Source organism: Vigna unguiculata, chromosome 9 (genome assembly GCF_037176805.1).
Source record: "Vigna unguiculata cultivar grain cowpea cultivar isolate G323 ecotype 2 chromosome 9, ASM3717680v1, whole genome shotgun sequence".
Classification (NCBI taxonomy): Eukaryota; Viridiplantae; Streptophyta; class Magnoliopsida; order Fabales; family Fabaceae; genus Vigna; species Vigna unguiculata.
Genome location: NC_140800.1, coordinates 40,535,596 through 40,606,639, shown reverse-complemented (window position 1 = coordinate 40,606,639; position 71,044 = coordinate 40,535,596). Strand labels below are relative to the sequence as shown.

The window sequence follows — 71,044 nt, the reverse complement described above, 5'->3', positions numbered from 1 at the left end:
TCTAACATCGGAGGAAGGAGCCAGTCGGCTTCAAGTTTTTGGACCAAACAAATTGGAAGAGAAAAAGGTTTTTCTGTCTTGTTGATGTTTGTTCTTGTGTCACAGAGAAGTTAAGTTTGGTTTTCATCCCTCACTGAATTGTTGTATGGTGAACAGGAAAGCAAAATTTTGAAGTTTTTGGGTTTCATGTGGAACCCCTTGTCATGGGTTATGGAAGCTGCTGCTATAATGGCCATTGCTCTGGCCAATGGTGGAGGAAGGCCTCCGGATTGGCAAGATTTCGTTGGTATCATTGCTCTCTTGTTCATTAACTCCACCATCAGTTTCATCGAAGAAAACAATGCTGGTAATGCAGCTGCTGCACTCATGGCTGGTTTAGCTCCCAAGACCAAGGTAACCTCAATCTAATAATCTAAATTTGTACCATATATCATGCATCCAACATGAAGTGTTTTCAGATTTTCAAGGGTCACTTAGATTCCCTTGTCATTTTTTGGTTTTAAGCAGAGTTTTGTCAAACAGTTTCAAACTGCTTGGTAGTTAAGTGTTAATCATATTAAGTTTTAAAATCTGAAAAACATAATGAATTGATAGATGTTTCCTCATCTTCTTTGTTTTCATCTTGTTCAAACTCTCTCAATTCTACACTCATCTTAAATTTTTGCTGTTGCCGAAAAAAAAAATTCAGGTTCTGAGAGATGGGAGATGGACAGAACAAGATGCTGCAATTTTGGTCCCAGGAGACATAGTCAGCATCAAACTGGGAGATATCATTCCTGCTGATGCCCGTCTTCTGGAGGGTGATGCTCTGAGTGTTGATCAGTCTGCTTTGACAGGAGAGTCTCTCCCAGTGACAAAGAATCCCTCTGATGAAGTGTTTTCTGGATCAACCGTGAAGAAGGGTGAGATAGAAGCAGTGGTGATTGCCACTGGGGTGCACACCTTTTTTGGCAAGGCTGCTCATCTGGTTGACAGCACCAACCAAGTTGGTCACTTCCAGAAAGTCCTTACAGCAATCGGTAACTTCTGCATTTGCTCCATTGCGGTTGGAATAATCATTGAGCTCATAGTCATGTACCCAATACAACACCGCAAGTACAGAGATGGGATTGACAATCTGTTAGTTCTCTTGATCGGAGGAATTCCGATTGCCATGCCAACTGTTCTGTCTGTCACTATGGCTATTGGTTCTCACAGGCTTTCACAGCAAGGTGCCATTACAAAACGTATGACGGCTATTGAGGAAATGGCAGGAATGGATGTCCTCTGCAGTGACAAAACTGGGACTCTCACCCTAAATAAGCTCAGTGTTGACAAGAATCTGATTGAAGTTTTTGCCAAGGGTATTGAGAAGGATTATGTTATCCTTCTTGCAGCCAGGGCTTCTAGGACTGAGAATCAGGATGCTATAGATGCTGCAATTGTTGGGATGCTTGCTGATCCAAAGGAGGTAAATATGTCAAAACAGTGCTCACTGTCATTTGGGATAAATGAAGATAAAAGAAATATTAATTTAACTTCTACTGTGAATTTATCAGGCACGAGCTGGTATCAGGGAGGTCCACTTTCTTCCATTCAATCCTGTGGACAAGAGGACTGCTCTAACTTACATTGATTCTGATGGAAATTGGCATCGATCTAGCAAAGGTGCTCCTGAGCAGGTAAATATGTGTTCTGTTACCTTACCACTATTTGGTTCATTTGTGAACATTTTAGATGAACAATGTACTTCTTTTTCCTGGCTTAGATATTGAACCTCTGCAACTGCAAAGAAGATGTCAGAAAGAGGGTTCATGGAGTGATTGACAAGTTTGCTGAGCGTGGACTCCGTTCGTTAGGTGTTGCTAAACAGGTTAGCAAAGCTGATATTTAACATTTCTCTTCTCCAACCCATTAATTATTGACTACCCTCCTTCATCTATTGCTGTTTGCATGGTCTCTGCATAACAGGAGGTACCTGAGAAAAACAAGGATAGTCCTGGTGCACCATGGCAGTTTGTTGGTCTTCTACCACTTTTCGATCCTCCAAGGCACGACAGTGCGGAAACCATCACAAGAGCTCTGAACCTTGGTGTGAATGTTAAGATGATTACTGGTAAGATTGGAGGGAGACCATTATTTCTTGTAGTTCATGTTTCATACTAAAAATAGAATCATGTAGCTTAGAAACTCTTTGTGGGCTTCTTGTTCTCTAGGTGATCAGCTTGCCATTGCCAAGGAAACTGGCCGAAGGCTTGGGATGGGAACAAACATGTACCCATCTTCTTCATTGCTTGGACAAAGCAAGGATGCTTCTGTTTCAGCTCTTCCAGTTGATGAATTGATTGAGAAAGCTGATGGATTTGCTGGAGTATTTCCTGGTAGGTCCTTGTCCAGGATAATAATCATCATGGTACTTGATAGCATCACACTGTCACACATTTTTTTGTTTTAATCCATTTTAGACATCCTTTTTCTTGTTCAACGTTCATGGCTTCGTTGCAAGCTGGTGAAATGGGACTACGTAGTACTTACTTTAACAATACTAACCTTCATGGTGACATGTTTCATATCAAACAACATTTTATTCATGTTTTCTTCACACTATGACATGACAGAACACAAATATGAAATCGTGAAGAGGCTTCAAGAGAGGAAGCATATATGTGGAATGACAGGTGATGGTGTCAACGATGCCCCTGCATTAAAGAAAGCAGACATTGGAATTGCTGTTGCTGATGCCACAGATGCTGCTAGAAGTGCTTCTGACATTGTCCTCACCGAACCTGGTCTGAGTGTCATTATTAGTGCAGTGCTGACCAGCAGGGCAATTTTCCAAAGGATGAAGAATTATACTGTTAGTTTCCTTGCATGCATAATTTGATTGATTGACTTTATTTAATATCTTAACAACCTAACTCAGAAGTGTTGATTATGGCAGATCTATGCAGTGTCCATCACCATTCGTATAGTGGTAAGTGCAGAAAATGTTAACTCAAAAAACATGTCAACATTTTTACAAACACATATATATACGTGGTTCATGTAATTTATGTGATCTACTTCTCTGTGGCAGTTTGGTTTCATGTTTATTGCATTGATTTGGAAATTTGATTTTGCACCCTTCATGGTGTTGATTATTGCAATACTAAACGATGGTAAGATAATCCTTATTTAACCTTCAGGCTGTTTATATAGACTATTCTGTGAAAAAGTTTAATTTGATTTCATTCACCCCTATTACATAGGTACCATCATGACAATTTCCAAGGATCGAGTGAAACCATCTCCACTGCCAGACAGCTGGAAGCTGAGGGAGATTTTTGCCACTGGTGTTGTGCTAGGTAGTTACTTGGCACTAATGACAGTGGTATTTTTCTGGCTCATTAAGGATACCAGTTTCTTCTCGGTAATAGTTTATAGTTTTGGTTTTCCTCAATATTATCACCACCAAATGGAGAAAACTGTAAGAGCCATAAGCACAATTTTCCCAATTGCAGGACAAGTTTGGTGTGAGGTCTATAAGAAATAGCCCCGGAGAAATGATGGCAGCCCTGTACCTACAAGTCAGTATTATAAGTCAAGCACTGATTTTTGTCACAAGGTCCCGCAGCTGGTCTTATGTTGAAAGACCTGGTCTTCTCCTACTGAGTGCTTTTATGATTGCACAGCTGGTAATCTAGAATCTCCTATTATCAGCACCTAGTACATATAGTTGTTTCTTACTTTATCTTCTGATTGTGTGATTGAAGAGCAGTGTCATTGCGTTTTGTCAAGAACCTGGTCATCATGATCTTTCACATGTCACTCACTTCCCATCCACATCCATCATTGTTAAAATAATATAAACTGAAGCACTAAAACCATGTAGCTAGAAAATATTTACATCCACAAGAGAAAAAATAACCACATCTCTAACTAAACTTAGCATTGAAACGGAATGAAAATCAATTCAATGGTACTCCACTATGTGATTGATCAGTTCAAAAATATTTTGGCATTTTGGCTTTCTTCTGTGGCTATAATAATTTGCTTCATGATTGATAGGTGGCAACATTTCTAGCAGTATATGCTAACTGGGGCTTTGCAAGAATTGAGGGAATGGGATGGGGTTGGGCTGGTGTAATCTGGCTCTACAGTTTAGTGACATATGTTCCACTTGATATACTTAAATTCGCAATCCGCTATGTTCTCAGTGGGAAGGCTTGGGACAATCTTTTAGAGAACAAGGTAATATGTTCATCTTTACTATTATTATTTTTATTACTAATGGCATTGTTGATCTTTAAACCAGAAACTTCAAAACTCAAAACTTGTTTATCACAGACTGCCTTCACTACAAAGAAAGACTATGGAAAAGAAGAGAGAGAAGCACAATGGGCAACTGCACAGAGAACTCTTCACGGTCTTCAGCCACCTGAAACAACCAACCTTTTCAATGACAAGAACAGTTACAGGGAGCTTTCAGAGATTGCTGAACAAGCTAAGAGACGTGCTGAGGTTGCTAGGTAAGACACTGAATCCACTTCCACAGTGCCATTGTGTGGCATAAATTTGTGTGTGAAATGATTGATGAAGAGACAACATATAACTCCACAAGTACTTTTTTTTATTTTGTTCTCCAATCATAGTTAGAGTTTCATCTTGGTAATCTGCATTAAACCTTTATTACAGGAATTACACTTAGATGAAACTCTAATTGTAATTGGAAAACATCAATAAAAGCACCTAAGGAGCTATATGTAAGTTGTCCTTCATGAAGTGGTAATTATCAAATAGTGATAATGTCTTACAGAGATATTTCTTATATTGGTTTACAGACTCAGGGAGCTTCATACTCTGAAAGGACATGTTGAGTCAGTGGTGAAGCTGAAAGGACTTGACATTGACACAATCCAACAGCATTACACAGTTTAAGAAGCTTGGACAATCTTCAAGAAGCCACTCTGGTGCTGTCCAAGAACAAAAACAACAAATATAATGAAGACCTAAGTTAATGTGTCTTTATATTAGGATGAAGGTCCTTTTGTGAAAATTTGAACGGTTACTGTTCCTTTTCATCTGTGTCAGTAGCTCAAGGAGATGCTATGCTCTTTAGATACCAAATAACATGGTAGATAGGATTTACTTACGTCTTATTTTGAGAGTGTTAAATGATATCAAGGTCACTGTTAAGCTCTCTTTTTTTTTTTTTTCTGATGAACAAAACTCGATATATTTCCCATCTTGATCAACGTAGCTCAATAATGAATTCAACTCCGTGTTCCTTTTTAATTTGTTCGTGTTCAGCATAAAAGGGACAATCAATGGATGGTGGAAGCACCTAACAGTACCTCACGATTGAAATTAAACAAAAGAAAATAATATTGGTGGAGTTACCCATTAGAGGTGGGTTTTGAGGAATTTAACAAAATGTGTTTTCTTTGTTTATTATAATTGATACAGCAGATAGAGCAATTGGATGTGAGAGATAACGTTAATTGGGAAGTGCTAATCTGAAATCAGATAAGGAAGATGGATTCTGATTCTGACTTATAAAGAGATTATTCCCCAACCCAACTCCACTGCATAAGATGGTCCGTCCTTCTGTACGTTTCTTTTTTTCTTTTTTATGGGCTAAGTTATTCCTTCTGTCTGAAGCCATGTGAATGAATGCAAGGAATAACATTCTTATAATGTTTTAGGTGGAGATGCCCTAAACTTTGTTTGAAATTCTGCAAAAAATAGAAACTAGTCACTACCACCAATATCTGTCATGGTTGATTCTCTTCTCTCCTTTTAGTTTCAAAAATTCTTTCTTAAGACATTTTCACGCTACTTAGCAATGAATTTCTCATTTAAAATCTATTAATTTTAAAAATAATCTTCAAAAACAAAAAAACAGAAACAAAAGATAAAAGTTTTGTTATCGTTTTGTTTTCGCCTTGTTTAACTTCTCCCTCGGTTTCACACTCTATATGTGGCTTGCACCATCCTTCACCTACTGTTTGATAAGCTTGTTCAATTGATTTTAAAAACTAAAGATTTTTTTTTTTTTTAAAAAAAAAGAAAAAAAGATAGCCTCATTTATTTAAGGGGAGAGAATTGTTAAAACATGGGAATAAACCCTCTAGCGGCATGATCCATTCTTCCATGGCTATGATCCATTCTTCCATGGCTGTTTATAAAAATGGTAAATGTAGCTAATAATATTCCTGTAGCAATTTCTGAATTTTTCTTTTCTTCCTCGTTCTTGAAAAGAATTTTGGTGGTCGTCATACAGCACTAAAGCTTGTCGGTTTGGAGATAAGTTTGCCCACAATACTTATCGTTTTTTTGTTGCGCGACCTGGAGATAGAGATTCCAAGGAATAAAGTGATAATTTCAAAAATTCGATGTGTATCCCACTTTAAAGATTTTCGAAACCGCAAGTCTATTCGAACAGCACCATCTACATTCTATGTACAATGATGCATTCCGAATATGGTGCCTGCCAGTTTTCCTTTATTAGCTGTCGACAGAGTTTCTATTTTTGAAGGCAAAAATCCTCACAAAAACTAATAAATCTGTCCAAATAAAATGCATCAACTTTGAGTGCCTAACACCAACTGGAAAATAGCAACCAATTAGAAATTAAATATCAAAATCAAGTTTTGGCATTACAACATGCAGTGCCAACAACACAACCGTCCAAACCCCGAGTGTAGCAGTATTGCATTCTGCTACTTATTTCATAATGAAGAATTTATTCTAATTCCAATTTTAAACGATTAGCAAATGGTGTTTGGCATGTAAAAAAGATGGAACTTGTATGAAACCAACTTTTACATATATTGAATTATGATAAACAAGAAAAAATAAATGACAACAGTTTGAAAAGATGAACCTAGCTCTGTCGTAGTAATTATACAGGACATCAGAGTAGGCATTGAAGGAATAACAAGGCCACAAGGGGCCAAGATACAAATGCTAACTGACAACAGTACAGAAAAATGAACCATCCTGTGAGGTAACAATTTTGAAGTTACTTTTTCTAATATTTAACATCTCTACCAAGAATTTTTACAGATGAATCTAGACTATGCGGGAGCCTTTTGATGATACGTCTGCTGAAGCGCTTGTGGTAAGTTTAATACAATCTCTGCGTATGCTGGAATGGAAGCAATGTATAAAAAGGTCAGTATAGAGAGGACTGTCAGTAGAGAGCAGTGAAGAAATACTCATCACAATTATAAGAACACGGAAGCAGGCTTGTAAAATAAACTTGGGGGAAGCTCCCATAAAAATAAAAGCACTTGCAATGAAAAAATTTGAGAACTCGAACTCATTCGTGTGATAGCTTCACCTAGCTGCACACATCCGACAAGGACATGAACAACTGATGAAAAAAAGCCAAAAATAAATATGTTCTAACAAATTAACTGCCTATTGTGTGTCCAACAACTACATGGTACAAAATCATGAAATAAAGTTTTCAACATAAAAGAATTTATTTTTAACTTATTATCATGTGCTCATACGGAACAGAAAGCTGATTTAAGAAAAGAAATAAAGTTAATGCACCTTCTGGTAAACTCATGGTTCGTAAGGCATCTTCTGCGTAGGTTAACCGAATTGGAGTAGAATGACTTCCAGAAAGTCCATCTTCCTTCCTGTTCAAAGTTGCTGTAGTATTTTTATTGAACATTGGCCAGGCTAGAACTGATATTCGAGTTGGGAGCACCGAAATTAGATCAGCATATCGAAGGCTGACTGTCACCTTGCTGAAACAAAAAAGAAAATTGATTGAGCACAGAATATCTTTTAACCTTTTGTTAGCTTTTCTCTTCGAATGTATATCCAATTTCATTGCAGGAAATTTTAATCATAAACCTGACATAGAAAGAAATGTTAATAATTTTTAAATAAAACAAATGAACTGTCTTAACTAAGGTGCCAACAAATCAAAATTGTAAAAACTACAAATGTTCCTTTCATAAGATCCATTTCTCCCATCACCCCAGTTACATGACCAAAATTTTTGGCATAAGAAAGTTGATAGAAGGAAAATATAGACGGAGACAGATATATATATATATATATATATATATATATATATATATATATATATATATATATATATATATATATATATATATATAAACCAAGAATAATATATATTAACAAAGAAACTAGTAACATTTTACTTTTAGCGTCACATCACACCTTAGAATGTCCAGGAAACAAAATAAAAGCACATCACTACCCCAGTATCACTTGCTTCATCAAATTTACCTCAACTGACATTTTACTACATTATTCAAGCATAATAACCTCCAGATTTACAATTGATTGAATTGGAAGGGAAGAAAAATTTTAAGTGCTACCAAAACTTTGAAGAAAAATGGTTCCAAACAAACAATATTAATACAAGATACTGACCAATCAGAATCATCCAATACAAGTTCGATCATATGGTAGGGAAGGCTATGATACAGCTCTCTAATTTGATTTCCATAAAGTTCCTTTATAAGTCTGACCTGCATGATATTCACAAGAGACAAACAAAGATGCGTGTTTTTTGTATCAGAATAACTTAGACATAGAAAAAATCACAAGCAGAGGTTCTTTATCATTGCAAAGATTTCTCAAATTTCAAATAATGATTGATAGATTTTTTCTTTTCGCGCATACTTAGTAAATATTCATGTTTTAATCTTAATAGTAGAAATAGTAAATAAAACTAATAGAGAAAATAAAATTAAGCCTTCTATTTAGAACACAATTTGTTTTCATGTACTATCAATGTAGAGATTTTGTACATTGTCAGCCAATTAAAAATAGCCTAAATATGACTTTTAAATTAATTATTACAAAAGTCACCAACAATGTCACTGTACATGACAAACCACTAATGAATGACTGAGTAAAGCATTCTAATTAAATTCTTCAAACATTCTGGGACAGATGTCAAAGTTTTATGCTAACCCAACGTTTAACACTAATGCAGACATTATTCAATCATAGTCCTCACACACAAGGGACAAAAGACACTGGAAATTTTGTACATTTCCAACTTCATGCGATTCGGACAATTTGAACTGTAAACCTTTGCACATAAATAAAAACAAATTCATGTGGATAGTGAAGACAAAATATTGGTATTCCAAAAATAAACGAATCAGACTCTCATAATGATTACATACATGAACAATCTACCTGTTCCCGTCTATCCACAAAAGCCTGCAATAGATCTCCAACATGATCTATGAATTTCTGAAAGCAAATCAATAAAACAATGGTTATTAGAAAATGAAAATTGAAATACAGTGTAAAGGCAATATATATAAATGCCTTTACCATTGCATTGGATGAAAGGAGATCATTTTCTATTTCACGTATTGGCAGGAAAAATGGAACGGTGTGTTCAAGGACAGTCATTTTTTCAAGAAATGACTTACTCTCCAGCACACAATGGTAAAATTCACAAGGTTCACCTGGCAATAAATGAACAAGCTATATCACTTATCATCACCTAATGGCAAAGAAAAAGACAAAACGGGAGGAAAGGGCAAATATAAAAGGTCCAGCCTCTATCTTGTTATTTATGTAATCTTGTGAGCCAAATAATATGGTAGTGCTTGAGAAAAGTTATTCAAGAGAAATTTGATCGCCAATTACCAGCATACGATGTTTCATACTGTACACCAATTCTTGCTCCTTCCAAACAGCAAATTACCTGCTAACAAATACACAACCAAATTCCAATATTTAAAAGATGATGATCTGATTCGAATGTTAAGACAGAATACCAACTAATCTATACGCAATCTCAAACACTCAGACAGACCAACAATTAAGATATTAATATCACAAGGAACGCCAAGATATGACAAGAAACACGAAAAAACAGAATGTAGCAAGGAAGTCAGACACTGCACATCATAAAGGCGACTAACTTGAAAACCCATGAGCACAGTACCAAGGAGGAGCCATAAATAACTTCCAATCCAATAACAAGTTAATAGAGAGACGCATAAAAATGAAAGCGATCTGCTCTGTCCACCCTCACTACATGATTGCAGAAATAAAAACTAGTAGTTTCTAAACATAGCATAAAACACACCCCCGATTCCTCTTAAGCACTTCAGTTTTCTGGTTCTCTCCCTTAGACAATTGAAATATAATTGACCCCGAACTTTTAATCTGTTACTTTGCCACTTGTGCCTTTTTTCCCCTTCTTGGGGTAATGTATAGAATCTTTGAAGTCAATGCTAAAACTTTTACAAGTATAACATCTTTTACTGAAAAACAAATCATTTGCAATGAAAGGCAGATGTAGCCATGTAATATTACCTTGTTTCCAATTTTATATGTAATTTTTTCATGAGGACATGACAATATGTCAGCATCCCCATGCATTGCCTTTCTGTCTGACTCCATATGCACCTGATAGTGCGCAAACAACGAAAGTGAAACTGAAAAGAATTCATAATTACAGAGACCACCAAGGTCAAATATAAGAAAAAAGTGAAATAAAGAAGGTAGCAAACAATAATTAATACCCGCTCTCTTATTGTAGCTAGTAGACCATCATTCCACGCATCCCCATCTAAACATATCTCTACAAGAAAAAATGGTGTTAACAAAGAATTTTCTGGACATCTATATAGAAATGAATGAACAAAAGACGTTGGTCAGTATTTCAGATGTCAAAGAGTATATATTGCCAACTGAACCAAGATTAACGTCTTAATAATCTTCCCTATTTAAAATGCTTTAAGTTATAGAACGTTTATTCTGATCAGTTCCCTTTTCTTATTCAAGGTATAAGATCTTTTATTTCATTAGGATCCAATTCAATTCTTACTGGTATAAAATATATAGTGAATATTTTGATATTTTAACAGTAATATTTCAAACAATAGATAGGTAAACACCAAGATCAACTAATGTTTATGCAGGGTTGAGCCAAAGGCACAGAAAAATCTTATTGCAATTTATATTCAATGTTTTAAAGGTTACCCTGTTTCAACCCAATCCAGTCAGTGCTGTCTCCTCTGGCACACAGGCTTGTCATACACATAAGATAATATAAACAACTACATTTCCATATATGATAACGGAAAAATATCAATCTGATCCTCCAAAGAAAGTTGACATTAACTTAGCTCCTCAATCAAGAAAACCAATATTAAAGTCGACCTTTTGTGTGCAGACTGTGAGATAACTGTTGATGGAGCTTCTGGTTTAAAGACTAAATTGAAGCAACAAATCACAATCTGATTAAGGGGTTAGATTGGTGCTACTTTCCATAACAGATGGACTTAATTAATATCAAATTTATGTGGAGGGCCAAACGATACCCTTTCTATAACTGAGTGGCTAAATTAATGTCAACATTTGCACTAATTAAGTCCTAGGAAATAGAAAAAGAAACTCTTAGGATACCAGTTTACAGATGGATACATCAGAAAACAGCTTTTTTGCGCAGAAGATAATATTAAATTATTCTGACAGAAACAAAATTAAAATTTCACGGGAAAATCTTGCATATGATTAGCCTTTGCTTCTCATATATATATATATATATATATATATATATATATATATATATATATATATATATATATATCTTCATTATCAATCTTACCATGATAAAAAATATTACTTTTTAACCATAGGGATTTGAAAATATTGAATGGATGCATCATATGAAAAAGCAAAAAATTTGGAATGTTTATAATAAATGAACAAAAAACAGTAAATTGAAAATGAAAAAAAGGAACCATTGACAAAAAGGTCAAATATCATAACAGCTACACTAGAGTGCAACAAAGGAAATAAATGACAAAAAAAATTGAGACCAGGCAGATCCATATACTATCTACAGCTAATTTATTAAAGAATCTCCAAAGAACAAAGTCAAAGCTACCTTCAGTTTGAGAAGCTCGTGCAGCTTCAAACTCTTTCTGTAGACGTTCAAATATTATCTTGTCCGAATCCCTGTGAACCCAATATTAAAAAGATTATGTTACCACAGCATACAACAACTAATGGATGCCATGAAACAACAGTATTAAAAGTATCATAGAATGCATCAAGACATTCACTGAGGAAGAGACCTAAACATCTTCTAGTGGCCAAAATGCACCTTGATTGCATGAACAGCATTTTCAAAGCATGTTAGACATTACACATAAAACATCTATAAAGAAAAATGAAAAATAGAAGAGTCCTTCTTACTAATAATCTGGAATGTTCACACATGCTTTGATGTCAACATCTCATTGCAACATAAGGTCTGACTTTGCATCAGTCACGGTTATCAAACCCATATAGCATTTATCAATCAGCCCAAAAAACTTTAATAAAAGACAGTGAGACGACCACTACAGATTATAGGTTTGAGATATAAAAAGTCATTGCATTATACATATATAAATGCCAAAAAATTTAAAAATACTAGGACAATTAATAAAATGGTTTGACAGAATTTTGAATATCCACCCTAGTTATCTAAATTCTTCCCAATTTCCCTCTTATCAACCACAAACTTAATTTATGCATGTTCACGTAAAAAGACCAAGAACTTCAATGGTTTCCTCATTGAATACACCAAGTATATTTCTAATTCTATCCCACCCACTGGTATACAAGTAACCAATAAAGTAAAAAATGGCACAGTATACAAGTTAAGCATCAGCAAGATAATACTATGCACATTAATTTGCAGTTCAAGTATCTGCACATTGATGACTTTCCAATGAAAAATTGTACTACAGAAAAAAGCAATCAGCATCTTCAACAGTGATTTACCTGGCAAGACGTTCTGTCAAATCTCCATGTCTTTTAAGCAAACTTCCAACTGTCATTGAAAGAATAGAATAACTGATATGTAATGTAGAAAATAGAAATAAAGCCAGTGAGATAATAGACTTACATCTAGTTCGGGTAATCTCCAATCGATTATCATCATCTTGCATAAAATTCTGACAAAAAGGATAATTCAGCTTTAGTTTCAGCAAAGAAAAAGTACTAGCAATGCATAGAAACAGAGAAGCTCTACCCTAAAGATAGAACAGCAACCAACATAGTTCATACTGCTTTGCATGATCAAATGAAAAAAATTGACGTCAATAGGCATTTTATCAAGGAAAAGCTTGAGGTTTGATTTGTATTCCGTATATATGTACCTCCACTAAGTCAACTTGCAAATACTCTTACCAAGAGATTGTGCAATTCAGATTTTGAAAGAATTATGTGCAAGTAGAGAATAGGAACATCTATTCTCCAAGGGAAGCGATGGCAATAGTAGCAACTAACGAGTATTACTATTCCAAATCAAGGAAACCAATAGCACTCATAACAGCTGCTGTCGCAGCAAAGCAGTGCAGAGTGGCACTGTATAGCAATGATGACTTATTGCATCACAATTTAGAGTTGCTGTCGTGACAACTGATATTGCAGCAGTGTAATCACACCCTCATTTAACTCTTTCCAATAACTTTCATGCCTTATTTCAAGGAGGGGATGAACTCTCAGTTATTTTGTTTAACTTGATTTGCTCTATCAAATAATCATTTACCCTCAAGTTCAATCATCTTAGCTTCATAGTTATCAAACCTGAATTGCAGTCCCGTACCAACTAGATCCCAGTGTTGGTGGATAGCAACAAACAAGTAGGATGAACACTATTTTAAGTATTATAATTATAGAACAATAAAATTATACTAAATATAAATATTCAGACCAAAAATGAAGAAATTCACGCTAAATAATAGTTTACTCACATATATTAAGAGCATAGTAGTTGTTGAAATTTCTCATCAATTAGAAATATAGTTAATGTATTCCTGATAAGGATTGAATAATGCTCCCCTTAAAGACATGGTTTTGTGGATTCAGTTAAGACCAAATCATAAAATAGTATAGAAGTCCATCCCATATAGATTGGTTATTAGGCTACCATTGTATGTGTGAACCCTAAATGTCAATTCTTCGTCTTCGTTAAACGTTGTTATTATTGGGTCACATTTGTCCATGTTCCAGATGTATAGTCTTGGCATGAAGGTTGGAATTGAGATCATCAATCAACCAAAAAATGGCCATAGTAATCCTTTTAAGGCTTAGACAGTCCTCACGTTACAAACCTACCATCAGAGTATGCTAGACTGTAAATAACAAGATCCATTATTGGATCACCAATATTTGCGACACTCTGGATGTTTAGTCTTGGGTGGGTGTGATGGGGTTGAGATCTCACACCAACTAGAAATATGGCTAATATAGTCCTTACAAAGCTTGGGCGATCCTACAGACCAATTAGGCGTTGAGTTAGGCCTTAAGCCCAAATTCTAAGAGTAATAAGTAAAAAAAAAATGATTAATTTTAAAATGAATATAAAGAAAAAATAACAAATTAGCATAATATGAACTAAGAAGTCTGAAGGAATAAGAAAGAAAAGAACAAAAACACGTCCTGTAAAGTGCAAGTGGACAAATTAGCATAATGTGAATAAGAAGTCTGAAGGAATAAGAAAGAAAAGAACAAAAAAATGTCCTGTAAAGTGCAAGTGGACAAAAAAGTAATTTTTTTGGGAATGGCTAATGAAGAAGGGATTCAAGTTCGGTTACATTTCTAAAGCAAAAATGCATAAGAATAAGGGGGAGAAATCACAATATTAACACTCACATACAATATTATTTACAGGGGTAAAAATAGGATATAGAAACCTATAATGTGGTACAACTGCTATGTTGCAAAAAAAAAAAAACTATTGCTAAAGCCTTCACCACTACTAAAAACCAATTCATTATTTAAATCCCATGGCATCACAAGGCTGCTCTCAGCCTCTCCTTCATTACTCCACTGTAGCACCACAATAGTGCACTATTAGCTAATGTGATTAGCTACAGGTCAGAGATCACCAAAACTATTAGAAAACCAATCCCACCAGTGGCCAGTCATTTACTAGAGGGATGAAACTTCTAGACCTACCATATCCATTTGGCATTTTCACTCTAAAAAAGAAAAACGAAAGGGAAAGAATCATTTTGGCCTTGCATCTGTGTGTTCTTTCCCTTATCCATGCTCAAGAAGTCAACAATCAGATAGTATAAAAAAAGATGCCAGTGGAAAGAAATCCAAAAAGAAAATTAACAAAATACTTCTTCAAATGTTCATCCAAATTAAAACTTAATCTCATGAAAGTGAGAATCATTACCACTTCCCCAATTATTGCAAACGGCCGTCCAGGATATTGTTCAAACTGCGGCATTATTCAATAATAATTAGTTCATAAAGAAAAGAAAAAATAAATTATCAATCATGAACCAGCAAAAAAAAAAAAAATCAACTCTAGCATCAAACAGTGTAAAACAAGGTCACGATTACAATTTACAAGTAATCATGAACCAGCAAAAAAAAAATCAACTCAATAGCATCAAACCGCGTAAAACAATGTCACAATTACAATTTACAAGTAACTAGTCAGTAATTACACTTGAACAACCCACCCCGGGTAAATTCTCAATGATCGTTAACCCGAAACTTTACCCTTGTAAAATTAAATCATTTTAATACGTCAGAAAACCACTTTATATCAATAACCTCACGATTTCGTTAGGGAAGGAAATCATGCACCTATCAAGATAGCCTATACGAAGTAAGATGAACCAAACAAGCATATCGTTCCAGAACGTTCTACAATGAGGTATAGTCCTATGTACAATTGGGATTAATAGTGAAATTCAGATAAAAAAAACACTAAACTAGGTTTTATAGTCACTCGGTTATATTACAGTTTGCAGGTATGCGCAAGCAATACCTGGAAGTTGGAACACAGTTTCGTAACTAGAGAGAAAGAGAGAGACCTTGCGAGAAGATGAATCGGCGGAGAAAGGATATTTTCTGGGCCTCTTCCGCAGAGATTCTTCCACATCGCTCTCCATTTCAATCACAAACGATGCCTTCTTTCACTGTGCGAACTGGTACCAGGCACACTATAAGTGTGAGTGCCGACCCAAAAACAAAAAAATAAAATACCGATATGAGTTTCTTCGGTGGGCTCGGCCTACTAGCAAGTGGGTCATGCTAAATGTAGCCCATAAACAAAGAAGCTAGGGCCATTTCTTTCTGTACCTCCTAGTTTTCATGTGAATTTCTATAATTAAAAGAATAAATTGTTTCTTTATCTTGGTGTCACTGACATTGTCAAAATGGGTTGGAATCTGCGAGCCAACCTGACTCACCATGGATTCGGGTTGGGTTGAAATTTTTTTACAAATTTTAACTCGTAGATAAAAGGGTTACATGAGTATTTTTATTAAGTTGGGCTTTACATTTAGGTCATGTTAGATTTTTTTTAGCCAACACATAAATAATATGTATTTTTTGTTGATTTTGGTTTGTATTTGGATTGTATTAAAATTTATTTAGATTTTAATTAGAATTATAATTTAGTTTTGACTGAAAAATAAATAAAAAATTGTATTTTTTTTAATTAAGTGAATTCGTGAGCCAACCCGTTTAACCCGCTAACCCGTGGTGAGCTGGACCGAGTTCGAATTTTTTTGACTCACTAAAAGTGAGTCGGGTTGGATTGACTCACTAAATCATCAACCCTTGGTGGATCGGGCCGGATTATCCGTTTTGACAGCTCTACTTCCATCATTATCTATGTGTTATCTATCAATTGTGTTATGAATGTAAAGGAAGAAAGTTTTGTGAAATTTAAAAAAGAAAAACATTAAAAAGGTTGTTTGTTATGCAATTCAAAATAAAAAAAAAAATGATTTTTCAGATTAAACGGTTTAAAATATATTATTTGATTATATAATTTAAAATATTTTATAAAAAAGTTTCTTATGAAATGTATAACTTAAATTATTTCTTATATATAAAATGACTTTCCAATTATACATCCAAAAATTAAAAATAAAAACTTTAAATTGAATAATTTGAAAATAAAAAATAATTTTTAAATTGTATAATTAAAAAATTATATAAAAAATCATTTTCAGATTATGCCATTTGAAAACTTTTTTAATATTAAAAAATTCAAATCATATAATCCAAAATCATTTTATAGGCATGGTGAAAATTTTCGCATTGACAAAAGATGGAAGAAAAATATGAAAATGTCAGAAAATAAAAACTCCCGTAAATTAATTGCTCGTGAAAAAAAAAATTGCTGCTACTTGCTTCTATATATATCATCTTTGACAATAAATAAGATAATTTTAAATTATATCAGACGGTAATGAGTTAAGTTTGTCTATAACTTTCTTATTAATCTATAAAAAAGATACTTTTACTCAGATTTTTCTGAACAAGATTATTTAGAAAGATAGTGTTATAATAATTCACTTTGACCAAAATCAAATTAATAATTTTTTAAATTATAAACTTGATAAGATGATAATAAGATATTCTGGAACTTTTTAAACTTAGTGCCTCCAAAAAATCAAGAGTTGCGTTGTTTTTATGTAATTTGAGAGGTGATAAGAAATTTTAATTCTCTTAAAATGTTGTTTCTTAATTTAAGGGTGGCAAATGGGTTGAATAAGTACCTCTTGGTGGCCATGATAGTTTTTCGAAAGCCTTTTACTTATACTTGTTGTACTAGAAGTTGTGTGGATGAAAACTACTTGTACTATAGAGGAAAAATTATTATTTTTAATAATTGTATGAGTTATTACATTGAGAACAAAACACATATTTTCATCGATGTTCAATGCTTATATTTATTCAAAGAAAATATATATCAATATAAGAAATATAAAAGCACATTGTGTAGAAAAAAAAAATAGAATATTAAATTTTTATGAGAAAAACTTAATCTCGTATTTATAGTTTTATTTGCTGATAAGAAAAATCATGAAGAACATGAAACATCATTTTAAAAACCATTATCATTTTAAAGAACATAATAAAAAAATTACTTTTAGCATTTTTTTAACTAATGAGATTATTGATACTCCCACTCAATTTAGTGAAGAATTAAAAAATATTATTGTGAATATATCTATATGTTCATGGACTTATGATCATTGGTCTTCGTAAGTAAAATGACATGAAATACATTTGAAATGTTAAATAAATTTAACAAAAAATTGTTAAAATAATTAAATTCACATATTTCTAAAATTTGGAAGCTAAATTGACTCAAAATTTTGAAAAGATACTAATTCTAATTTTCACTAAAAATGAAGGAAGCGAAAACACATCTAACTCTATTAATAGATATCAATAACATTAATAGTATAAAGTCAACTAATAATAATTCATTATAGTTATGACATTTTGTAAATAATAGTAGTACTATTATGTTTGGTTAGAACCATGTATTAAAATATCGTAGAACACATTAGATATGTCAAACAACATGGATGCAAAAGTTTTTCATAAAAGTATCACATTACAACAAATCATTTTCTTTACATTTATTAAATTTATTTGTAGCAAATTAAAAAAATATATTAAGCAAAAGAATAATAGTGAGTTCAACAAGCAAGAACTTTTGTCACTAAAGTTATGTTGGAAAGTTGAACCGGACACTAAAAGTACATACATTTGGTTTCTTTCCCGTTAAGTAGTCTTTTGTCTTCCATTGTCAATGAAGCTCCAAATCACAAGCTTTCCTTCTCTTCAAATATCGCATTACACTAATTGGCACAAAATACGAGTACTCATTCTCCTTCTTAATTACAATCACAACATGTGCGGCAATGTCTATATCATGGAGAAAACACACAATATTAGAGTGTTGCTTGTGTTTTCCCACCAAACTCCTTACAACAAATATACTAATTAAGTGAGTATAAAGTGAATAGAATCCATTTCTTTCCCAATTCATTTTGTATAAAAAAAAATCATTTATGAAAGAATGAGAACTATGACTACACATATACATTATTGGAATATTTTCCAAAAGTTAATAAGCTCAAGGTGAAAATTAAAAAGTTGTAAAAGTAACAATTGATTGAGTATAAATATAAATAATGTCTAGTTTTTTAATTGAGTATACACACGTACGTATAAGACATACATTTATTTTAAAACTCATCTTATTGTTATTAGTAATATGTGTACATGCTTTCAATTATTGAAGCACTTCGCTAATTAGATAACAAAACAATATTATATGAATAATTTGATTTGTTACATTATATCTCTGGTTTTATTCAAGTGGTTTATTGACTTTCAAGAAGCATAAACCTCAATTTTTGAATAAAAATAGTTTATAGGGTACACATTTTATTATTTGGGTTAAACATGTGTATCGTTCCCAAACTATTGACTAATTTTTTCATTCCTACTTTAAGGTATGTATTAATTTTGTCATTACACTTAATAAAAAAACATCATTGGTGACAAATGACGTTGAACTCTTTTCAACGTGACAAATCAAACGTCTGTGTGATGTATAATTGGATATTTTTTCTTACAAGTAATCAAACATTGTTGGATTGAGTGTCTTTTTCTCTATTTTACAACTCTTTATATAGCGAAGGTGACAAACCTGACACCGAAGCCAATGGCTATAGAGCTGACAACAAGCATGATCAACTTGATATATATGAATCAAAAGGTGGTAGACCCAATGATTTTGGAGGCAATCATGAAGGTGATGACCTTGATGGTGGCAAGCCTAAAGTTTGATATAAAGGTGGAATTAATGGTGATAAGTTTGGTGTTGGGGAAGTATAGGTGATAAACTTGTCAGTGGTGGACCTAAAGGTGGTGGTTATGAGGACAACCCTGAGAATAGTTACGTTGGTAAGGTTGTTGAGGTTACATAATGAGCCTAGTGATGGATACAATAAAGGACCTCAAGATCTTCCTTCTACTTCCAAACTTGGCTCCATAAGATGGTGAGGTTGATGATTCAATGGTTGGAGTAAGTGCCTTTGTATCCCTCACACACGACTAACAATTCTCTCAGGCCAATATTCCTGATTGAAAACTTAAAATGGCGTTGTTTATTATTATTATGTTGTAGAGAGATAGTTGCAATGATAGAGATGGAAACACTTTAACGTTGTTTGTTATCAAAGATGTTTTAAATTGTTTTATAAAGTATGAGGATGAAACTGGTACGTACTTTAAAGGTACAACATAAGTTAGTAATTTGAGAGGACTTTGGTGTAATATAAGAAAGATAAATATTTGATTTCCTATGTAATATAAAACTTAAGGTTAATTATACTTTTAATACCTCAACTTATGTACATAATAGACCTTGGCTTTAGTGGTCCTCGAGAGCCTACTTGGTTTAAGTTGGACTTAAATTAACTCAGTTTGATTTGATTTTGACTCAAACTAATTCAGTTTAAGTTTGTATCAATTTAACTTGATGCTATCTTTCTTGAATTTGATCAAATCTAACATTTTATAATTTGAAAACAATTTCGTTTATCAAAAAGTTTATAAATACATTATGAAATTTTTTTGAGAAACTTTGATAAAAAAACATATAAATAAAGATTAACTATAAAAGATATTAATATTATATTTTTTATTTTTTAACAATTATTTAATATTTAAGTAATTTTTTAAATTTGATAATAGTTGAAATACTTTATTTAAATAAAACAATTCACTAGATTTAAATCGTTATATTCAAACAAAACATTAAAAAAAATCAATTCAAATATAATGTATTTAAATGTTTTCAAAATAAAAAATTGTAAAATTTTCTATCAAAATACAAAATTAGTTATTTTTTTAAATACATTCTTCCATTCAAAACTATTTATTTATTTGAAAATGCATTTTATTTATTATTCTTATAATTCATTTTTTTCTTTGGCTCACTTCCACTTACTCTTGTTTTAACTTAGCTCTATCTGCTAAAGATATTTAATTCTTATCGTAATAATTAATCATATAAAACAGTAATTTATTTGATGCAATGTTTTTTTTTTATCAGCTTATTCGATGCAATGTAAACAAAATTATAAACACACACTCCCCTTAATAAATAACCATATAAAGAAAAGGAACTAGAATAACAAATAATAATTTTAGACCATGTTATTATGCAGGTATAAAAATATAGTTTTAATTAACAAAATATAAATAAATACAACATATATATTTTTAAAATAAAGAGGAAAAGACCCAGTTTTAAGAATGACCAGTGCGAAAGAGAGAGAAGAGAAGAAACATAGTATTAGCAGATCGAGTTAGAAAGAGAAAAACAAAACTCAATATAAAATCACCAACAATTAGAAATAAAAGATAAATAAATTGGAGAAAAAAAAAAGAAAAAAAAAAGGAAGAGAGAGAGGCAAAGGCAAAGCTTGGAAGATTGAAACCCAGTGAGTGAGGTTCGAGATTTGTGAGCAATTCGTGAACTTTGCGAAGGTCAGAGTTCAATCAATGTATAACTACTTTGTTTTTCCCTAAAACACTAAGTATTTCTTCTTCTTCTTCTTCTTCATTGTGCTTCCTTCCATTGCAATTTGAATTTTTTCGTTTCTTTGGTTTCGCTTCCTATTTTTTTTGGGGGCACCTCAGTTTTGATCTCTTCCCATCTACTTCGAATTTCGAAATTCGAAGTTCGAAGGCACAGAATTCGGCGAAACAATGGGGGTTTAAATTGGTGCAGTGGTGTAATGTTCGCTTCGCGTTGTTCGACACGACAATGGTGTTTTGGACCCGGGTTTGGTGATTCAAACTTAGGGTTTTGATATGCCATTAAATTCAATGGATTTGAGTTTGATTTGCGGGTTTTCGTGCTCGGAGTCGGGGAGTTTTGTTGCTGTTTGATCTCTAGGGTTTGGGTTGGAGGAAGATGGGATTTGGCTTTGCATTGCATGTTCTGTTCGTTTGCTGAATTTGGGTTTTTTCGGGGCGTAAGGGTAACCCTATTTTTGTGCAGAATTGCAAGTTTTACTGTGGGTTACTCTGCCATTAGTATCACTCACACATCTGGTGTTGATATATGTACGAATTGTAATTATCTGATTTGGGAATTAGAATAAGCTTGATATGGGGGAGGGGAAGTTTAGTGTTATTTGGAAACGAAAAGAGCTGCAATTTGGTTCAAATTGAGGCTTCTGCAGGTTTTTTTTTTTTTATTATTATTATTTGTTGGGTGTTTTTGTGAATCTGTTGGTGAGAAATGCAACCCCAGCAGAGCTCAAGAATTGATTTGGGTGAATTGAAAGCACAGATTGTAAAGAAGCTTGGAGCGGATAAGTCAAAGCGGTACTTTTATTGCTTGAACAGGTTTTTGAGTCAGAAACTGAGCAAGACTGAGTTTGACAAGTTTTGTTTCCGAGTGCTTGGGAGGGAAAATCTTCCACTGCACAACCATTTTATAAAGTCAATATTGAAGAATGCCTGCCAAGCCAAGATCCCACCGTCAATTCATCCGTCAGGTCCCCAGAAGTTTGGAGAACATGCTTCAGACATATCTCCTGGTAGAGAAGATGGGCACGAACAGAGTGTTGGCAGCTTCCACAATCAGAATCAAAAAGCTCCCGTTTGGTCAAATGGGATTTTGCCGGTATCCCCTAAGGTTAGGCCTGGCATACGTGAGCGGAAGCTGAGAGATAGACCAAGCCCTCTTGGACCAAATGGGAAGGTTGATTCTGTTTCTCATCAATCCATGGGTACAGATGATTGTGGTAGTAAGGTTGATATGGAGAATGGAATTCTTACTCCTTGCGATTATCAGAGACCAATGCAGCATCTTCAAGCTGTTGCTGAGCTACCAGAGTATGAAAGAGGAGATGCTGATCGGCGACCTGTAGAAAAGCCAAGAATACATGGGAAAGGGCCAGCTGAAATGTCAATTGTTGAAGATGGGGAAGAAGTTGATCAGTTAAATCGCTTGGGTCTTTCTAAAAGTCCCTTGATAGCACCACTTGGGATTCCTTACTGCTCAGCAAGTGTAGGAGGAGCCCGCAAAGCATTGCCAGTGAGTAGTGCTGGCTATTTTGATAGTTGTTGTGACAGTGGCAGGTTGTCTGATACAGAAACACTCAGGAGGCGCATGGATCAGATTGCTGCAGTACAAGGTCTTGGAGCCATTTCTATGGAATGTGCAAACATGTTGAATAATATGTTGGATGTCTACTTGAAACGGTTGATCAGGTCTTGTGTCGATTTAGTTAGAGCTAGGTCTACAAATGAGCCTAGGAAGACCCCTGCCCCCAAACAGCAGATGCAGGGTAAGGTCATCAATGGCATGTGGCCAAACAATCATTTACACGTGCAGTGTGATGGTGCAGCAGAAGCTGTGTCAGAACATAAACCAGCATGCTTAGTTTCTTTGCATGATTTTAAAGTTGCCATGGAACTAAATCCACAGCAACTCGGAGAAGATTGGCCACTGTGGTTGGAAAAAATATCCATGCAATCGTTTGAAGAATAAAACCTTCGTGAAAATGTCTTCTAGTTCTGATGGCTCAGCAATGGTTGATCAGTGGTCCTGTTCTGTGTTGGTATGAGCCGGATGGTGACAAATAGATTCTTCTAGCCCTTTCAAGATGAAATATTGATTTTGATCTTCAAAGTATCTTATCTCTGGATTCTCTGCTATTTGTAGGGCTCGAATAGGTCAAAGATTTATTTAACTGCAACCAAGGGTACCATCAAATCAAACCCAAGATTGGTTGCTCTGTTGTATGTTTTTAGCATTTATATTGGCTGTATTTGCCATTGCTAGAGATGTCGAGGCTTTTGTTTGCGTTACAGCCAATGAGAAAAGAAAGAACTAAGGAAGTTTTGCAGGGATACTGTTGTGTAGCTGGGTTCAAGGAAGTATGACTTGTATAAGAGCTGCAGGGTCGCTCTGTATGTATTTTTAAAATCTGAGGATTGATTGAAATTCAATATCAATAACACATTAACATCTATTGAAAATTTCCTGGTCATTTTAGTTTTATGGTTGAAGTCCCTATGTCCCAATTCATCAAACCCAAAGTAGTGTTTTTGTTTTATAGTCTTGTGTAGATCTGTAACTTACCCTATGTTTTTCGTGCAAATTAATTTGGTGACTGTAATTGTTATTTTCAATAAAATGTGAGATTTATAAATTTGACACATCTTTTCATCAGTGTAATGTACAATGTTTTTTCTTTTCATGAATGCCCTATCAGGTATCCTGTTCGATTGATATTTCACTATCTCTGGTTTTAGTCTGAATGAATGTAGTCATCTTTCTCCTTTTATTAGTTGACCATTTTAACCACTTTGATGAAGTTGTTAAACTTTGATCGATAAAAGTTGCTTTTACATTTGTTGGTCTTAGTGGCATATGTGATTTGATTGTAATCTAAGAACTTTTGGAACTAAAAGCAGGGTAGGCGTATGGTGCATGAAAGTTCTACAGGAAAAGCTGAAGAAAATAATAGATGTCTACATTCAATTCTCTTATATAATTGGAAGATTTCAATTCCTATATATGTTTGTGTATATGATATCATATTTTATTATACTGACAGTCGTGTTATTGAAAAGTGGTGGCATGTTAAGCAAAAGTTTTGCAGAGAATCTGGTGTGCCTGTAAGTTAGTTGTGCAAATTCAGACATATTGAAGGAGGTTACTTGCAAATGGTTTGTTGCTTGTCGGTTATGATTATGAATGCTGTGGAGGGACAAAGAAAAAAAGAGACTTTATAATCATGATCTTGCCATATCTGGATTTTCTACTATTTGTTACAACTAGATAACGATGCAATTTACACGATATATGAAAGATAATTTCATGAATTTATAAAATCAGTGAACATTCACAGCTCAGTGGAAAATAAAATTTTCAACATGTTTGAGCTGCAACATGCCAATGCAATGGTGGTTGAATTTTCAAATTCATTCAACATTTAATCATTTTTAACTGTTTATATGCTATTGTTCACTCAAATTTCTCGACATGTGCTTTTGGAAGTATTTTTTTCTCCTGTTGGAATCACACTTGGAGGAAATGCAGAAAATCACCTTGAATTTGTCACAAGGTACTGATTGTTTTATGGTTCATTTTTAGCTGAAGTTCCTTTTGATCATGCGTTGAACACACTATTGTTTGATGGTACATGGGAGAGTAATTACTTATTTTGATTGGATTTTTTTTTTTGTCTCCTTATTACCATAATTTATATCTGTGGACACCGAGCTAAGTGTTAATGCCAGTGACAGTAATCCATATCCGTAGTAAATAACAAAGGAGGACTGCTGGATGGTATGGTGCAATATGCAATCCTTATAAGGCTAAATTATTGAAACTGATTTGATTTCAGTGCTAAAGGATCATTGAAGTTTCCTTGTTCATTATTACTGCTTGAATATTTAGGAACAATTATCCTTTTCTTTCTTCTAGGTTGTGACTATCACTGATACAACGTAAAAAAATTTTCTGGACCAAAAAAATACGGGAAGATTTGTGTTTAGAATATAGTTGCAGGGTTTTATTTGCACTATTTCTTATAACTTTGAGCAACCATGTGTGATCTGATTGGTTGTTGTGTCTGCCATCTTTTCAATCTTCTACAGGTGCAAGGTAAGATTCAGGTAACTGGTAGAAGATTTGTCGAAGCCCTCAGTGCAGCATTGTAGAGACTATATTACATTGTTTTGTTTAGTAAAGAGAAAAATAGGTTGGATGGAAATAAGTTGGTGGAGTGGAAATAGATGGGGAAATAAAGGGAAATTTAAAGGTGTTTCTTTGAAGAAAAATAAAGAAATGAGGAGAGAAATAAGTAGAAATAGGTGAGAAATAGTACATTGAGTCCTATCTTAAAAATTATTTATCTCCTCTGTGTCTCTCTCCAAACACACTATTTTAATTCTGTCTTCACCCATCCTCGCTACCAAACCTACTCTAAGAAGATGTTTGGTAGAGATGAGAGAAACATGTAAGATGGAAATAAATAGTTAGAGTGAACATAGACAAGGAAATAAAGTGGAAACTAGATATGTTTGGTTGAAGAGATTAGAGAAGAGTATTAACAGATTAGTGAGTCTTACTATTTTGTTAAATTATTTTTCTCCTCTTTATCTTTTACCAAACACCCTATTTTAATTCTATCTTCATTCTTCCTCTCCCATCCTCACAACCAAAGGGAGAGAGCCTAGGTTTGGGAAAATTTGCGTACAACATATATATGACTGAACTTTAAACATCTGCATAGCTACTTTCACCTAATCTGTTGTTTCTGTTGAGTGTCAGCTCAGTTAGTACTTTTAAACTTTCTGTTCGAACGAGGCATGATTGGCCATGTACTAATTTATCAAAGTTGAGTTGAGACAATGGTTTCCAAAAGTCTCAATTTGAATGAAGTGGATAACAGGGTACTCTGTTTTCTCGAAGACCTTAGTGTGCTATTCTGCTGTGTATTTTGTACTTGTTGACTGTTATGAATATTTATATTGATCACTGAATAAGGTGAGATGCACTCTCTGTATAAAGTGGAACAAGCATACTCTTAAGATCCAAACCATCTATGCATAAATTTCTTTACATGCTTAATTTTGAAGAGTTTTCTTCTACTTCTGACTGATATTTACTTTTATATTGTCATTAAATTATTGAAGTTTGAATAGTCCATAGTCAGTTGAGTAAAAATTTAAGCTATGTCTTGATAAAACGTAAAATCAAGATGAACGAAAACATGCAATGCATTTCATGTTCTCCTAAATTATATTGACTGAGTGTAACCAGTAGCGGTAGGCCATGGTTACTAATATGAAATGTTTTCATTCTTGCGTGTTTCTTGCTACGCTAATTCAAATATTAAGTATTCATACAAAAAACAGTTGTCTGTGGTCACATACTCTGTTATATGTTGAATTTGAGACTGCGCATTTCAATGCAACTGATTTAATGTCTGGTTCTTGGGCATCTGTATTGTATTAATTTCCTCATTTATTTTGTCATTCCATTTTTGTTGATTTTGGCAAACATAACTGATGTTTGAAGCGATCACCACTGAAATGATATCTAAGCGATGTTGAATAATTACATTCATTATTCTCCATTCATTTCAATGCAACTGATGTGATAAAGATTAGTTCTTTTTTCTGGACTTATCTCGCTCAACTAAGAATGACCTATCCCGATTATGGAGGATGAAGTTGTTTAAGCAAGAGAAGCTTGTTCAAACGATATATGCATGTAAGAATTTGTATACTTGAGTTCAATTATAATTATTGATGATGATAATAATATACAAAATGCTATAGTTAATTTATATATTTTGAGATATATGATTAATGTATGATATTTTTATTATTACCATATGGATAGTCCCTTATGGGTATATGATCCATGATGAATTGACTTTTATATATATATATATATATATATATATATATATATATATATATAATATGTTATATCAATGATATATGACTTCTTATGAGTGGGTGTGATGCATTATGAATATATCTGATTTGAGATACTTAAGATGACATCAAACCTTAAAAGAGTGTATAAAACATGTTAGACATTAGTGTAAAGAAAATATATTAATTATAGTAAACATTCGCTTAAGTTTGCATTTTGATATTGAAAGTTTAATATAAATTTATGAAGTTTTAAGAGTAAATATTAAGAATGTTAAAATTTGTAAATATATATATATATATATATATATATATATATATATATATATATATATATAATTTGAGGTTTTATGGATTACTTATCACATGCAAAAGTTGTGTCATTAAATACTAGACAAACTTGTTTGAATAGATTGGTTATCTAGTAATTGGAAGTGCTTAATACTCTCTTATTTTCCTTTTAAATGTTATTTAAGTCTTTCTTTTAAAAATCAAGAAACATAATAAAATTTCCAATAAATAATAAATATAGAGAGAATAAACGGGAATAAAAGGTAAAAATATAAATGACACAAAAGTAACAAATGTTATCTAAATTTAGAACCTAGAAAATGATAATTTACACTATGCATCTTTTGGTCTAGTATGCATGGGAACACGTCCTGATCCAGAGACCACTTGGTCCAAGGAAACACTTAGACCTGAGGACCTCTCACTAAGAACCAGAAGCAATTTTGACCACATTAAGTAACTAAACCTGATTAACCCACTAATCAAACCAATTAAAGGTGATTGGCTTCAATTAAACCCAAACAAAGGAAAAAGGGTATAAATAGCCAACTCCGAAGTAATGTAAGTGAGATTTTCATGGACATTTATTGTTCTAATTTGAGCATCAAAATGCCTTATACTGATACCCAACCAAGAAGACTAGAAGGCAAACAACGAGCTAACATAACATTCAAAAGAATGCATAGAAACTAAAAATTGACATAAATACACGACTTTACATGAACAATAGTTAAATAAAAATAAAATTCTTTAAAAGTATGAAATTTATAAAGAAAGAGAAAGGATACTGTAAATAAATAAGCAAAATTGAAATATATAAAGAGATTTAAGTTCCACTTGATAATATATAAAAGAATAAAAAAAAGAGATACAAGCAGATTGTAAAAGAAAAAAAAATGACCGATAATATTGGTAGTTTAGTTTTACAGGAATAAGAGTAAAGGAAGAAGTAACAAAATGTTATGAAAGCTTAAAATTCTGATTAATCATATAATCGCATTCATCTTTATTGTTTAGAATGTAAATTAAAAATGCTGGGTTTTGTTATTTTTCTGCACATTTTTACATCATTTCATGGGTACGTATCAATAAAATCTGTACACTTTCTTTCATTTCTCATTCTATCCCACCGACTTGTCCTTTTCATCAACTTTCATTTGGAAGATACAAAAGCGAAAAAGATATTCATCTTTCCGTACAAATCTCTCTCCCTGACTGCTTCAGATTTTTTTTTTTGTTCACATAGTGAATGAGTGAATGGTTGAAAATGAAAAATTCTTTATAGTCGGACATAGACATCATCAAACATTGTAAACATGAATCTTAGATATCAATTCCCAATAAGACTTTTTATGGTTCTAAATATAAATCTTAGATATCAATTCCTAATAAGACTTATGGTTGGGTTTACACTGAGCTTTCATATTGAACTTATTTATTACATAAATATAAAATATTGTTATTATCGTATTGTCAAAGACCATGATTAAAAAAATTAAAAATGAAGTATCATTAAAAAAAATATAAAGCTACACCTTTTAGACATGAAAAAATAGAGTAAAAATAGATAAAAATTGTTGAACTAATATAAAGCTACATCCTTTTAGACATGAAAAAATGGAGTAAAAGTAGATAAAAATTATTAAACTAATTCGACTCGTCACATATTCGAGCTGAATTAGATATAGAAATTAAATTTTTTTTTATCATAAACAAAAATGGATTGTACTTACTTAATCCGCAAATTGGATTTGATTTACTTAACTTGCAACCTATTTATTTTTAGAAAAAAATCTATTTTTAATCTTTGAACCGTAAAATCATAATTTCATTATAATTTTGAAATCATACAAATTTTAATGTCCAAAAAATGTCAACATTATTTCCATCCTACAAATTTTAATATTCGAGAATGATTAAAAAACTACTTTTTATTTTTATATGAATTAACGTGTCAACCCGCTTAATCAGACATCCATGGGTTGAACCTTTTACTCACTATTTTTAATCCAACTAAGTAATGAACCTACCCATTTGAGAAACCCTATCTTTCATTAGAGTTTCTAATTCTAATAAAAACATTATATTTGTTAATTCTTTTATCAATCTTTCACACTTTCAATGAGAAAAAAAAAAACTATTTCTTCTACCTGTTTAGTAAATTAGTAATCCCTTGTCTCAAGCAATTATTATTAGTATTATTATTTTTTAAATTCAGTTGAGAAGATCCCAAAAACTTCTTTTATTAGGTGAAAACTGAAGATACCTATAAAGCTTAGTTCCTCTATTCCTAAACATCAGGTTTTGAAAAGTTGCAAAACTCCTTACTTGCAATACACGTTGAATTATAATGAAAGAAAGAGAACAGCTTTTTTGCCTACACTTTACTTTTCCTTTAAATTCTTTAGTGCTTCTTAAATGAACTGGAAAAAAAAAAAAACAACGTAAGAGAAGATATTGCACCAGCAGCTTAACATAGAAGTTTCAGTCTATCAAGCCATTGGCTTGGATTATTGTATTAGAGGGATGAAAATATTGGCTATGTACAAAAGAGCAATAAAAATAAGTAAAATACCAACTGCATTTTGTACAGAAGTGATGAAGAAAAAAATGAACAGAAGGAGGGGGTACAAAGAAATAAGTCTCCCTCGTCTGGCCTAACATTGCAATTGATTGAATCATTGAGATGGGGATGAATTTGAAGGTACCACAGATGCTTTGCAAATAGGGCACCAGTTCTTCAGCCGAAGCCATTGCTGTATGCAAACCACATGATACATGTGCTCGCAATGCAAACTCCCCAATTCATCCGCAACCACATATTCCTCCTACAAATCAAGTCAATTAAGTGCATATCAGTTTCAGAGGCTACGGCTGGTCCAGAATTCCTTTTTGCAATGAATGGACACGTGTGTATTAAATGATTATATAAACCTTACACCAAAAGAAAAATACTAGTTTCAATTGGACAGAATGTGGCAGACCCTTTTGCCAACCAACATTTAATTTAGCTCTGCTGGAATCAAATATCAATTTTATGATATTGTCAATGAAATCCCGCAGGAGATGCAGGTAGATCATAAATCCATCATGGAGAAAAGCTTAGAGTCATGATGATGCTTAATGGCACACTCTCTGCCATGAAAGGTGCAAAAAGACTCCATTTAACTAGTGAAAAGTACCTGGCAGATGCTGCATTTGGTGTCATCCTTGGCTTCCTTGCAACTGTTGACTGCATTTCCAGAGGGTGAAGACTGGAAGAAACTTTTCTTTAGACATTCTGACAGCGCTTCCTCTGTTAGAGCTGTGCTCACAGAACCCATCCTCTCTTCCAGAGCCAGAAGTTGCTGTCATTTCCAGAGAATTTTGGGAGGTGAGAATGATTAGAAAATAAAATATAGACAAAATCCGCATGCAATAACAAAGAGAAAATCCCTTCTCAAAGCCATCTCCGGCAATTCAGTTAAATTCAAATCACTCCCTCACAAGTTGAAGTAACGTACTACCAATGAACAGCATTTAAGATACGTTATAATACTCTATGTTGCTTAAATAACATGTATTTTGAAGCATATTTTCATTCAAATCTGTAGTAATCACAGAACTATCAAGCCACAGTAGATATCATCAGAAAAAAGAGGAAACAAGCTAACAAATATAGCAAGCCGTATTGTAGCAACTTATGACATTAACGAACCTCATATGACATGTTATCGATGTCCAATCGCATGTCTCTATGCGGATCGTAGAAGTTAAGCCCAGTAAGGAACAAGTTGGATTCCAGTAAACGAATTTGCTGCAAAGACGCCAAATGAATGAATCAAATAACTGGTACATTTTGTCAAATGATTTTTTTAGTCAGGATTTACCTCATGTGTTAGCTCAACATCTTGTTCAATCCTCTCAAGTGCCAACAATACCTAAATAAATTATGAAGAATTAATTTTATAAACTTAAACCAAAGCTCATGATAAAATAAAATGTAATATTCATGTTAGTAGTGAAAATTACCTCAGCAATACTATCCACGTTGTAACGCCGTCGAAAGCTATCCAGATTCATTATAGAATGAGTGAGCCCATATTCTGAAGGAGAGCCAGGCATAACACCATATAACTCCTCACTGCCAGTACCTGGTCTACTGTGAGAGCTAGGACAACTTAAGGAACTATCTACAGAAGTACGATGTGATACACCAGAAGCATTACGACCACCAGAATGAGGCAAAGAAGGTACCATGACAGGGGAGTGATTGGGTGACACGGGATTGGCATTTGCTTGGCTGGAAAGCCTTCCCCTGGCATGACCACTAATTGATTTTCGAGTTCTAACTGGTGCCATGTTGCTGTCTGACCTGTCCCTGTGAGGAGGAGTATTCCTAGATATTCTTGAATCAGAAATGGATATGCCATTTCTGGAACCAGAATTCCGTCCTTCTAATGAAGACCCGCTCATTTTCTTCCCTCTAGCAGACGAACTACCTTCCCCTTCACAATTCCTCTTTTTTATCATCTCCTTCCTTCTGTTAAGGGTTGAATCTGAAGGTGAACAGCCGGCAGGGAGGACATCAGAAATAGAGTTGCATTTGAGATTCCTCAATCCATACCTACTGCTACCTGCACGCATCACTGGACCAGTGGTTTTAATTTCCTGACCACTAATTCCAGACTTTGGATGAAAATTCCTCCGAGATCTTGAATTGGATACCACACTTGAGCTTCCTACTTCCATCATGACACTACCAGACACTGTCTTTTCCATTTCAGCTTGAAGACCTCTCTGACTTTTTTCAGGGGAAGGGGCGACTTTTGAAACCTCTGACTCATCCAATACACTACTAGTTTCAGATGAATCTGTCTCTAACTGAGATGATGGTTTTTTCCGGGGTTTTATAAGCGGTTTTCCAGGGCTACTAGTCTTGGGAAAAGTTCTAGAGGAGCTTCCAACTGCTTCCTTTCCAGCAGAAGAAGATTGAATAGAAGGTTTCAAGGATTTTCCTTTTTCAGAAGAACCAATTTGAGCACCTTTAGAAGTGTTGACTCTGCTACTGCAAGTAAGGCGGCTGCACACCTGACCATTTCGATCTTTAGCATTAGCAGTGTCTCTAAACACATGGCCCGCCCCCTTTCTAGGGACTACCATCCCATCAATGGCTCTTTTACCAGAATATTCATCCATCAATGGCATACTCCCTTCAAATCTGCAACAAGTTATCGTAGTGTATTAGATCATAAAAAGTTCCAACAAGCTACACGATTGTCAAAACCTTAATCTATATTGTATAAGACTATAATTTTTCAAGTATGTTGATAGCAATCACTTATGTGCCGAACTCAATTCAAGCAACAACATATAGACTGGGCAAGAGACTACATACACCCTTGGTCTATAAATTTGGGTTCAGATACCATCAAGGAATAGGCCAATTTCCTAACTAATATCTACAAAACCGTTACAAACTAGTCTTATATACCATACCATTTAAGTGAAAGGGAGAAAAATAAATATTTTCAGCAATTTATAAGATAAAACAGGGGTCTCATAAGACAATGATTGTCAACATGATCGTGGTGTGTTAAGGAGCTAAAAGCAGCCAATCTCAGTGACCACTCAGAAAGCTCTGACTAGAAAATTCAATCAATGTGAAACATTGTTACAATACTAAAGCTATTCTCACGCCAAATTCATCCTTTATTTCTCAGAATATTATCGTAGACTCAGCAGAATCAATTTATTAAATCATGCATGTTCAATCAAATACATGCTCAGGGAATTTGAACTGTACCGAAGCAAGTGAATTGAATAACATGTCAAAAAGTTAAGAAATAACAGGTAATATCGAAAAGTATTGCATTTATAAAAAAAATACGAAATGCTAACAGGGATAAAACAAATATGCAGAAAATAAGTTTAACAGGATAAACATATAAAATCTAATCGCATATGGTTAGAGTTCCAAGAAATACATTAAAATAAAGGCTCTCCAACTCCAACAGAGTTTTTTTTTTCTAACTTTCCCGTGAACCAACAGGGTCCGAACCTATCATCTAAGCGTGATGATTCTCCTCTAACTTCTGAACATTACAAAAAACCTGAAGCAGTAACCTTCATCCAGACCAATTCAAAAACGAAGTGAAACAGAAAATAGCAAACCAATACACGATGAGATGACGACGCACCCCAGCCGTCACGAACCATGACCGGTCAAAAAGCAAAGCAACATTTTTTACGAGGAATCACATAACCCCAAATCCTCAAAAACATCCTATTCTAAATAACCAGAAAACTCAAAAAACGAACATGATTTTAAGAGTGAAAGAACGAACGAGAAACGAAGAAAACGAAGAAGAAGAAAAAGAGTAAACGGGGGGCGTGAAGGGCTGATTCCTCAAAAAGTGGAAGGACGCTTCGTTTTGAAAGGACGAAGGTTTGCATCAAATATTCTCCACACAATCACAAAGACTCCGTCTCCGCTATTTCAGCGCTGAAAAGAAGCTCAACACTAACCACACCATTGACCATACTCACTCCAATCCCAATCCCAATCCCAATCCAAAAAACCCAAACCCAATCATTTCACCTAAATACTATAATAAAAATCCCACCTCCACCTATTCCCCCACACCACCAAACATCACCATTCATTAATTCCAAATTTTCACCACCAAAATTAAAATTCATTCATAAACCAAATATCGTTTATTATTAATATCTATAAACAAAAATATACACATGGCCATGGACCAACGCCATAAAACTGATACACACAAACAAATTTGAATCATCCATTTTTTCAATTAAGATTGATTGAAAAACAATAAATAAACCAGAATTGCTTGAGCAGAGGCAAAAACTTTGAATTCTGTCACTACCTCGTTTTGTTGCGGTTTGAAAGGTGGAAGGAACAGAGAAGGGAGAATAGAAAAGAGAGAAAGAGAAGAGGTTTGATACAGAGAGAAAGAGAGAAGCAATGTTCAGTATTCTAATCCAATGAAGCTGTTTTAATAATAAGTTTATTTATTTATTTATTTATTTATATTATTTTATGGTTAGGGAGCGGAACCTGAGAGGGGAAAAAACCGAAAAGGGTCGTTGTGGCGCCGTCCTAGTTGAAGAGCGAGAGGAAGAGATCTGGAGCGTTGATTTGGAGCGTGAAAAATGGAGGGCGTGGATTGAATGTTGTGTCACACTCAAAGAACCTCTGTGGGAGTAACCAATGTGAGGTTCATTTTGTGGGCGCAAGAAAGGAATGGAAAGTTAATTTACACATGACAGATATAATTATATATTTTTATTTCAATGATTTTTAAACATGCTTTTTATTAGAAAAAAATTTCATAAATAATAATGTCAAGTGATCATGTTTTTATATGAAAGGTATATTATGAGGATGACAAGCATACATTTAAGTGGAAAATAATTATTTTGAATGATAAAATCTTTCTTTTAAATATTCGAAGTAAGTCAAAATTATTGATACAAAACATATAATTTTATACATTAAAAAATAATATAAATGTGAATATTTCGTACCTCTTTTGGAAAATAAAGAATACTGTCATAATAATTTTTATAAAGGAAATAATATCACCAGTTAATGAGTAATAATAGACTTGGATAAATAAATTTAATTTAATTAAATCAAACAAAACATCTTTCTTCTTTCTCTCTGTGGCACATTCCAGAAAGAGCAAGTGAAAAAAATCTTTAACCTTTTTTCTTTTGGTGAATTTCTCATATAGTACTAGAGATTATCTTTTATTCTGAAAAAATAATATAAAATTACCCAATCTTCTATACTGTTGGTTTTCTTTTATATTTTCAATAAATTTTTTATTTAAATAGTATCTCTCGTGCTCAGAGATGTTTAGTGTACTCTCGATAAAAAAGAATAAATTTAAAAACTATTTATTTCAATAAAAAATGTATATTATCAATTATCAGTATATCACTTTTTAATGGATAAAATTATGTGAATTAACTCTAAAAAATCAGAAAGAAATTTAAAAAGGTAAAAAAATAAGATTACCGCATTTAAAAATAAATAAATAAATAATTATATTTTTCATTTATAAATTAAATATAACTTAAAATTTTAAGTTGTATTACTTTTTTAAAATCATATGATGCAAATGTCACATTAACATATTATACTATATTTAAATTAATTAAAAATAATTGAATTAAATGCAAATATTTGCAAATAGGATAGTTGACATCGACTTAAATTTAGTAGAATTAATATTACGCGTCATATGTTTATTTTAAGCAATTGTTTTTGTTTATTCTCTATCTTAAAGTAATTTTTCATTTATATTTATTTTCTCATTACAATCAAATTTAAAGTCAATTATATTTTTAATAAAAAAATATTTTAAAATTAGAAATTATAATTATTACGTATTTAAAAAATAAATTTAAAACATTTATTATTTATACTAATTCAATTAAATAAAAATATAATTATTAAAATCTTGTATCTAATGTTTTGTAAAAAAGAAATTACAAAATAAATAATTTATTATATGAATCGTGGTCCAGTTCGTAAATCTGTTCACCAAAAATTATGCGAATATATCAAAAAAATTAACTCATATTTTTGATACGAGATAAATTGACCTAACTTTTTCTTGAGACCAAATCCAAGAGGAACCAACCCGCATTACCATTCTTATTTACAAATACTTAATTGGTAAATAATGAAATAATTTTTAAACTATTTCTGAACAAAGTTTAAAATGATAATATTTAAGATGAATAGAAATATAAAAATAAGATACCAAATGTCTTTAGATGGAGTTCAAATTAAAATTAATTTATAAATATTATTTTATTAGCTTATTGAAACACGTGACAGGTATTAAAATTTAAAAATAAATAATATCTCATGTATGTATCTCTAAGAATGTTAATAAATTTGATAACAAAACACGAAATTTTTTCTGGGTTCAAAATGCTTGATTTAGAAAAATACGTAACTTGTAAAAAAGAAAGTATACAAAATGTTCTCATTTAAAATACATGTGTGTGGATGCATAATGGTGGCGGATTAGGCAAGTAAAATGAAATTGGGTAAATTTAATCTTTAAAAAATTGAAAATCTGATTTAACATATCAACGAGAAAAAAAAACTAGCCTTTGAATTTTTTATAAATAAATTAGTCCTTATAATTATATGATAAAATAGTTTAATTAAATCAGTGCTTATAATTGATTTTTTTTATAATAAATCAGTTCTATAATAAAAAAAATAGTTTAATTATTATTTGTTAATTAAATCAATAGTTTATTTATGTTATTTGTCGAACCTTTAATTAAACTTGATTAATTAAAAAGGCTATTTTAGTTATATTGTTTTGTTCCTTATAATTACATGTTATAGTTATATTTATTTTAGAAATTTGTATACAATTTTATCATCTTAAACCTACAAATTTTTATATTAGTGTGTTATATGTCACTAATATTAAACTTAGTATTATGTCATCTGTTTTACGTTTGTCAACGAGAAGTTCACGTAAAAAAAATATATCGTAGTCGCAATTTAAAACGATTTATGTCGGTTATCTTTATGTTTCACGAAAAATTGTTCATTTACGTTGGATTCTATAATGTTTTATGAAATGTGATATATATGCTTTACATCGATGTTTGATGTAAACATTTTTTAAATATCAGAACAAGGTTTTTTGTCATTGTAACAAAAAGTTGTTAAAATTTGGTCGTTATATTAAAATTTTCCTATCTTTAAAAATCTACTATTTAATTTTCTTCGTGTGGTTTAACTTTTCTTTTTTAAGTTTTCCCTTTTTATTATCTAATCATTATTTCACTCTACCAAAATCATTCATGCACTATGCTAAACTCAATTAAGCTTATAAATATTTATTTCAATATATTTTCTTTTCACAGATTTTTTGCATCAACCTTAGTATCGTCCAACATAATAATTTATTTTTACGTTGAACGTGTAGAAACGTCTGACATGTAGACCAATAATTTTTTCCCTCTTAGTTTTGCAAATTCTAATTTTTAACCTATTTGAAACATTTTATTTTATATGTTTGCAACAAAAATGAAATGATCATCTATAAGTGAGACTCTTAATCCAACGGTGCTTGATGCACTTTATTACTGATTGGATTTGTCTCAAAGGAATATGTATTGTATGTCTCATCGGTCTATCGGTCAGGGTCAGTCTTCAGGCCCATCGGATGAGGCCGGGAAAGCTCGTATATAAAACGTAACCATCGGTCGAACGATCTGATGAATGAACTACATAGGACCATCGGTCCATCGGTTCTGCAAATAAATCATATCGCATCACCAGAAACCATCGGTCGAACGGTCTGACGAATGAACTACATAGGACCATCGGTCCATCGGTTCTGCAAATAAATCACATCGCATCACCAGAAACCATCGGTCGAACGGTCTGATGAATGAACTATATAGGATCATCGGTCCATCGGTTCTACGAATAAATCACATCGCATCGTGAGCAACCATCGATTGAACGGCCTGACGAATGAACTATATAGGACCATCGGTCCATCGGTAACAGTCAAACGAGTGACATTCTGGTCCGCAATGGAACATCGGTGGATCGGCCCCACACGAACAACACCTTAACCTAATAAAGGACAGTCAGTGGACCAACCATCAGGTCGATCGATCGATAAGACTCTTTAGATTCACGTAGTTCTTTATATGCATCCATCGATCGATCAGCCATACACGAATTATTCACTTGTTCAAAACAGGATATAACTAGTCCAGTCAGGCAGCCATCGGTCGCACAGCCAAACAACCAGTCAATCGGATTAATTAACGTTAAGCGAGTCAGTAATCTAGATTAGAGGATCATTGGGCCGCGATTAAGAAACCCTAATCAGGCCCACACCGAAAACTATAAATAGGGCCCAAAGGTAGGTTGGTGGGGATCTTTAATTCGCATTTATTACAGCAGATACACTGATACTCCGATCGGTTCCTTACTGACTTAAGCATCGAAGCTTTTTAGACAGGTACCCCGATCGTCAGCCCAGCCGATCGAGCAAAGGAGTGAATTTCTTGGAGAAGAAGTTATCGCAATACTAAGAAGAGGAGTAAGATCAGAGGAGTTCTTTAGTAGGCTCTAGGTTCCTATACCCAAAACATAATAGTAGTTGAAGTCAACAAAAATTGTAACAGGCATTGAAAAGTACATTAATTAAATGTCCATAAATTGTTTTGTAAAAGTTTTCAAGTTATATCCCCACTTAACCACTACAAATACCAAATGGGACCATGCTCTAAGCACTCTCACTTATCATATTGCAACCTAATTATTATTATTAATCACTCACCTGGTCAACTACGTCTACCTACCCCGTTTTTCAGATATACATATTTCCAAACGCCACCCATAATTCCAATATACATAAATACACATATATATATATATATTAAATAATAAATTATATTATATATTAAGATAAAAAAAAAGAGAAAGAAAAGTTATCGGATGAAAGAAAAAACAGATGACGGTATTTGACTGGGTGCATGTAAGCCAAGTGTGAGACGGAGAGGGAATGGCGCGTGCCTCCACCACTCTCATTTCCTCTGCTGATGTAACTTTTTTTCGTTTTTTGTTTGGCACCAAATACATACATAAACTTAACCTCATCTATCTGGCTACATACCAGTGGGGTAGGCACTGCCCAATTTGGACCACTCACTCACTCACTCCATTTATAATAATGGACAAATTGTCTTCCTCCACTATGCTTACCCTTAGCCACCACATACTTATTGGAGTTATTGGTCTGCTGAGACACCCTCAACCCTTCCCAACCCAAAACTTCTCTTCTGTTTAGAAATTTAAGGTATGTTAAAATTTAGGGTAAATATGCTTTTTAGTCCCTGAATTTTGATTCAAAATTGAAAGTTATTTTTGTCTAAAATTTTAATATATTTTGGTCTCTAAACTTAAAAAATAAATAAAAATAGTTTTTTTAAACTAATTATTTTAACTCAATCATGTTAATATTGGAGCTGTTTACACCGTTTAACACATTTCCGGTTTAATATTTTCTAGAAAATGCATTCGACACCTTAAAAGAAGTTATTGTAATTGGATTAAAATGACTATATTCATTTATTTGTAAAGTTTAAGAATCAAAATGTATCAAAGTTTCGGACATAGACAAATTTCAATTTTGAATCAAAATTCAGGGACTAAAAACATACTTAATCCTACAATTTATCATAAGATAACTAATATATAAATAAAAATATACCGTTAAGTTATTATTTACTTTAAAACAATTACTATATTATTATGATTTTATTCTTAAAAAATATTTCAAATAATAAAAAAAATAGTATTTAAATTATTTTAGACCTCAATTTCTTTCCTATCGAAATGAAATCCTATATAAATTTGTTTATAATTTGGTACGGTATTTTCTTCCTTCAGAAAAACCTCACATCTTCACCAACAAAACTATTTCTTCATCAAAGGCAACACCTTTCAAGGTGCTGTGTTGGTGGGTTCCTCCGATTCTTCCTACCCATTAATGTATAATCAAGATTTTTCCACATTTTTAGCTACAACATGAAGTGCCAAATGGAGTTCCATGTCACAGACAACCTATGAACCAACCAATACTAAAATAAAAAGGAAAAAAACGTATTTGGCGGTTTTTTAAAATTGCGAGGCCATGCTATTTTCTAACCCAATGACAATAAAAATGGAGCAAACCACATGTCTCTCTCTAACTATAAATTTTAATCCTCAGTTGCGTATCACTATTTTCTAATAAATGTGAATGCAAATATATAAGTAGACAGTGACCTTTCTCAATTCTCACATCACAGTGTTCATTAACGACAAAAAAAAAAATAAAAAATAAAAAATTGAACGGATAAAAAAAAATTAAAAAGGGTTATACATACTGCCAAATGCAATGCCACCACAATTCTCCGGCTTTAACCGCCCATACCACGTCATCTCTACTTGGGCCAGGCCCAATAAGGGAAAACTAAATAATAATAATTATTATAATTCACTTAAGTGGTTTATATATATTCCAAATTAACGACAATATGCAAAAGAAAAAAAAAATTATAGGATAATTAAAATTCTGTTCTTCCATCTTTACAAATACGTTTATTACATTACTTACAAAGAAGCTGTTTTTCTCAACTAAACTTCAATTAGCATTTTTCATTAATTGAGAAAGCGAATCCAAAAAAGCTCTTATCCGTTACGTAAAAACATGATCTTTAAGATATAGTTGCATTAGTCCACGTCCAACTTTCTATTTTCTTTACGTATTTTTTTTAAGGCAATTGAAATTATCTGGGGATAATGTTTACATTATATCTGGGGATAATTATCAAGATTTATTTTTTCATATTTAAACTTGCGATGAACTATGCTGCAAGATAGTTATTAAATATATGTGAAATAAATATCAAATACAATGCATATACTCCGAGCTTAAATTTGAAGAAAAATGGCGGTTGAAAACATTTTTGTTTTATTTGTTTTGGATTATAATGGAAAAGGTCAACTCTCGAACCCAGTTATTTCGGTTTTGTCTGATAAAATAAGTCAATTCATTGTTGAAAAAACCTAGGTTAACTTCACAAACACCTTTACAACCTTAAAGTGTGTGCAAAATTTACGCTTATTTATGATATTATTAGATATCAAAATCCCATTTTTTTCTGATTTTTATCATCCAACCATTTTTTCTTTCTTTCGTTTTGCCTCTTTCTTCATATATTCTCATCTTCCAAAGCAATTTTCTGTGTGTGCCCACAAATTCACTCTTCCATGAACTTTCTTTTATGAAGGTACGTTTTCTGAACCTGACTTTGGTTGTTGTAAATTTACTCTTTTTAGCTTCAATTTGCATCGAGATTTTGAATATTGTTTGCTTCTCCTGCCACCAAAAAAGAAGTGTAAGGTAATCATTGTGCCACATGCCCATTACTTGTTTTTCTTCTCTTTGCATTTTCAAGGAACATATTTATTATTTTTAAAACTGTTCACATTCCACACATCATGATTAATTGATCATAATTAATTAAGGATATCTCTTCATCTTTTCTTTTCATTTGCAATGAATTTGTTAGTGATTAAAAACAAATATTGGGACGATAATACATTAATGTGGAGGATTTCGATGCAAAGAAGGAATATGTAATAATGAGCTTAGATGTTCAATTATGACAAACTTTCTTATTTTCAGGAGTTTGTATAGATTTTTTTTTGGATAAAGTTGGAGTAGACTTTTCATGTTATTTTTCTGAGTTTTTTTTTTATCATTTATTGTAGATACTTTTTTTTAATTAATTGTGATCATGTCTATGTTGTATCATATGTGATTGAGTTGAACTCGTTTCATTTTTTATTTGTATGTTCTAAGAAGAAGAAGAAAAAACCAATTGTACACATCATTTTAGGTTTGTGTAATTTTTTTAATTTTTTTTTGCTGAAAATTGATTTAATCCTCGTATACATATATATTATAAACACTCAAAATTTCTTAGTCATAATTATGATGCAGAAAAAAGGCCCCATATTGAGAAATACGATAGAATTAGATTTGCACAACAATAAAGCAAACAGAAATAATAATTACTAAGTCTTTTATACAAGAAACAAAAAAATAAAAGAGAGTGTAAGGTAAGATGGTTGATAACTTTATGAAAGAGTTTTAAAAAAAGGGTTTTATGAATAATATATCTCAAATAATTTTAAAAACAATATTTTGTATAAGAAAACTATTTTATCAAATCTTAATCATCATTTAGGATATTGAAAAAAAATATAATTTATAATACAACATATTAAGATATGTATGTTTTTTTTTTTAACATATTTATAGGTGAGCTTGGTAATTATATATGGCAACAAAAACAAAAGACACGAGTGTGGTGGGGAAGGAGAAGAAGGTTCCATCTTCAAATTCTTCAACCACAAGCACCAGGAAGACCGTAACAAGATCATCCTCAACGAACAAGGGCACTTCAAATCCCACATCGGAGAAACAAATCCCTAATTATCTAAAACCCACTATAAGTTCAAAACGTCTTGATTCCCACTCTTCTTTCAAGCTCCCTAAGAATGATCCTCCATCAAAACCCACTCTAAACAGAAGAAGATCTCTTGAACCATCATCATCTTCGAGAGTTCACAGACAAACTCATTCACCTTCTCCTTCAAGGCAACACAAAGCTCTTGTGTCCCCTGGTCCGCGAGAAAGGAATGGTCCACGAGAAAGAAATGTTCCTCTTCGAGCTTCAAGTCTTCCCAATAAAATTACTTCGAAACCTGCTTCTGATAGAGTTACAAAGACCCCACCAGGAAGAACGCAATCATCAAGTGGGAAAGTTGTTAAGAAGAGTAGTAACACTAATGCTTCTGCTTCAAACCCTAAACATGAGTCAAATAACATTTCAAAGAGTAGCAAAAGTGCTCAACCAGAAGAAGGTAAAGAGTGTGCAAGTGAAGTGGTTGAAGAAGTGGGAAAAGTGAATAATACAGAAAAACTGACACATCAAGTAGTTGACTCTGAACATGAAAATGAAAATGAAAATGAACATGGGCATGAGCGTGAGCGTGAGCTTCATCACGAGAAACATGGTAATGAAGAATGTGAGCAAGATCATGAAGATGAGCAGAAAGGGGATGACCATGGAGAGCAGAAACATGAAGATAATTCTGAAAACCATGATCATAAACACGAGCATGATTCTGAAGAGCGTGAGCATGATCCTGAAGAGAATGAGCATAATCATGATGATCATGAAGAGTGTAAACAGAAGCTTGAGGAGACAGGTAAACCTCATGTTGAAGAGGATAATGAGAGGGACGTTCCTAGTGTTTTGGAAGAAGAGAAACAGAAAGAAAATGATGATACAAATCAAACTGAATGCAACATTCCAGAGATTCATGATTCAGCAATTAAAGAAGTTGAGGTTAAAGAAGAGGAGGAAAAAACAGAAAGTGGAGTTGTAGAAGAAGTTTGTGAGAGTGAGAGCAACAATGAAGTGGAGGTAGTAAAAGAGAGAAAGGAGGTTGAAGAAGGAAGAAGTGATGCAGATGTTAAAGATTCAATGGAAGAAGAAAGAGAAAGTAAAGTAGAGAATGAAGGTGTAGAAAATGAAGCTCAAGAAGAAAAGGTTGCAGAGAATGAAGTTAAAGAAGAAAGAGAAGAAACAAGTGATGTTGTGGAAAAGGGCAAAGAAACTGAAACTTCTGTATCCAATGATTCCATTGAGGAGAAAGAGAGAAAATTGAAAGCAAGGAGGAATAGTGTAAAAGCATTGGCAGGTGCATTTCAAAATGTCATCGACCATCAAAAATGAACAAAACCATGTGTAAAATATATACGAGATAGGAGAATGAAGTAGAAAAAAGAAGAACAATACTTAAATTAAACACATTTTAATGTTTGTACCTTTCTTACACAAAGATGGGAAAAACATGTTAAACATTTGTTGGATTTTCTCAGCTAATTGAGTTTCACAAATGTATTCCACTAATTTACTTATGTATATATAATTACATAATTTAAATTCATACTTGTTATTTTAATTATTGTGTACTTGTAAATTTACACTTTAAAATATTATAAGATATTAGTTTTTTCAACATTCACGTGTTCATTTGAGTTATTCATTTTTCTATATTTGCATTTGGTATATTTATATACAAATTTTTACCTATTTCTTACTTATATCTTCATATTACTCACTTGAATACCAGAGTCTTCTGTAAGTGTTCTATCACTGATTGAAGCAAATGAATGAAAGAGAAAGGGTGGAATTTTCAGCTGTGTACAACATATTTAAGAAACACTTTCAGTGTTTCTTTAGCAAGAAGAAATCCAAATTAAGAAGTCTTCAAGACAGTTCCTACAAGTCCATAATCGACCAGAAAAGGAAAAAAAAAAACACGTAATACAATACAACATGTACTTCAAACAATGTCGACTTATTTAATAAAAACCCCAACACACAAATTTCACACATAAAAAAAAAAAAAAAACTTGAAAAAATAACCATTGAATCACTTTATTATAGTTAGTCACATAAAAACTATCTCTTATATAATATACTTTGTTTCAGAATAAGCTATACTCTCCAAGCTTAGTTGTCGCCGGAATTTTGCGATAAAAATCTCAGCCCTTTTATCAATATCATCTTCTGAAGCACACGCCATTGTTGTTCTACATCGAAGCATATAATCCTCAGTGATTTCTTCATCCACAAGGAACCTTTGCTGGTTCATTCGTTTGTGGAACAAACTGCACCATCTTTGTTTTAAACTTGAGGATACAGTGGAATGCACTCGCCAAGAGTGCATCAGAGTCTTCAGTTTCTTTATAGACCTGTGTATTTGTCTAATGAGTGGTGTAGATTTCTGTCTCTTCATTTGCTCACGTAGAAGCTACTATAACAGATGATCATACGCGAGTGCTAGTTTGTGCTTTTATAGGATAAGAAACAAAGAAGTTTCTTACAGAAATTACGTTGCCGTGTAGCTTCATGCTGAAATGATTGATATAAATGGAAGATTTCTGTTAATTGCGCAGCGGGTTTCAGGAAATTGTGTAGCAATAACGAATGTTTCTTCTCAAACTTGAAATTCGTGAATTACTATGATGTTGGCACCAGTCAGATTCATTTTTCTAGGAAGTCATTCGTGTATTTTCCTGGTATGTAAAATTGTCAACTTTAAGATTCGATTTGAGAAAAAAAAAATGTTTCTTGGGTTTGGGCCACACCCCTCTTGTCTCTTATTTTATGAAAATTGGATTTTGAAAAAATTTTGAAGTTTAGATTTGAGTCCATTCAGAGTTGTCTGATTTTGAAAAGATTCCATTTTTAGCGGATACATGAGATTTGTGTTTTTTCAATGGAGAAGGATTGGGAGGAAGAAAGAGAAATAAAAGTATTCACAGAATGAATGAATGAATTGATAGCGTATATTAATCTCTTATGAAATGAGTACAGTGGAAGAAAAATGTTTCTTGGAGAAGTTGGTTGTGTTTTTGGTGGGTCCTGTTCTTAGGTTAGATTCATGAGATTTTGGACATGTTTTCTAGTACGCTTGGTTGGGTTGGAAAGTGACTACTGAGAGATTCAAAAAGGCGAAGAGACAAGACAGAAAAATGTTGGAGGTTGGTTGTGGTGTGTTTTCTGAACTTGTTAAGGATAGGGAGCAAGTTATCAACCAGGGATGAAACTAAATTGTGTTACAACAAGGGATCAACACGAGACAACTTTCTTTATATCGTTTAAATTAAATTTTGAAAAATTTCTCTTATATTTGAGTTAATATATTATAAATGATTTCTAACTTTTTTTAATTTTTTTAAATTTTAAAATTACTTAATAAATGTCATCTCAAATTATAATATAAAGTTGTCAAAATTTAATTTTTATTATTTCCAAAGGTTATAGACTCTAATCTTTTGTTGAATTAAAACTCTCAATTTTAACGTGAAATTAAAATTTATCTTTGTATGAAACTTTGTTATAAATTTTGATATATTTTAGTTTCTAAATTTTAAAAAATAAATAGATATAATTCTTTTAACTCAACCCTATTTTTTTTATCAAATCGTAAAAATAATTCAAATTCAAATTAGACCTTTTAATATTTTTGTAATAATTATTAGGTTTTTAAGGAATGTGTGTTACCGAAGAGATACAACATGAATGAAACTTAGACCTAACTACATAAGACATTAACCTAATTCTCAACCCAAAATTTTAAGACAATAGATCTATGGATATTTATTTTTATATAATACTTTACTTTCTATTTTTAATCGATGTGGAACTTAGACTTTTATTTTATATTTCTAACCATAATACCTTATTATTATTAAATAAAAACTTGTTATTGAAACCAGAAAAGACTAATACGAATCGGTGCGTGGTTGTGTTTGGAAAGAGGCAAACAGTGTTTGAAATTGTAGATGTTGGGCTAGTATTTGATCCGACACATGATAAGGCATTATTATGTGAGAGTAGGGCATGGGCCACGATGCATTTAAGTGTTTTTGACAATGTTTGTACGACACAAATTAGGTTTACATTGTGTCAACTCATTCAATGCTCCATTATGTTATGTAAACATAACCCATTTTACCCTCATCATTTTCTCTTTTATTAATATTATTATTACTTCTTCTTTTTTAACATTTACACCACGAGTTACATAATTCTTAGTTCTGTACCATTTTCTCTCGTGCGTTGACGAATTTAGTTTCGCATTTTGTTATTGTGGTGTGGTGCTTTTCATATCTGGAAAGTGAAAAAAAAAAGTAATTTGAAAGCATTTTTTTGTTGAGACTTCAAACATTGCTGTTATGGTTGCGTGCGGGCCAAAACTCAATGAATTAGTGTTTTGATTAATGATATATTTTGTCTGTTGGAACTTTCTTTTTCCTTTCTTAAAAATATTAATAGTCAAGATTCAAACAAATTCTTTTCATAAACATTAGAAAAATAATAATATAACTTTAAGCTAAAAAATATTATCATTTTGAAAAAAAAAAATCACGATTAATTATAACTTCAAAAAAAAAAAATCATTGTCAAGTCGTTTAAAAAAGTAGTGTCGAGTTAATAATATTCTGATAATTGATGAGTACATGACTATTGGTTGTCAAGTGAGATCACTAAAGTCTCCCATGAAATATGAAAAAGGGAGCACTAGGAAATATTATACAAATAAATAATTGATTTGAGAATTGTCTGCAGGGTGATTTGGACATTTTGTCTGAAAAAATTGTTTAAGAAGATTTATAATTTCTATCCGAAAAATTGTATAAAAAAAAATTCATAATTATTGTCAAAAAAAAGTTATATGAAATGTTGTACACTTTTTGTCAGAAAACTGCATGAGAATATTTGTAGTTTTGGTTAGGAATACTGGATATTGAGTAATATTTTTTTTTTTATATATAGACTTACAGATATCGTGTTTCTATTTTTTTTGTGAGTATGCTTTTGATATAAGAGATTATTCTCCAATTACGTGATCTTCAATATTATAATTTATTATAATTTAGGTTAGTGTTGACGATGGATACAATCTTGAGTATCCCTAAGTTGCCAATAATAATGATATAATACTTGTTAATAAAGAGTTTGATGTAGGTGATGATTGTGGACAATGAGAAAGAATTATGGCCCTTAACAAGTACATGCAAATTTTTATTGATTACAACGGTACACACAAATTTATTAATGTTTATTTCGAAGCATGCAGAATAAGAAATCATGTTAAAACTTGGTTATATTGAGGAGAAAATAATATAAAAGTACTATATAAATGAAAGTTGATTCGAAAGTTGTCATCATAATTTAATAATGTTCTTGAGTGAACGGAGGATTTGGGAATAGTTATATACCATTGGAGATTTTGTAATTTTTTTCACAAAATTATGAGAAAATTTATGATTTTTATCATAAAAATTACACAAAATAGTTTGTAATTTGTGTTAAAAATATTGTATAAATGTTTGCAGTTTTTGAAGAAAAAAAATTACATGATTAGTTGTTTGGGTGGGTCATTGTTTATGTCTCTTTATTTGTTCGTGTGTATGTTTGTTTATGTATCTTGGTGTATATCTCTATGTGTATAGTGATAATAACTTTATTGAAAGTATTATTTTTTATTATGATTTCCACCAATGACATCTAAAAGTAATACTTTTTTATTGTAATTTTCAACAACGACATCTAAATCCAAATCGTTTTATATCTTAATCTCAATCTCAACCGAGCTAAGAAACATACACAAAAACAACAACAAATGTAAAAGTGAAAATACAAATGTAAAACTTTTCAATTATTACATAAATTTCAATTCATAAATTTTAAATAACTAAATAACTCTTCTAAATATATAGAATTTCAATTTTTGTTAAAATAATTCATTCAAATAACATAATGTTCCGTCTACTGGTATTTCTGTTTTTCACTATTATCTCTTTCAATCATTAGTCATGTCTTGCTCGCTAAGAATAAAGCTCATTGCATTTTGTGAAATGTCCAAAGAACATTCAAAAGTTATAAATAGTAATTTTCACTTTTACATGTGTTTATATATTTATTTTTTGTTTATGTTTGATTTCTTTGTTTCTCTACTAAACTCAGGTTTGGTGGTGAGTGCACCAAGAGCATGAGAAATCGAAAAAATTTCCTCCAAAAGCATGAAGAAAGGTCAAAAGATTCGGTTTGATGTAACCTTTTTCCAATGATGTTAAGTAAATCTTAAAAAATGATTCCAATGGCTCTAAGTACAACTCGTGCTTTTTCCAATCAACATGGATATTGGATGCTTCAGGGTCAAGGGATAAACGCCATCATTGTGTAACTGGGTCCACCACAAACTAAAGCATCATTAAAAAAACCTTATTGCACTTAAATATCATCAAAGACAAACATAAAGTTAAGGAAATTAAAATTGAGTTGTAACTCTCTGTATACAGTAACATCCTCAGTTTTTTGTCTTCTTATAACATTTTTTTTTTCCAATGCTGAGAAAGCATGGCTATGGGACCAGTACCAAGTAGGAACTCAAGAAAATCGTCACGGACCATGCTTGCTCTTTTCACAATCGTTTAGAGAAATTGATTCAATCAATTTTTCTGTTGAAACATTACTTTTGATACTGAAGCTGTATAAATTGTCTTTAGATATTTTCATTCTGAAAAATAATATTACTCTTTTTATTTTTTTATTTTCGTTTTTTTATCTTTTGACGTGATTTAATGTTGGATATCGATTAATGTATTATTGTCTCTTCTTTTAAAAGAATTGATGTCCAGTATTAACTCATGTCAACGTGATTTAGTGTTGAACATTGATTATGTATCACTGTCTTCTCTTTTCAAAGAATTGATGTCCAATATTAAGTTATGTCAACGTGATTTAGTGTTAGATATTGATTAATGTATCACTGTCTTTTTTTTAAAGAATTGATGTTCAATATTAAGTCATGTCATTGTGATTTAGGTTGGACATTGATTAATGTATCACTGTCTTATTTTTTTAAAGAATTGATATCCAATATTAAGTCATGTCAACGTGATTTAGTGTTGAACATTAATTAATGTATCACTGTCTTTTTGTTAAAAGAATCGATGTCCATTATTAAGCTATGTCAAAAAATAAAAAATTAGAATAAAAAAAATAAAATCACAGTATATTTTTTTTTAAAACATTGAAAACAATTTATATATATATAACCTTTGACTATGAGATTCTAGAGGAGTATATGGTTGTTTGCAGTTCAATCAATGGTGATATGTACTTGTTATTATTATTTTTTAATTTGGAAAACAGTTATTAAATTTAATTATATGCTATATATGGTTGCTAATTAAAGATTATGTGATAAGACAAGTTAATTTGTCCTGTTTGACTTGGTGGACCAAAGAGTGGTATGTGATGTGATGCAGGAGAAACGATTTTGTCCTCTTCCTCTGTCACTCACTGCATCTCTTCTGTATAAGTTTACTTTTGAAGTTACGGGTTGAGATTCATTGAACTTTGATAATCATTAATGCTGTAAACATATATCTATCGGTGTAATATTCAGTTTTAACGAAAATATTATCACCCGCAAGAATTTTCGTTGTTATTATTGACAAAAATAAATATGAAAATTTTAAATTAATTGACAGATTTTAAATAAAAGTTTTAAAATTTAAGTTATTGACAAATATTTTTATTAATAATGATTATTAAAATTTGTTGATAAGATAATTCCACAATTTAGAATTTTTGTTATCGACCGATATTTGTGTTGTAATTTGTATTTCATATCGCAAACAAATTTTTGTATTGAAGATATTTATGTTGATAACTGGTAATTTCTACTACCAACAAATGTCAAATATATTTATTTTGGTAACATGTAACTCTTAATTACCAACAAACTCTTTTGTCGGTAAATCTATTTATAAATTAAGTGATAATTTCTTTGTCAAATGTGATGATATTTTTATATATTAATGAGAGATCAGTGACAAGAAAAGGAAAAAGAGGAAGAGAAAAATTGGAGCTAGCGGATAATGGTGACAACGGAAGTACAACAGGAGTTGAAGAAAGAAGCGGAAAAGAAAAAAGTAAATAATGAGAAAGATGAGAAGGACGAGTAACAGATAACGATCGTGAGAGAGAATGCAACGATAATGATGATGACTAGATTTGTTAAAATAGATAATTTGTTTTGACCTGATTCATTACGAGTGAGTCAATTTAATTTGTTTTATTTATTAACAAATCAAAAAAATTTAAATTCAATTTTGTCCATTGCGGGTTGATGAGTTAAATGGATTGGCTTAGAGGTTTACTTAATTAAAAGAATACAATTTATTTTTTTATTTTTTTATGAGTCAAAACTAGATTATAGTTGTAATTAAAATCTAAATAAATTTTAATATAATTTAAATACAAACAAAAATCACCAAAATACAAATCATTTATGTGTTGACTAAAAAAATCACTTAACATAATTCAAATACAAAATCCAACTTAACAAAAAATACGTGTAACCCTTTATTTGTGAGTTGGTGAGCCAACCCGGCTCACCACATATTCAACCCGGGTAAATCGGGTTCTAGGTGAACCAGGTAAAAAATCAATCCGTATTGAAATTTATAAAAAATATTTAACTCAACCTGGTCCGAACATGTGATGAATCGGGTTGACTCACAAATTCAAATTCTAACCCATTTTGACAGCTCTAATAATGACAATAGAGGCATTACAAGAAGGAAAAGAGAAAGAAAAAAAAAACGAAAAAGGAATAATTCAATTATGATTTTTACTTATTAATTTTTTATTTTCAGAAAATCTCGATTAAAGACATATTTTTACTATTACTGATGGGCGTGTAATATGCAAATAATTTTTTTTTTTGGGTAGTAGAAGTTGTTTGTTTATATAAAAGTTGTTGCAGGTGATGGGTGAGTTGAAAGAGATGATTTAGAGTTTAGAAATTGGCATTTGGGTGGGTGAATTCCTCAGTCGTGTGTTTGTGTAGAGGTTGTTGAAAAAAATTGTTGGAACACATAAATTAGGGATGTAGACGCTGTTCTTAGCATAGGTTGAGGGACCCATAAATACGATATGATTAATGTTTTTAGAAGAAAGAATTTCCTGCATTTTCGTATTCACTCAACTATACATGTTCAAGTCCAAACATCCCAACCTGCAGGCTGCATTTAAGGGTTAGGGTTCTAGTAAAAAATAAGTGGGGCCTAAATTAGGGGATCTATTTTCTAGACTATAACTTATTTTCTGAAACAATGATAATTATTAAAAAATTTACATCCATCCATAAAATAATACATAATTTATTTTATAAATCGATTGATTTATTGACCTCTTAAGATAATAATAATTTAAAAATTATCATAACAAAATTTATGATTTATTAGACATATTATATACTATTTTGGTAAGTAAATTTTAGTTGAAAATTCGAATCGGTCTTCAAATTTTGATCCAATTTAGTGTCTCAATTTTAGGTGAATTTAGTCCTTTTAACCAATTTCTTTTTTAAAGTTTACTTATCATTTGAAACGAATTTCGTGATATCATTTCAGTTTTTACACAATTTAATATATTTTCGCTTAACGTTAGTTAAGAAACAATCACGAAACACGTTTGAAACGTTGCATAAACTTAACAAAAATTAGTTAAAATGATTAAATTCATGCAATTATAAAGTTTAAGACTAAATTGAGACAAAGTTTCAATAAAAATCTAATTTCAATTTTCACTGAAATTTAAAAACTCACAAACATATTTGACTCCAAAATTAAATTAAACTTAAAGTTTATTCTTCACTACCATAATTGGTATAATTTATTATTCCCAATATAATCTTATTCATTATTATTAACAATTTTATGATATAAATCAAAAGTATATTAAGATATATATCATATATAAAATTTATTTAAAAAAGACAATTCTAATAAAAGAACCAAATGAGTATGAAGAATCCCATGTCACATACATGAAACAAACATCAGAAGTTAAAAACGATGACAGACAACAAAAATAAAAGAAGCTTCCTTTGGCGTCCGCATTCTCCGCGTCCTCAAGTACAACTGCATAACATAAATCACACCCTTAACTTTCGGATTCATATATTAAAATGTTAATAAAATAGACACCAAAAACAAAATAAAGCATTTTAAGCAGTTGGATTGTGAATGCAGAATCGCATAGGGACGTTTTTCTCTGGTGTTTTTCTCGTACAATTTCACTAGATCATTAATCAGACTCGGCTTAACTTTTGATCGAAACCAACTCACCTTCTGCATAATTTGACTCGACCTTTTTGAACTTGTGACTTTTTTTATTTTGAACAATGAACAATTTCATATCTTAAAAATTTCTAAATTTTTTTTCTGAATAAATTTTAAATTTTACTATTTTAATTATTTAAATTACTTTTTTAAAATATCTCAATTTCAATTTTCTTTTTTAACTTTTTCATCCAAACATCCGTAAAAATATTTTAAAATTTATAAATAAATAAATTATTCTCTTAAGATTGTTTTATTAAAAAAAACACCGATGAATTTGACGTCAAATTGTTTCTACATGTGAGAGGCAATAATTTCGAACAATGGCGTTGCATCCTAAGCTGCTTGAGTGGTTATCGGAGTGAAGGTAACCAATTAAGAGTTTTTTTAAGATATGTTGAATGTGTATAACAGTATATAGCGGTAAAACTTAGTAATAGTATTACATAAGATGATATTATTAATGAAATAAATAACACTAAACCAAAAGGTTACTAGTGAAATAAATAATGATAGACAATTAGAAAAAAGTTATTCTAACACTTTGGTTAAAAATACATATATTTGATATATTTTTTTAATATAAAAATATGTATCATAATTTTAAATTAAAAATATATAAATATTATTAAAATAATATTATTTTAGATTATTAAATGAGTGTATTTCAACTTTTTGTGGTGTCAAAGTATCACCATTGAAATTATTAATACTTATTAGGAATTTAAGAACGAGAGTAAGGTTTTAAATTAGAAGTAATGTGCGTTGAATTCATATTTTATTAATGTTATTGTATTTTCTAGTGAATCTCCTAAGAGAATGTAACAGTGAATGACCTATAAACTCTATGCTTTAAGATTTTAGTTGAGAGTGATGGAAATTATTTATGATTGGGTTCAAGTTTCATGTGTGTTATTGTATCTTCTTAGTGAATCCCAACGAGTACATTAGTGAAAAATCTATAAATCTATTATCTTAAAATTTTAGGTTGAAAGAGATATTAATTAAAATCTATATGGGTTAAACTTTTATTAATTTAATTCAGATATCATTGATAAAATTTATTCGAAAAATACATCAATACTACCAATATTATCTAAGTAAAACAAAAGAATATTTATAAATGATCGATCTATTTCAAGTCTTAAACAATATTAAAACTTTTAACATATTTTAATCAAAATAAAAAATAAAATTCACATAATTTTAATTTTAAGAGTGAAGATAGAAAAGTAATATATGATTTTTTATTATGATTATTACATAAGAACAATAGGAAGAACTTATCCTGTTAAATGCAAGTTTATAAGTTGTGTTATATTAAAATTACGTGGCAAAAGATATATGTGTTATTATACAATATGTATATGTCATTTACCCATGGGCCGAAACCAAAAGAAATATATTATAATTACAAATTTACCCTTTTACCACTGTCTTTCAATTTAAGTCCACACACATATATTTATATGATTAAAAAATATAACAAATTGACATCATAAAATAAAATTAATGTAAGAAAAGTGTGAAATATGTTTTGATTCTTTAAGTTTTAATAAATTTTAAAATTATCTCTCTTCGAAATTTTATACTAATTTAGTCATTTATCTTTAGAAATATGTAGATTTAATCTTTTTTATCAAGTATTATTAAGTTTATTTGACATTTTAAACGTATTTTATGATAATTTTTTATTTAATATTGAAATAAAAATGTGTCAAACGGTATAAATAATTCAAATATTATTATGAAATTCACTTGAAATAACAGATAAACTTAATAAAATTTGATTAAAAGAACTAGATTTATATATTTTAAAAACTGAAGGATTAAATTGATAAAAAATTTGAAAGAAAAACTAATTCTAAATTTTAGTAAAATTTAAAAGACTAAATACATATTTAAAAAAAATATAAAATGTAGTATTTGTATTACATATTTCTTTTGATCGATACGTGTGTTATATTTATTTGAGATCGTTTATCATTACGATAAAATGGACCATACTTTGTCCCCTTGCGACTGTAAGGAAAAGAGTGCAGAGATACATCCCGATGTTTTGGTTTACATCCCGATGTTTTGTTATTTACCGCATAAAAAAATTTATGCCACCGCATGAAAAAACCATGCCACGTTGCAACGGTTATGTAGCAAGGTACAGCGAAATTAAATTTTAAAGTTAACTTATTGCTATTTCAGAATTTTCTTGAAATAAATACTCTAATAAAGATATAATTTAGATCAACCAGTTGCTTTAATAAAAGTACATATATTTAATTTGAAAAACCAAATGCAACTTTTAAAAGAAATATTATTTCTATAACATAAATTAATTACTTTCCATTTTATAATTTTCAATTTTTAGTTTATATTAATTAAACTGCATGTAAGTAAAAAAAAAAAGTGAACTTGAATGAAAAAAGAAAAAGCATGAAAATGTTATATAATGTTAGGAGTGATGATCCATATGCGCCCACAAACCCCATGACCCCACTTCCACTGCAGTTGCCATCATCCATCACCCATCAACCCCAACTCAATCATTCACACTTTTCTTTATCTTCTCTTCTCTCCTCTCTTCTCTTCATTTCATCTCCTTCACTCTCTCTTGCACACAAAAACATCATGGTTTACTTCGAAGGAGAAAAGGAACACAAAGACCTTATCCCAGGTCTGCCAAACGAAATTGCAGAGCTCTGTCTCCTTCACGTTCCCTACCCCTACCAGGCTCTCTCACGTTCTGTTTCTTCCACCTGGAACAGAGCAATAACCCATCCCTCCTTTATCTTCTCAAAGAAAACTCTTTCCCACCCAAACCTCTTCGTTCTCGCCTTCCATTCCCAAACCGGAAAGCTTCAGTGGCAGGCACTTGATCCTTCCTCCGCCCGCTGGTTCCTTCTCCCACAAATGCCCTCGCCGGAGGAGGACGACGCCTGCCCGGCGCCACTCGCATGCGCGGCCCTGCCTCGCCAGGGGGAGCTCTTCGTCGTCAACGGAAGGGAGACGCTGGCATATCGCGCCGCCACGAACCAGTGGTCGGTGACTGGGGGTCCTGGGAGGAGGGAACTCGTGGCGGCGGTGGGAGTGGAGGGGAGGATAGTCGCGGTGGGGAGAGGTGGAACGGGTGTGTACGATCCTGAGAGCGACACATGGCAGGAGGGGAGTGAGTTGGGAGGGGAGCTGGAGAGGTATGAGGTTGTGGCGGCGGCGGGTAGAGTGTATGTGACGGAGGGGTGGTGGTGGCCGTTCATGTTCCGGCCGAGGGGTTGGGTGTATGAGGTGGAGAGGGACACGTGGCAGGAGATGAGAGTTGGAATGAGAGAGGGGTGGAGTGGGGTGGGTGTGGCTGTGGGTGAAAGAGTTTTTATGATCGCCGAGTATGGAGATTCGCCGGTGAAGGTATACGATGAGGAGCATGACACGTGGTATCCTGTGGGAGGTGGGAGATTTCCGAGAGAAGTTATGAAGAGACCCTTTTGTGCCACGGGGTTGGATGACAGAATCTACGTGGCATCTCGTGGGTTGAACGTGGCAATAGGAATTGTGGAGACGGTGCAAGATGTCAAAGGTTGTTCTGCTGACGTGTCTGTGACGTGGCAAGTGGTGGAGGCTCCGCGTGCTTTTCGCGAATTCTCACCTTGTAGTTGTCAAGTGCTGTATGCTTGAACAGGGTATAACGTTTGTTTATCGTGTTTTTCTTTCTAATCTAATTTTGTTGTATTAGGGAAAGTGAAGATGGTTTTGTTTTACTCATCCATGGATTCAAGATGTCTGTGCCTGCATCTTCGTTGATGGGGGAATGAATCATAGCTTCGAGTTTCATCGTGGTCACCATGTTCTCAGCTACTCTAATTATTTATAATAAATCCAATAATATTATATTAAAAAGTATACATTTATTTTGCTTTATCATAGTTGTCACTTCAATAAATATATTTTCAGTTAAGAAAAAAAGGAACAAGCAAGTGGAAGAATATTATTTTCTCCGCCACAGGATCGGATTGTGGCCTTCAGAGGAGATATGCAACTTCTACTTTATTAGGTTTTTCATTTTTTCTTCTTTGTGAGAACAAAAGGAATGCAGCTGATTTCTTTTTCCTTTTTTAAGAAGATGAATGGGATGGAAAATGATAAGAGTGTTTAACTAATCTCATTATTCAATCTAATAATTGAATTAGGTTCACATAATCTTGTTGTCAAATCTAACCGAAATCATTCTCATAAGAAATTGACCGATTTAGATTGGATCGATGGGACTTGAGTATTTAAATTTATTATGCAAACTTATTAAATATTAATTATCTATTTATTGTGACATTAAACTTAATAAAAGAAAGAAAACTTTTGACTAATTGTATTAAAATTAAGAAAGATGACGTAAAATAGACAAAGTATGTCTTAAGATATCTGTTATCAAGTAAGAGTGTAAAATATTGAGTTAACATTCCATTAACACTATCTAAACCATTTTTTTAAATGTATAAACTGTGGTAATTATTTTATGATGATTTTAAAAAATATTCAAGAAATTTAAGATAAATAATTACACAGTAAGTTTAATGAAATATATAAATTTAAAAATATTTATTATATTTCCTTAAAATTTAAATCACTTTTAATAAATATACATACAAATCTGTGCATTTGCACACAATTGAATTATCCAAGATACTGAAAATGAGTAAAACATAATATAAGATTAAATTGTATAAATAGAGTAAAAGTTTTTCACACTAATTTTAGAGATAGATAACTTAGTTTATTGAATTTTATAAAAAATAAATAAATGACATCCACGATAAATTTTTATAATATTTTAACTTACAAGATAAAAAAAAAAAGTACTCATCAAGCAAGAAATTGATAGGTTTCGTATTAATCCGGATATCTCAATCGGGGATAGGTACAAATTTGATGTGAACACGAAAAACAGGATCTAATACTCATTTTTGTAAATAAAACAATTCAAGAACAGGTGAATAAAATATAGTGGATTTCTTTTTGTTTTTGGCCCATTACAACCCAAAATCAATCGAATGTCTTTGTCAAGTTCCACCCAAGTATGTTACGATACCAAAAAAAGCTAACTTTCAATTATTTTTTCTAATTTGGTGGGTTAACTTTGTAATGACCTATTTAACATAATTAGTTATGATATCCATTTTTAACATAATTTTAAATATAGGATCATTTTAGCTTTAACAACCGAGTGATGTACTGTACGCTAATTATAAACAAATCTCAGAAGAAATTGCGTATCTGATTAAATAAATTATATGATATACATGCCTACGATGCAAATCCCAGAATTTATTGATGGAGCAGTTAGCACCACTTCAGAATCTGCTTTACCAACAACTTGACGGCGCAAATAAACGTCACCCTTTATTTTTACAATAAAAAATTGTAGTAATGGTACGACTTCTTAAATGACTGCTTAAGTGTAAATAATAAGATACGATAAGAATTAAATAATTTTTATATTTTATTTTATGAGGATTTATAATAATCATGTTATTTTGGAAGAATGATTAATGAGATACAATAGGAGAGAGGGACACGTGTTGACGAGTGGAAAGTGTGGGCATAACAGGACGCGGAGAAGGAAACCATGATAGGAAAAGTAAAAGAGGATTCTGGAAAACACGTTTGTTTAGAGAGAAGAATCTGAAGGGTTACCTGGGAGACATCATTATATCTTGCAGCGTTGGTTTCAAGGTAGGAGAGATTAAGAAGCTGCACGACGATACAAAGGAAGAAAAAGATTAAGAGAAGAAGATTATGTGTTTAGTGTTTGTGTGTGGAGAGGACGAGAAGGTGTTGTCGAGGCAGCCAGCACCTGGTGCATGTCCTTACTGCGGAGGGATGATCCAAGCCATGGACGTGGAGACCCAATGGAATTTCTGTTTTCTGCCTTTATACTGTAAGACCAAACGCAGGTATTACTGCACCATCTGCACCAGACCACTCGTCCTCCAATAAGACATATATATACATAATAGACCATTTTATTATGTATTTGTAAGGATTTTATTTTCTATCTACTTTAGGGTTTGGCACTAGATAATATGTGATCTTTTTGTATCCATGTATATTATTTTTCCTGTAGAATATTTGAACCTGATGAGATGGCTTAAGGGTCTCTGAAATCTAAGTTTTTCTGTACTCTCGTAGGTGACTTTTACTTTCACTCACAGTTCTTCCAAGTTCTGCAATTTTCTACTTTCTTGATCATTAATTAATTGTGGGATAGTTCTTTACATTCAAACATTGTAGTGAACCGAAACTCTGGAACAATCAAATTTGGTTTCGGGCAGAAGTAATAATGGGAAATAAACCCTAAATGCAAGAACCGTATGGTAAACTTTTTAAGGAAATAAGACAATCCAATTTGAATGCTTTTTATATGTAAAAATAATCCTCTATCTCTTTTAGCAGAGGTGATAGACTATAAACACTTAATTAGGGAGTAAGTAACCTTTTGTCACACTCCTAAGAACTTGTACAAGTCAAAACATACTAACAATGGATTTCACAGCTATAAGATAAAACAAGGGACTAGCTTCATATTCATATACAAGGCACCAGATTTAATAATTTTTACGCCATGCTCTACACATTTACAGACATGCCAATACATTTGTAATGAAATTGCAGTTTTTGCAAATCCCAACATCACGTATTGATTTGTCACAGAATACGGATAAGGTTGAAATCCGAAACTAAGATAAGAGTAGAAAGAAATAATTTTGCCAATCTAATGTGAATTTAAAATTTTCTATAACTTAACCTTGCTAATAATCTTACAACTTTATAATTAGCAGTTTAAGTCTGTTTCAGTGACAGTTAAGTTAATGAAACAAGGAGCTTCAATGTTCATTTTTAAAATATTGGTAAAAAAAAAAATTGAAAAGGGAGACATCGGTTAATGTAGTTACATTGATTTGGGATATGAGAGGTATTCTATTACTCATGCAAACTGGATACCTCTCTCGGAGATCACTGGGGCTTAAGCCCAAGAAAAAAGAAACTCCATACCCTCTTTTTAAAGTATGCAAACAAGCACAACCCCATTTAACTTGCCACAAAAATGTTGAACTTCTTTTAGTTTTTACGATAAGGTTCATTCAAAAACACAACATTCCCATCCCGGGCCATTAGTTAAAAGAAATCGAAATCGGGCTTGAATCGCTAGTGCACACAACATTCACTACACTTGCTCTAAAGTTATTTTCAAGGGGAGAAGACAAAGAATAAATAAATTCCCGGATTACCAATCATAGTTCAGTACATTTTCTACCAAATTATAGCAACAGGGAAAATAGAAGAACCATGAAACATGAAATCACTTACAGAGTTTCAACTTCTTAAAATACGAAGATACGATTGACTTGGGGTATGGTTTTGTGGCAAGGCACGTAGGTATGTTTTCAGGTTGCTCAATCCACAGTTTGTGAATGATCCCACCGGATGTAAGCTTCTCAGACAAGTTTTTTATCTGGGTTTCTCCCTTTACTTCGAGTGTAACCTACAATTGATGTTCAGCAGCAACTTAACACATAAAGCAGATGCTCAGTTATATCCAAAAATGAATCAGATCCACATTACCCACAACAGAAACACTACATGCATGATACATGCTACTGCCTCTAGTACTATATATAAAACTTTACAACTCACGAGAATAAGAAATTTGGCTTATTTAATTAGTGGTAGTAAACTCATCAACAATTTGAACCATTCTTTCAAAATTACCTTTAAAATGATGGGAGTTTCTCAATCTAATTAATTAATGCATATCCACTTAAAGATATTCATGTCAACAAAAAATAATGCAATAAACAGTTTGGATGGAATCTACGAAAATAACAACGATAAACTTCTCAAAAAGTTCTTACCAAGGTAAACAGAGGATATACAAAATAGTTAAGTGGATAAAATTGAACTAAAACTGTTGTCACAAAAATATAACAGGTATTCCACAGTTGCTGTCCGGAAACATTAATGGCCAAGTGAACATAAAAATGATGAACAAATTATGAAATCCTATATTGACAATTACCAAACTTCAGCAATGTCAAGAGCATATTTGTACTTTCAACTTTAATATATTATTATCACACCTCAAAATGCTCGAATTCTGTATTGCAGCATGATATATTCAAAATCTCGATTCACAAAACGGATGACAATCTCGATATTGTACAATCCAGCATAAAAATCATGCAAATCTAAAGGTTGATATTTTAGGGCTCACATAAAAAATAAAACAGAGACATTGAACTATTGTCCCAAAGGCTGTTATTTGGGAAACCTCAGCAAATCATAGGTAAAAATTCAACAAAAAAGTGAATAAATTTCCATCCATCATGAAGAACAATTCAACAGTATACATTTTTTTTTTCTCATAATACACACGCAGTTTGCCGTTGATTCACTGGGAATTTTCTGAATTTATCAAACTAACATTGACTAGCTAAACAGAGCAGGTAAAGAGAACACGGCATGCTAATCTCCAAAAACAATGTAGTATTCATTTGGGATTTCAAAATATTTTAAAAGACTTTATTTAAAAAAAAAAAAATTGTAGTACTCAATGAAGATTTTTAAAGACTAAAAATAATCTTATGATATTCATTCAAAACTATTAGGATTTTTTCTTCGATAGCAACAAAATTTGGTGGTTTATTTTACAAGACCAAGAAAGAAAGAATCATTTGACTTTCAAAATCATATATATGCCAACGAATAATTTTGTTGATTTGATTTTTATGCATTTTGTGTTAATTTCTATTTTGTTTAGAAATATAATTCCCATGAAACAATCTCACCCAAATGTGAGACTTTTCTATTCCCATCCATACTTCCCTCAATCTTATAGATGACAGTAGGAAAATTCCCATTAAAACTTTTTTTACATGTAGATAAATTGTTTTTTGCTACAGTTCAGGGTTATTACTTTCTTCATTCAATGAAAATACAGCTTTTCTTTTCTCATTTGCCTTTCACAAGTGATTTTGATCTTTAGTTTACTGGATCTATCATGTAGAAGGGAGGGAAGATGGCCACTCACATTCATGGTAGTACAATGCTAATTAACATGTTGAAATTTTCTTACACGGAAAAAAATACTTGATAAGACCTAGTATGAATAGAGTATCATATGACTCTAGTTTGTCTTGATGAATTGAAAGCATCCTAATAAACATGTTCTGAAGAATCTAAGACAACACTATTTCACCTGTTCCTATAAATAAGTTCAAGAAAGGTTCCATTCAACACCTCAAATTCCAGCAATGTAAAACTTTTCCCAATGCCAACATCAACCATATCTCTAGCTTAATCAAGAGTTCAAGAAATAAGCTGGAATCCCCGCTACAAGGTTGAAGTTCAATGTTTTTCTTTCACTACTCTTCTAACCCACTGCCATTACAATAGATTAGGGTTTTAATCACTACTAGGAAGATTTTTGCATAAAACGCAAACTTTAAGAACCATACTAAGCAAGGTTTGCCCAATTCAAAAATTCAACAACAAAAATTTCAAAGAATAAACAGATTCACATACTAGAACGCCCAAATTGACAACACAATAAGATCATTGTAATCTAGAGTTTGATTTTCACTTATCAGAATATAAGACCAACGAAAAACAACTGAGAGAGAATCCTTACTTTGTGCATATAATCAATTTTGTCAGGACTGCAATAATCAACCGTGTCAGGATCATCTTTGTTGGACCAAACGGCCGAAACAGAAGCATGACAACCTTGAGTAATCACACTCCCAAGTGGCCAAGTGTCAATCAGGTCTCGCCGGAGCACCACGTACTGCACCACCACATCCGCGCTTTCCAGGTTCTGCGGCCCATCATTGGTTGTGGCAACGGCAACAGCATTGAGATCAGCAGCGGGTTGACTCATTGAGTTTGATTTGAGTTGACTCGGCCGAGTTAAGATAGAACGCGTAACCCTAACGCGGGTAGTTGAGAAAGCTAGGTTGGATCCGGAGGGAGTGAAGAGACGTAATGGAACGGTGCAAGCCGACACGTAATGCATTGTAACACCTCAAGAAGTGGCATAACGGTTTGATAAATTTCCCTTCTCTCTCAGAAAAAAAATGTAATAATTTATAATTTTAATAATTCATTAGACCGAACATTTGCGCATAAATAAAGACATATTAGTATTTATTAATATTTTTATTTTTATTTATTACAATATAAAATAAAAAATAGTATAATATTATTGAAAACTGCAACAAAAAATTCAATCATATTTATTATAATTTTTTTCTTTTATTTTATAAAAAATTTCTCGTTTTATTTTCTTTTCTCTCTTCTCTTGCCTCTCCTCTACTGTCTCAAACTAAAATTTGAATGTTTAAATTAAGGAGAAGTGGGTATCGTGGAGTGAAAATTTTATAATAGATGTAATTGATATGGTTGAAAAAAATTAACTTTTAATATTATTATATCAGTTATTTCTTTCATTATGATATATAAAAAAATATAAATATTAAATCATTTATTATATCTTTATGTTTATTTAAATATTCATTCTTATACAAACTAAGTCACACATTTTTTTTATTATTCTTTTTTTTTTTGCATTTTTTATGTAAACAAAGTAAATTTGTATCCTTCCCTCCTCAGATCCAAACTAAGATCTTTATAAATTGATAACTCATTTAAAGAAGGTTAGAGGAGTTTCCCTTAATGTGATGACATTCCGACAATTTCAAACACGTTGAAAGTGGGTCACAAAATACAATATCACAGTTTAGATTTTTCTTTTTTTTTTATAAAGGTTCTTTTATCTTAGAACAAAATTTTAAATTGTGAAAATGAAATTAGAAAAGTAATAACCCAGGAGAATATCACTAATACAGACTAAAAAGTAAACATTTTACACTTATTAGGGCAAAGTTCTTCTATTGAAAATATTTTTTGTATAATTTTCCATTGGTGTTTTTTTATGATGTTAACAGTAAAACTTATTTCTTTCACTTATTTAAAAGACACTGGTTAGTATACAAGTCTCCATATAATACAAAAGTTTAGTTAATTTACTTTGAAATCGTTCATTAAAAAAAAGTAATAGAATTTATAGATCTTGAATTCCTTGTATTCCAAGAAAGCATGACTCAAAAACTAACTAACCTGCAACTTTATTTCCACCTAATTAATTTGATGAGCAAACCAATAAGTTATAAATGAAGCTATTACAAAATTTCCGTGTCTTACACTCTTGGAATTCAATCCTCTTTGAACCTATTTCTCACATGGTTCCAATGGGTTTCTTCAATATAAAATCATTGTCTCGTATTGTGTGAGTGCTAAGAAATAATGCAGAGCATAACCATACATTGTTTAAGATTAATCTCATTAATTAAGTTTTTTTTTTGTTAAAGACTATTGATAATTGTTTGAAACCCAATGCAAAATAAGAAAAACACAAGTTGAGTATAAACTATAGGATAGATCTAGCTTAGGTTACAATTGTTTAAGAAAAAGTCCAAGTCAAATCAATTTGATCCAAAATGGATTAGTTATAGTTATTAAAGTTTGCAATTGCTCATCAATCCTTGGTGTTTACATTTTAGTGGGACTATTAGGAAGAATTTCCAAACCCACATTGATTAAATTTTTTCAATGATTTTTTATTTTTTTTTGGAACTTATGATCTTGTTGGGATAGTTTGATGAATATTACGTTGTTGTCGTGTTAGGCTTTATCTCGATGTCTTTAAATAGATTGTGAATTCTTAAGAAAAGATAAAAACAGATATTGAGTACTTTAATTAAGTGTCTCAAAACATTGATTTGGAAGGATAGGTTTTTGTTTTTGTTTTTGAACCCCTTAGTGGGCCTTGGCATAGGCATCTTCATCCTCATTCACTTCATCTGAAAAAAAAAAACATTAATATTTTATGGTTCTACTAGAGACTAGAGTTGTTGTGTTTGGATTCATAATGAAGATTAAATATAATAGAGAAAGATGGAAGAAACAAATATCTTATCTATTGGGCGATGCGAATAAAGATAAGATGGAAGATGTTAATGTATCTTTTCTTATTTTATTAGGAAGAAAACTAAGAATATAATAAAATTATCTTTTACGAAAAAATTTAAATATCCGGTAGTTATCCTAATCAAAACCCATCATAGAAATTATAGATTCCAAAATATGAAAATTAATATATTAATGGATATTTTAAAAAAAATATTAAGAAAAATAACAATAAAATATCGATTCCGATTCATTAAAATATTAACATCACTTTAAACAGAATTTTTAAGACCTAAGTTGAAAAACAATATTAAAAAAGAAAAAAAGATAATAAAAATATTGAATCCAACACATTAAAATATTAACATCAATTTAAATCAAAACCTAAGTAGAATAAGACAGAACATAGTTTATTTGAAATCACTGGCAATATAATGAGTTTTTTAACATAGAAAATAATATAACATATACTTATAAAAAATATGATTAAATATACTTTTAGTTCTAAATTGTTAACATTAAATTAAAATTTATTTGTTCAAATGTTAGAAAATATGAGCTTATTTTAATATATTTTAATTTTTAAGTTTTTAAAAAAATATAATATTTTAAGATTAAAACATCTTAACATATTAAATACGTTTTCAATTAATATTAAAATAAAAATATTATGTAAAATGGTGTAAATAATTTAAACGTATTAAAATAAAAATATCATCTAAAATTAAACGTATAAATATTTATGTTTTTGATAAGTAAAACAAATTTAATTCTAAAAAAAATTATATTCCTTTGTATTTGAAGTTTAAAAACTAAAAATATCAAAATTTAAATATGGACGAATTTTAAATTTATATTAAAATATTAAAATGAAAAATTTATGATTTTTTGTTTAACTTCTTTTTGTTTTTACACAAAAAGTAGATAATAAAAGATATCCAGCATTAAGCTCTCCTAATTTTCTTATGTTGTCTAGTAAAATGATGTAATATGTATTTTTATAGATGAATTTTCTTCCTTTTTTCCTAAGAAGCTAAAGAAAACATTATGTTTGAACCAAAATCATTGACTAATCGTTAGAGATAAAGATGGGGAAATAACAACAGAAAAGAAGAAGAAAAAAAAAAAGAGTTTGTTGGGAGTGAGAAATCATATTCCACCCAGTCTTGCAGCATCAACAAGGATGACCAAGAAGATGCAACCCTTCCACCAACATCTTCTCAACCTCTTCAACCACATCGGAATCTTCAAACACCAACTCTTCTCATTTCTTATGTCAAAACTCCAACCATTACACGTAAGTTTAAGAATTAATCGTGTTTTGATACCAAAAATTGTTTAAAAGAAATAAAAGACATGGAATCCTATGTTGTTTGCCATTATCATTTGAGAGAAGAATAGAAGGGACCCACACTTCCCCATCCACACACCCAAGGCAGATATTCCAATGGATCCTCTCCTTCAAAAGTCAGCATTACCCATCTTCTACCCTTAGCCAATAAGCAATCAAGTCAAGTTAAGATATACATAAATATTACTCATACCAACAAACCTAAATCACAAACCCTACCCTACCTTACCTATACATCAAACACTTCAATTTCGATTCCCATTCCACAACAGACAACAACTCTGCACAACTTGCAAGCCCTAGATAAATACCATTTTTTAATTAACTCATTCTTTTTTTTTCATTATTCATAGTTTAAAGGATAGGATAAGATTTGCTCAAGATACGCTCCAAATACTCACCAATTTTGCTTCTTTATCTTTTCCTTATACTTCCCAATATCCATATTTCTAAACTTCATCACACAAAACTAAAGCTTTCATTTCATTACTTACTTTCCTACAACACACCTACAGGATATGCACTGTATATTCCTTAACAAAACTCATCTTCTTTCAACATAAAGTAAAAAGACAAGTTTTTGTTTTTCACATAGTTACTTTTACTTCATACTATTTAATTTTATTTAGTAACAACAATAACAAAAGAATAAACCAAAACAGCAAAAAGAAGAAAAGAAAAAAAAAACAGCCTATGTTATAATTAAATGTCAATTAATCTTCATCTTCTTCCTCGTCATCGTGCTCCTGCAGATCTGCAAGCGAAAAGCTCCTTGCTTTGAAGCTTCCGAGTCTGAGCCTCATGTGAGCAGCATAAGATTCTGGTACTCTGTTGAGTCGAAGCTGAACTTGATCTTCAGGTTTTTTTTCCTCGGCCAAGGAGGAAGAGGAAGAAGAAGAAGCGGAGGGAACTTTTCTTGCTTTTTCTTCTTCTTCCTCTTCGTCTTCGTCATCATCGTCGTCATCACGATCCTCATCCACAGGCAAAAGAGGCATGGATTGTGGGTTGGACCAGGAATAGAAAGATGATCTTCTGGACCACTTTGATGCAATCAGAACCCTTCTTCTCTTGTTGAAAGGACTCTCTTGCTTCTGCAACTCCTTCAAATCCTTCAGAGTACTCACTTGCGACAGATCTGAGAACGATTTCGATTTTCCATCAAAATGACTGGATAATCCCCTCCTGCATCGCTTATCAAAAATCACAAAACATCACCCATATCAGTTACCACAATCCAAAGATATAATATTTCAATTAGAGACAAAGAATCCAAGGGAAAAAAACAAAAAAAAAAAACATTCGATGTCTACGAGGATCAAATCAAACGAGAGGGCTTTACAGAGAGAGAGTAAAGGAACTAACTTGATGGGAAGAGAATCTTCCATGGCATCCAAAGACCCCAACCCAGTTCGTATCTTCAACTTGCTCTGCACTTCTTCCTCCTCGTTGTCACTGTCGTCGGGGGTTCCGATCGACGACGAACTCTCCGACTCGCCGCCGGCGAAGAACTTGGGCGGCCCCGAGATCCGGAAGTTCGAGCGGTCATTTTCCGGTGACCCGTTAAGAAAGATCCGATCTTCGGAGTTCCCGTCCGCCGGAACGTCGATGGTGAACGCGGGACCCACCAAAACCTCCATTTGTATTCACCTTCTCGTACCGAAAAAAGCTTAAACTAAAACGAAACAAGAAGGCCCCTGAAGCGGCGATTGAGTCACCCTTGTCCTCTTCGTCTTCTCCTCCTCTTAGGCTTCCACGTAAAGGGGTTACTTGTCATCAATCTGCACACTACCAGAGAGAAAGACAGAGAGAGAGAGAGAGAGAGAGAGAGAGAGAGAGAAAGTTGCAGAGGATAGAGATAAGGCCGAAAAGAAATTAAGTGGGGATGATGGAGAATGAGGAAGGGATTATTATTGATATATATAAAATTAATAGAAAATAAAAGGGAAAGTGGCATGGGTGAGAGAGAGAAAGATGGATTTGACACGTTGGGTGTGACGTGGCAAGAACAGGGACCAGAAAAGCCCGTTTACCTTGAATATTATGTGTTTAATGTTGTTCATCATGGGTGTCTGATGCTTATCCTCTCGGTGTTTCCTTTTATTATATCAGACCAAGCGCATGCTTCCTTATTCGGGAATTTCGATTCCGGATATTTCAACTGAATCATTTTCCTTTCCTCAATTCTCACCACAACGATCGAATTAGGGTTCTTCATCACTCCATGTTTTTGTTTCTAGCAGAAAGGGCACGTCTTTCGAAAATTCACTTTAATTTTCCTTGCTGCAGTAGTGTACACACATTGATGATGAAAATAAAGTAAAATAATTTTGGATGTTGAGACCTGAAACCGCATTCCCTTTAAATATTTTGACGTTTTACTCCAAGGTGAGATTAGTTTTATAGTTTCTGTGTTGGCGAATAAGTTCAATAATTGAATTTGGGTTTATTCAGAGCTTTTGCATTACAATAAATGGCAATAATGATTATGCAAAATTTGCTATTTTTCGAAACTATTTTGGATAAGATGTAGATGCTGTAGGTGTAGGAGGATAGGGATGAAATGAGAATAAAGACTTTGATATTGTAGTTGGTAGGAGAGTTAATAGAGAGATTGCGACAATAATAATAAAGAACGGACAATATTGTATAATTGTTTGCCATACATAATTTCTAATTGCCAAATTAATTTATTCCTTTTAAGTTGTCATTTCATGTGAGCTTGAGCTTATTCTTGCCTTTGCAAGCCACTTTGATTCAATTTATTCTATTTTAGCCTATAAGTATAGATCACAATATATAAAGTTTAACAAAAATAAATTCAACGTCATTTTAGTCCATAAAAATAAATATTTAGTGAGATGTTTCATGAGTCTAAAGTATTTACTTAGAAAGACAAAGAGGAAAAAAATAATTAATGTCTAAGGTGAAGGTTAAGTTAGAAAGTAAAGTAAAAATATTTATTTTAAAGATTTAAATAATTTTAATTATATTATATATTTAGACATTTTTAATTAATTTTTTTTATTTTGATGTTATAAATAATTTTGCATCAAGTTTGACACTTGTTATGCATTTAAGACTCCTTTCTCTATCTTACATGGACGATAATTTAAAAAAAAAAAATCTCACATAAATAAAATATATATATTACTTTTAAAATAATTTGACTCTTTCAATAAATATAATCTATAACTATATATAAAGGGGATTCCCTCTTTTGTGTCCACATTTCATAATTCCAATTTTACCCTTTACAATTTAATTATTTATTAAATTTTTAAAAATTAACGGTTAATTTTACAAGTTTTTATAAAACTATTTATTTATCTCCTTTTTCTTTTTTCTCATACTATTCATCAACAATTATTTTTTTCATATTTTTTCCATACATTTCACTTTAATTTTTATAAATATACTTTTATTTTATTCATTAACTTAATAACATTACAATATCATCAATTATAAATATAATTCGAAAAATGCGTACACGCAGGCGCGATAGAGCCTGTGTTTACACTAGTGTGTATATATATATATATATATATATATATATATATATATATATATATATATATATATATATATATATATATGTGTGTGTGTGTGTGTGTGTGCGTGTGTGTATGTGTGTGTAATTTTAATTTTAATTATTATAATAATTAGTATTATATAATAATAATAATAATATTATTATTATTTAAATAAATATATTTTGTAAATAAATTTAATTCTATAAAATAAAATATTTAAATAAATGTGGAGTTAAAATTAAATTGTTTATATTATAAATTATTTCAAGTTATAATTGAGACTAATAATAATGATCTTAAGTTATTTATAACTATATATAAAGGGGATTCCCTCTTTTGTGTCCACATTTCATAATTCCAATTTTACCCTTTACAATTTAATTATTTATTAAATTTTTAAAAATTAATGGTTAATTTTACAAGTTTTTATAAAACTATTTATTTATCTCCTTTTTCTTTTTTCTCATACTATTCATCAACAATTATTTTTTTCATATTTTCTCCATATATTTTACTTTAATTTTTATAAATATACTTTTATTTTGTTCATTAACTTAATAACATTACAATATCATCAATTATAAATATAATTCGAAAAATGCGTACACGCAGGCGCGATAGCGCCTGTGTTTACACTAGTACTTTATTAATGAAAATTGAAAGTAGTCGAAGGCCTCCCTCGTTTATATATATGATCCATCTGACACCTTTAAAATGTTGATATCCTTATATGATACACTTCTGCATTCAACTTTGTTATTTCACTAAACTCTGCTTCAAAATCTGGTAGATGCCTAGCACTTGCATCAAGGCCCAAAACTTCTCTAACTATGCATTATTTATGCATCAAAGCTCAAAATTTACTACCTTTTACATTTGCTTAATTCTTGTTGCGCTTGAAAAAGTTTTTCAAACCTTAGAAAAGACGATTCGATATTAATATTATTTTGGTATATTTAGTAGTCTTATATTTACAATTTTTTTAAGGAGAGAATAATTTAAATATATTTTCTTTTTTCAATCTTCAAGAGATATTTTTAAAAAATAAAATTGTGATAGGAATAACAAGCTCAAAAACACACCCCTTAGATATAGTGATCGACGCTGATCATATTATCTCAATGAACTTAAGATTTCAGAATATTGACATCATATATAAAAAAAAAAATTCTATTAAATATTTTATTATTATTCTAATAGTCTTTTACCTTGTTTATGAGTATATATTCAATATTATGATACATCTTTAAAATCGTAACATAAATTCCATGTACTAAAACATG

At 31.7% G+C, this 71,044-nt stretch overlaps 9 protein-coding genes across 15 annotated transcripts in view; 5 read left to right on the top strand and 4 right to left on the bottom strand.

Moving 5' to 3' along the window:
• LOC114164691 (plasma membrane ATPase 4-like) overlaps window positions 1–5,253 on the top strand; it is a 6,683-nt gene extending 1,430 nt beyond the window's left edge. Inside the window, exons 2-17 of one of the 2 annotated variants that reach the window (XR_003599584.2) lie at window positions 1–67; window positions 157–393; window positions 689–1,450; window positions 1,539–1,661; window positions 1,748–1,852; window positions 1,951–2,095; window positions 2,196–2,360; window positions 2,598–2,836; window positions 2,921–2,953; window positions 3,056–3,137; window positions 3,228–3,388; window positions 3,480–3,653; window positions 4,027–4,209; window positions 4,306–4,487; window positions 4,654–4,721; window positions 4,800–5,253. The exon at window positions 1–67 is cut by the window's left edge and continues 53 nt beyond it. Coding sequence is in view for 1 of the 2 variants with exons in the window: in XM_028049436.2 (XP_027905237.1) it covers window positions 1–67; window positions 157–393; window positions 689–1,450; window positions 1,539–1,661; window positions 1,748–1,852; window positions 1,951–2,095; window positions 2,196–2,360; window positions 2,598–2,836; window positions 2,921–2,953; window positions 3,056–3,137; window positions 3,228–3,388; window positions 3,480–3,653; window positions 4,027–4,209; window positions 4,306–4,487; window positions 4,800–4,896 (2,755 nt within the window). In the remaining variant the exon portion in view is untranslated. The remainder of the gene's footprint in view (window positions 68–156; window positions 394–688; window positions 1,451–1,538; window positions 1,662–1,747; window positions 1,853–1,950; window positions 2,096–2,195; window positions 2,361–2,597; window positions 2,837–2,920; window positions 2,954–3,055; window positions 3,138–3,227; window positions 3,389–3,479; window positions 3,654–4,026; window positions 4,210–4,305; window positions 4,488–4,653; window positions 4,722–4,799) is intronic. The other variant, XM_028049436.2, reaches the window with a different exon arrangement.
• Window positions 5,254–6,765: 1,512 nt separating this feature from the next.
• On the bottom strand, window positions 6,766–15,993 carry LOC114164489 (centromere protein O). Of its 5 annotated transcripts, none has more exons than XM_028049185.2 (13): window positions 15,813–15,993; window positions 15,164–15,208; window positions 12,881–12,929; window positions 12,757–12,805; window positions 11,873–11,943; window positions 10,503–10,561; window positions 10,294–10,386; window positions 9,619–9,679; window positions 9,298–9,434; window positions 9,157–9,213; window positions 8,380–8,477; window positions 7,522–7,721; window positions 6,766–7,108 (listed from the first exon to the last, which is right to left on the bottom strand). In XM_028049185.2, the coding sequence occupies exons 1-13, from the start codon at window positions 15,888–15,890 to the stop codon at window positions 7,038–7,040; spliced, it is 1,068 nt and encodes a 355-aa protein (XP_027904986.1). In that variant the 5' UTR covers window positions 15,891–15,993; the 3' UTR covers window positions 6,766–7,037. The 5 variants fall into 5 exon arrangements, with proteins under 5 accessions (XP_027904986.1, XP_027904987.1, XP_027904984.1 ...); XM_028049186.2 differs by having other exon boundaries at window positions 9,619–9,676; XM_028049183.2 differs by having other exon boundaries at window positions 15,767–15,926.
• Window positions 15,994–21,102: 5,109 nt separating this feature from the next.
• Window positions 21,103–23,817, top strand: LOC114163959 (uncharacterized). The gene is made up of 2 exons (XM_028048362.2): window positions 21,103–21,309; window positions 21,463–23,817. Exon 2 carries the CDS (start codon window positions 22,070–22,072, stop codon window positions 23,324–23,326), a length of 1,257 nt encoding a protein of 418 aa, XP_027904163.1. The 5' UTR covers window positions 21,103–21,309; window positions 21,463–22,069; the 3' UTR covers window positions 23,327–23,817.
• A 6,178-nt stretch (window positions 23,818–29,995) lies between these two features.
• LOC114164094 (uncharacterized) lies at window positions 29,996–34,579 on the bottom strand. The gene is made up of 6 exons (XM_028048608.1): window positions 34,398–34,579; window positions 31,537–32,725; window positions 31,395–31,445; window positions 31,223–31,321; window positions 30,708–30,872; window positions 29,996–30,353 (listed from the first exon to the last, which is right to left on the bottom strand). The coding sequence occupies exons 2-6, from the start codon at window positions 32,710–32,712 to the stop codon at window positions 30,204–30,206; spliced, it is 1,641 nt and encodes a 546-aa protein (XP_027904409.1). The 5' UTR covers window positions 32,713–32,725; window positions 34,398–34,579; the 3' UTR covers window positions 29,996–30,203.
• Window positions 34,580–41,261: 6,682 nt separating this feature from the next.
• Window positions 41,262–44,119, top strand: LOC114164871 (uncharacterized). The gene is made up of 2 exons (XM_028049644.2): window positions 41,262–41,370; window positions 42,408–44,119. Exon 2 carries the CDS (start codon window positions 42,427–42,429, stop codon window positions 43,888–43,890), a length of 1,464 nt encoding a protein of 487 aa, XP_027905445.1. The 5' UTR covers window positions 41,262–41,370; window positions 42,408–42,426; the 3' UTR covers window positions 43,891–44,119.
• A 5,703-nt stretch (window positions 44,120–49,822) lies between these two features.
• On the top strand, window positions 49,823–56,764 carry AFR (Galactose oxidase/kelch repeat superfamily protein). 2 transcript variants are annotated; one of them, XM_085666202.1, is made up of 2 exons: window positions 49,823–49,847; window positions 55,531–56,764. In XM_085666202.1, the coding sequence occupies exons 1-2, from the start codon at window positions 49,823–49,825 to the stop codon at window positions 56,535–56,537; spliced, it is 1,032 nt and encodes a 343-aa protein (XP_085522328.1). In that variant the 3' UTR covers window positions 56,538–56,764. The 2 variants fall into 2 exon arrangements, with proteins under 2 accessions (XP_085522328.1, XP_027905360.1); XM_028049559.1 differs by lacking the exon at window positions 49,823–49,847 and having other exon boundaries at window positions 55,321–56,764.
• Window positions 56,765–58,429: 1,665 nt separating this feature from the next.
• On the top strand, window positions 58,430–59,061 carry LOC114196052 (uncharacterized). The gene has a single exon (XM_028086549.2). The coding sequence runs from the start codon at window positions 58,653–58,655 to the stop codon at window positions 58,851–58,853; it is 201 nt and encodes a 66-aa protein (XP_027942350.1). The 5' UTR covers window positions 58,430–58,652; the 3' UTR covers window positions 58,854–59,061.
• Window positions 59,062–60,125: 1,064 nt separating this feature from the next.
• LOC114196051 (Peptidyl-tRNA hydrolase II (PTH2) family protein) lies at window positions 60,126–62,962 on the bottom strand. The gene is made up of 2 exons (XM_028086548.2): window positions 62,545–62,962; window positions 60,126–60,399 (listed from the first exon to the last, which is right to left on the bottom strand). The coding sequence occupies exons 1-2, from the start codon at window positions 62,926–62,928 to the stop codon at window positions 60,217–60,219; spliced, it is 567 nt and encodes a 188-aa protein (XP_027942349.1). The 5' UTR covers window positions 62,929–62,962; the 3' UTR covers window positions 60,126–60,216.
• A 3,724-nt stretch (window positions 62,963–66,686) lies between these two features.
• LOC114164090 (KID-containing protein 1-like) lies at window positions 66,687–68,136 on the bottom strand. The gene is made up of 2 exons (XM_028048601.2): window positions 67,594–68,136; window positions 66,687–67,413 (listed from the first exon to the last, which is right to left on the bottom strand). Exons 1-2 carry the CDS (start codon window positions 67,866–67,868, stop codon window positions 66,945–66,947), a joined length of 744 nt encoding a protein of 247 aa, XP_027904402.1. The 5' UTR covers window positions 67,869–68,136; the 3' UTR covers window positions 66,687–66,944.
• Window positions 68,137–71,044: the final 2,908 nt, after the last annotated feature.

Bases quoted from the DNA above. Each gene is read 5' to 3' on its own strand.
- LOC114164489 (XM_028049183.2), bottom strand. From the start codon at position 15,880: ATGTGGAAGAATCTCTGCGGAAGAGGCCCAGAAAATATCCTTTCTCCG. The intron at 11,944-12,756 runs GTAAATCACTGT...TTGGGTTCACAG, and splicing joins TTGACAGAACGTCTTGCCAG to GGATTCGGACAAGATAATAT. The intron at 7,109-7,521 runs GTGCATTAACTT...CTTCCATTCCAG, and splicing joins AACCATGAGTTTACCAGAAG to CATACGCAGAGATTGTATTA.
- LOC114163959 (XM_028048362.2), top strand. From the start codon at position 22,070: ATGCAACCCCAGCAGAGCTCAAGAATTGATTTGGGTGAATTGAAAGCA.
- LOC114164094 (XM_028048608.1), bottom strand. From the start codon at position 32,712: ATGCCATTGATGGATGAATATTCTGGTAAAAGAGCCATTGATGGGATG. The intron at 31,322-31,394 runs GTAAATCCTGAC...GCGTCTTTGCAG, and splicing joins ATGTTGAGCTAACACATGAG to CAAATTCGTTTACTGGAATC. The intron at 30,354-30,707 runs GTACTTTTCACT...CTTGATTTGTAG, and splicing joins CCAAATGCAGCATCTGCCAG to GAGGAATATGTGGTTGCGGA.
- LOC114164871 (XM_028049644.2), top strand. From the start codon at position 42,427: ATGGCAACAAAAACAAAAGACACGAGTGTGGTGGGGAAGGAGAAGAAG.
- AFR (XM_028049559.1), top strand. From the start codon at position 55,356: ATGACCCCACTTCCACTGCAGTTGCCATCATCCATCACCCATCAACCC.
- LOC114196052 (XM_028086549.2), top strand. From the start codon at position 58,653: ATGTGTTTAGTGTTTGTGTGTGGAGAGGACGAGAAGGTGTTGTCGAGG.
- LOC114196051 (XM_028086548.2), bottom strand. From the start codon at position 62,928: ATGCATTACGTGTCGGCTTGCACCGTTCCATTACGTCTCTTCACTCCC. The intron at 60,400-62,544 runs GTAAGGATTCTC...CATCAATTGTAG, and splicing joins AAATTGATTATATGCACAAA to GTTACACTCGAAGTAAAGGG.
- LOC114164090 (XM_028048601.2), bottom strand. From the start codon at position 67,868: ATGGAGGTTTTGGTGGGTCCCGCGTTCACCATCGACGTTCCGGCGGAC. The intron at 67,414-67,593 runs GTTAGTTCCTTT...TAAGCGATGCAG, and splicing joins GAAGATTCTCTTCCCATCAA to GAGGGGATTATCCAGTCATT.